Source organism: Mercurialis annua, linkage group LG1-X (assembly GCF_937616625.2).
Source record: "Mercurialis annua linkage group LG1-X, ddMerAnnu1.2, whole genome shotgun sequence".
NCBI lineage: Eukaryota > Viridiplantae > Streptophyta > Magnoliopsida > Malpighiales > Euphorbiaceae > Mercurialis > Mercurialis annua.
In genome coordinates this window covers 21,910,216-21,982,149 of record NC_065570.1, presented here as the reverse complement: position 1 = coordinate 21,982,149, position 71,934 = coordinate 21,910,216, and positions in this window count along the sequence as shown.

Here is a 71,934-nt window from a genome sequence, read left to right as displayed (position 1 = left end):
TTTGTTTTGTAACGTTTTAAACATTTGGCTTAAATTGCTAAAAAGGTGAAACTTTTGGATTTGTTTTGCAACGTTTGTAAACGTTCGGCTTAAATCGCTAAAAAGGTGAAACATTTGGATTTGTTTCGAAATGTTTGTAAACGTTTCGCTTGAATTGCTAAAAACGTGAAATGCTTGGATTATTTTTCTAATGTTTGTAAACGTTTCGCTTAAATTCCTAAAAATGGGAAACGACTGGATTTGTTTAGTAACGTTTTAAACATTTGGCTTAGATTGCTAAAAAGGTGAAACGCTTGGATTTGTTTTCTAACGTTTGTAAACGTTTGGCTTAAATTGCTAAAAAGGGGAAATGCTTGTTTTTGTTTCGTAACGTTTGTAAAGGTTTTGCTTAAATCGCTAAAAATGTGGGACGGTTGGATTTGTTTCGTAACGTTTTAAACATTTGGTTTTGTTTCGTAACGTGTGTTTATAATCGTTTTGCTTAAATCGCTAAAAAGGCGAAATATTTGGATTTGTTTCGTAACGTTTGTAAACGTTTGGCTAAAATCGCTAAAAAGGTGAAACGTTTGGATTTGTTTTGTAACGTTTGTAAACATTTGGCTTAAATTGCTAAAAAAGTGAAATGCTTGGATTTGTTTCATATCGTTTGTAAACGTTTGGCTTAAATTGCTAAAAATATGAAACGCTTGGATATGTTTCGTAACGTTTGTAAATGTTTGGCTTCCATTGTTAAAAAGGTGAAACTTTTGTATTTGTTTCGTAGCATTTGTAAACGTTTGGCTTAAATCGCTAAAAAGGTGTAACGATTGGATTTATTTCGTACCGTTTGAAAAAGTTTGGCTTAAATCGGTATAAAGGTGAAACGCTCGGATATGTTTCGTAACGCTTGTAAACGTTTGGCTTAAATTGCTAAAAAGGTGAAACGCTTGGATTTGTTTCGTAACGTTTGTAAACGTTTGGCTTAAATTTCTAAAAAGGTGAAATTCTTGGATGTGTTTCATAATGTTTGTAAACGCTTGGTGTAAATTGCTAAAAAGGTGAAATGCTTGGTTTTAGTTTCGTAACGTTTGTAAACGTTTGGCATAAATCGCTAAAAAAGGTGAAACGTTTGGATTTGTTTTGTAACGTTTTAAACATTTGGCTTAAATTGCTTAAAAGGTGAAACTCTCGGATTTGTTTCGCAACGTTTGTAAACGTTCTGCTTAAATCGCTAAAAAGGTGAAACATTTGGATTTGTTTCGAAATTTTTGTAAACGTTTCTCTTAAATTACTAAAAACGTGAAATGCTTGGATTATTTTTCTAATGTTTGTAAACGTTTTGCCTAAATTCCGAAAAATGGGAAACGATTGGATTTGTTTTGTAACGTTTTAAACATTTGGCTTAGATTCCTAAAAAGGTGGAACACTTGAATTTGTTTTGTAACGTTTGTAAACGTTTGGCTTAAATTGCTAAAAGGTAAAACGCTTGGTTTTGTTTCGTAATGTTTGTAAAGGTTTGGCTTAAATCGCTAAAAATTTGGGACGGTTGGATTTGTTTCGTAATGTTTTAAACATTTGTTTTTGTTTCGTAACATGTGTTTATAATCGTTTGGCTTAAATCGCTAAAAAGGCAAAATGTTTGGATTTGTTTCGTAACGTTTGTAAACGTTTGGCTAATATCGCTAAAAAGGTGAAACGTTTGGATTTGTTTTGTAACGTTTGTAAACGTTTCGCTTAAATCGCTAAAAAGGTGAAACATTTGGATTAGTTTCGTAACATTTGTAGACGTTTGGCTTAAATCCCTAAAAAGATGAAACGTTTGGAATTATTTCGTAACGTTTGTAAACGTTTGGCCGAAGTCGATAAAAAGGTGAAACATTTGGATTTGTTTCGTAACGTTTGTAAACGTTTGGCATAAATTGCTAAAAAGGGAAACGCTTAGACTTGTTTCGTAATGCTTGTAAACATTTAGCTTAAATTGCTAAAAAGGTGAAAATTTATGGATTTGCTTCATAAAGTTTGTAAACGTTTGGTTAAATCTCTAAAAAGATAAAACATTTGGATTTGTTTCTTACGTTTGTAAACATTTGGTTTAAATAGTTAAAAAGGTGAAATGTGTTTATTTGTTTCGGAACGTGTGTAAACGTTGGGCTTAAATTGCTAAAAAGGTGAAACGCTTGGATTTTTTTCCTAACGGTTATAAACGTTTGGATTATATTGCTAAAAAGGTGAAACTCTTGGATTTGTTTCGTATTGTTTGTAAACGTTTGACTTAAATCGCAAAAAATGTGAAACGCTTGGATTTGTTTCGTAAAGTTTTAAACATTTGGTTTTTTTTTGTACTGTTTTTAAATGTTTTTCTTAAACCGCTAAAAAGGTGAAACGATTGGATTTTAAATTGCTAAAAAGGGAAACACTTGGACTTGTTTCGTAATGTTTGTAAACGTTAGGCTTAAATTGCTAAAAAGGTGAAAATTTTTGGATTTGTTTCGTAACCTTTGTAAATGTTTGGCTTAAATCGCTAAAAAGGTGAAACATTTGGATTTATTTCTTACGTTTGTAAACGTTTGGTTTAAATAGTTAAAAAGGTGAAATGTGTGGATTTGTTTCGTAACGTGTGTAAACATTGGGCTTAAATTGCTAAAAAGGGGAAACGCTTGGATTTTTTTCGTAACATTTATAAACGTTTGGCTTAAATTGCTAAAAAGGTGAAACGCTTGAATTTGTTTCGTAATGTTTGTAAACGTTTGCCTTAAATCGCTAAAAATGTGAAACCCTTGGATTTGTTTCGTAACGTTTTAAACATTTGGTTTTGTTTCATAACGTTTTTAAACGTTTGTCTTAAATCGCAAAAAAGGTGAAACGTTTGGATTTGTTTCGAAACGTTTGTTAACGTTTGGCTTAAATCGCTGAAAAGGCAAAACGTTCAGATTTGTTTCGTCTCGTTTGTAAACATTTGGCTTAAATCGCGAAAAAGGTGAAACTTTCGGATTTGTTTCGTAAACAATTGGCTTAAATTGCTAAAGAGGTGAAACGGTTGGTTTTGTTTCGTAATGTTTGTAAACGTTTGGCTTAAATTGCAAAAAATGGGAAACGTATGGATTTTTTTTGAAACGTTTATAAATGTTACGACTCACTCGATAAAAAGGTGAAACGTTTGAATTTGTTTCATAACATTGATAAACGTTTGGCTTAAATCGCTAAAAAGGTGAAAGGTTTGGATTTGTTGCGTAACGTTTTAAACGTTTGAATTTGTTTCGTAATATTTGTAAACGTTTGGCTAAAATCGCTAAAAAGGTGAAACGTTTGGTTTTGTTTCATAAAGTTTGGCTTAAATTGCTAAAAAGGTGAAACGCTTGGATTTGTTTCGTAACGTTTGTAAACGTTTGGTTTAAATTGCTCAAAAGGTGAAACGCTTGGATTTGTTTCATAAGGTTTGTAAACGTTTGGTATAAATTGCTAAAAAGGTGAAACACTTGGATTTGTTTTATACCCTTTGTAAACGTTTGGCTTAATTTTCTGAAAAGGGGAAACGTTTGGATTTTTTTCGTAGCGTTTCGAAACGTTTGGCTTAAATTGCTAAAAAGGTGAAATGTTTGGATATGTTTTGTAACGTTTGTAAACATTTGGCTTAAATTGCTAAAAAAAGTGAAATGCTTGGATTTGTTTCGTATCGTTTGTAAACGTTTGGCTTAAATTGCTAAATAGATGAAAAACGCTTGGACATGTTTCGTAACGTTTGGCTTACGTTGTTGAAAAGATGAAACTTTTGGATTTTTTTCGTAGCATTTGTAAACGATTGGCTTAAATCGCTAAAAAGGTGTAACGATTGGATTTATTTCGTACCGTTTGTAAAAGTTTTGCTTAAATCGCTATAAAGGTGACTTGGATTTGTTTCGTCACGTTTGTAAACGTTTGGCTTGAATTGCTAAAAAGGTGAAACGCTTGGATTTGTTTCGTAACGTTTGTAAATGTTTGGCTTAAATTGCTAAAAAGGTGAAACTCATGGATTTGTTTCATTACATTTGTAAACGTTTGCCGTAAATTGCTAAAAAGGTGAAATGCTTGGTTTTTGTTTCGTAACGTGTGTAAACGTTGGTCTTAAATTGCTAAAAAGGTGAAACGCTTGGATTTTTTTCCTAACGGTTATAAACGTTTGGATTATATTGCTAAAAAGGTGAAACTCTTGGATTTGTTTCGTATTGTTTGTAAACGTTTGACTTAAATCGCAAAAAATGTGAAACGCTTGGATTTGTTTCGTAAAGTTTTAAACATTTGGTTTTTTTTTGTACCGTTTTTAAATGTTTTTCTTAAACCGCTAAAAAGGTGAAACGATTGGATTTTAAATTGCTAAAAAGGGAAACACTTGGACTTGTTTCGTAATGTTTGTAAACGTTAGGCTTAAATTGCTAAAAAGGTGAAAATTTTTGGATTTGTTTCGTAACCTTTGTAAATGTTTGGCTTAAATAGCTAAAAAGGTGAAACATTTGGATTTATTTCTTACGTTTGTAAACGTTTGGTTTAAATAGTTAAAAAGGTGAAATGTGTGGATTTGTTTCGTAACGTGTGTAAACATTGGGCTTAAATTGCTAAAAAGGGGAAACGCTTGGATTTTTTTCGTAACATTTATAAACGTTTGGCTTAAATTGCTAAAAAGGTGAAACGCTTGAATTTGTTTCGTAATGTTTGTAAACGTTTGCCTTAAATCGCTAAAAATGTGAAACCCTTGGATTTGTTTCGTAACGTTTTAAACATTTGGTTTTGTTTCATAACGTTTTTAAACGTTTGTCTTAAATCGCTAAAAAGGTGAAACGTTTGGATTTGTTTCGAAACGTTTGTTAACGTTTGGCTTAAATCGCTGAAAAGGCGAAACGTTCAGATTTGTTTCGTCTCGTTTGTAAACATTTGGCTTAAATCGCAAAAAAGGTGAAACTTTCAGATTTGTTTCGTAAACAATTGGCTTAAATTGCTAAAGAGGTGAAACGGTTGGTTTTGTTTCGTAATGTTTGTAAACGTTTGGCTTAAATTGCAAAAAATGGGAAACGTATGGATTTTTTTCGAAACGTTTATAAATGTTACGACTCACTCGATAAAAAGGTGAAACGTTTGAATTTGTTTCATAACATTGATAAACGTTTGGCTTAAATCGCTAAAAAGGTGAAAGGTTTGGATTTGTTGCGTAACGTTTTAAACGTTTGAATTTGTTTCGTAATATTTGTAAACGTTTGGCTAAAATCGCTAAAAAGGTGAAACGTTTGGTTTTGTTTCGTAAAGTTTGGCTTAAATTGCTAAAAAGGTGAAACGCTTGGATTTGTTTCGTAACGTTTGTAAACGTTTGGTTTAAATTGCTCAAAAGGTGAAACGCTTGGATTTGTTTCATAAGGTTTGTAAACGTTTGGTATAAATTGCTAAAAAGGTGAAACACTTGGATTTGTTTTATACCCTTTGTAAACGTTTGGCTTAATTTTCTGAAAAGGGGAAACGTTTGGATTTTTTTCGTAGCGTTTCGAAACGTTTGGCTTAAATTGCTAAAAAGGTGAAATGTTTGGATATGTTTTGTAACGTTTGTAAACATTTGGCTTAAATTGCTAAAAAAAGTGAAATGCTTGGATTTGTTTCGTATCGTTTGTAAACGTTTGGCTTAAATTGCTAAATAGATGAAAAACGCTTGGACATGTTTCGTAACGTTTGGCTTACGTTGTTGAAAAGATGAAACTTTTGGATTTTTTTCGTAGCATTTGTAAACGATTGGCTTAAATCGCTAAAAAGGTGTAACGATTGGATTTATTTCGTACCGTTTGTAAAAGTTTTGCTTAAATCGCTATAAAGGTGAAACGCTTGGATTTGTTTCGTCACGTTTGTAAACGTTTGGCTTGAATTGCTAAAAAGGTGAAACGCTTGGATTTGTTTCGTAACGTTTGTAAATGTTTGGCTTAAATTGCTAAAAAGGTGAAACTCATGGATTTGTTTCATTACGTTTGTAAACGTTTGCCGTAAATTGCTAAAAAGGTGAAATGCTTGGTTTTTGTTTCGTAACGTTTGTAAACGTTTGGCTTAAATTGCTAAAAATGTGAAATGTTTGGATATGTTTCGTAACGTTTATAAACGTTTCGCTTCAATCACTGTAAAGGTGAAACGTTTGATTTATTTCATAACGTTTGGAAACGTTTGGCATAAATCGCTAAAAATGTGAAACGTTTGGATTTGTTTCGTAACGTTTTAAACGTTTGGCTTAAATTGCTAAAAAGCTGAAACTCTTGGATTTGTTTCGCAAAGTTTGTAAACGTTCGGCTTAAATCGCTAAAAAGGTGAAACGTTTAAATTTGTTTCGTAACGTTTGTAAACGTTTGGCTTAAATTGCTAAAAAGGTGAAAAACTTGGATTATTTTTGTAACGTTTGTAAACGTTTCGCTTAAATTCCTAAAAATGGAAAACGATTAGATTTGTTTTGTAACGTTTGTAAATGTTTGGCTTAGATTGCTAAAAAGGTGAAACGCTTGGATTTGTTTTGTAACGTTTGTAAATATTTGGCTTAAATTTCCAAAAAGGTCAAACGCTTAGTTTTGCTTCGTAAAGTATGTAAAGGTTTGGCTTAAATCGCTAAAAATGTGAGACGGTTGGGTTTGTTTCGTAACGTTTTAAACGTTTGGTTTTGTTTCGTAACGTGTGTTTGTAAACGTTTGGCTTAAATCGCTAAAAAGGCGAAATGTTTGGATTTGTTTTGTAACGTTTGTAAACGTTTGGCTGAAATCGCAAATAAGGTGAAACTTTTGGATTTATTTTGTAACGTTTGTAAATGTTGGGGTTAAATCGCTAAAAAGGTGAAACGCATGGATTTGTTTTGTAACGTTTGTAAATGTTCGGCTTAAATCACTAAAAAGGTGAAACGTTTGGAGTTGTTTTATAACGTTTGTAAACGTTTGGCTAAAATTGCTAAAAAAAAAGTGAAACGCTTGGATTTGTTTCGTCACGTTTGTAAATGTTTGGCTTAAATTCCTAAAAAGGTGAACCACTTGGATTTGTTTCGGAACGTTTGTAAACGATTGGCTTAAATTGCTAAAAAGGTAAAACGCTTGGATTTGTTTCGTAACGTTTGTAAACATTTGGCTTAAATTGCTAAACAGGTCAAACGCTTCGTTTTGTGTCGTAACATTTGTAAAGGTTTGGCTTAAATCGCTAAAAATGTGAAACGTTCGGATTTGTTTCGTAACGTTTTAAACGTTTGGTTTTGGTTAGTAACGTTTGTAAACGTTTGGTTTAAATCGCCAAAAAGGTGAAATGTTTGTATTTGTTTTGTAACATTTGAAAACGTTCGGCTTAAATTGCTAAAAAGGAGAAACGTTTGGATTTTTTTCGTAACGTTTCTAAACGTTTAGCTTAAATTGCTAAAAACGGGAAACGTTTGGATTTGTTTCGTAACGTTTGTAAACGTTTGACTTAAATCTCTAAAAAGGTTAAACGTTTGTAAACGTTTGGATTAAATTGCTAAAAAGGTGAAACGCTTGGATTTGTTTCGTAATGTTTGCAAACGTTTGGCTTAAATTGCTAAAAAGGTCAAACACTTGGATTTATTTTGTAATGTTTGTAAACGTTTGGCTTAAATTGCTAAAAAGGTGAAACACTTGGATTTGTTTCATAACGTTTGTAAACGTTTGGCTTTAATCGATAAAAATGTGAAACTTTTGAATTTGTTCCGTAACGTTTTAAATGTTTGGTTTTGTTTTGTAACGTTTGTAAACGTTCAGCTTAAATCACTAAAAAGGTGAAACGTTTGCATGTGTTTTGTAACTTTTGTAAACGTTTGGCTTAAATTTCTAAAAAGGCGAAACGTTTTTATTTGTTTCGTAACATTTGTAAATGTTTGGCTTACATTGCTAAAAAGGCAAAACGTTTGGATTTGTTTCGCTATCGTTTATAAACGTTTGACTTAAATTGCTTAAAAGGCGAAACGTTTTGATTTATTTCGTAACGTTTTTGCTAAAAAGGTTCAACGTTTGGTTTGTTTTGTACCGTTTGTCAACGTTTGTCTTAAATCGCTAAAAAGGTGAAACATTTGGATTTGTTTCGTAACGTTTGTAAACGTTTGACTTAAATTGCTAAAAAGGTGAAACGTTTGGATTTGTTTCGTAACCTTTGTAAACGTTTGGCTTTAATTGCTAAAAAAATGGAAACGCTTGGATTTGTTTCGTAGCGTTTGTAAACGTTTAGCTTATATTCTTAAAAAGGTGAAACGCTTGGATTTGTTTCGTAACATTTGTAAACGTTTGGCTTAAATTGCTAAAAAGGTGATACATTTGGATTTGTTTCGTAACCTTTGTAAATGTTTGGCTTAAATTGATAAAAAGGTGAAACGTTTGGAATTGTCTCGTAACGTTGGTAAACATTTGGCTTAAATCGCTAAAAAGGTAAAACGTTTGGATTTGTTTCATAAAGTTTGTAAACGATTGGCTTAAATTGCTAAAAAGGTAAAACGCTTGGATTTGTTTCGTAACGTTTGTAAACATTTGTCTTAAATTGCTAAACAGGTCAAACGCTTCGTTTTGTGTCGTAAAATTTGTAAAGGTTTGGCTTAAATCGCTAAAAATGTGAAACGTTTGGATTTGTTTCGTAACGTTTTAAAGGTTTGGTTTTGGTTAGTAACGTTTGTTAACGTTTGGTTTAAATCGCCAAAAAGGTGAAATGTTTGTGTTTGTTTTGTAACGTTTGAAAACGTTCGGCTTAAATTGCTGAAAAGGAGAAACGTTTGGATTTGTTTCGTAACGTTTCTAAACGTTTGGCTTAAATTGCTAAAAACGGGAAACATTTGAATTTGTTTCGTAACGTTTGTAAACGTTTGACTTAAATCTCTAAAAAGGTTAAACGTTTGTGAACGTTTGGATTAAATTGCTAAAAAGGTGAAACGCTTGGATTTGTTTCGTAATGTTTGTAAACGTTTGGCTTAAATTGCTAAAAAGGTCAAACACTTGGATTTATTTTGTAATGTTTGTAAACGTTTGGCTTAAATTGCTAAAAAGGTGAAACACTTGGATTTGTTTCATAACGTTTGTAAACGTTTGGCTTTAATCGATAAAAATGTGAAACTTTTGAATTTGTTCCGTAACGTTTTAAACGTTTGGTTTTGTTTTGTAACGTTTGTAAACGTTCAACTTAAATCACTAAAAAGGTGAAACGTTTGCATTTGTTTTATAACTTTTGTAAACGTTTGGCATAAATTTCTAAAAAGGCGAAACGTTTTGATTTGTTTCGTAACGTTTGTAAATGTTTGGCTTACATTGCTAAAAAGGCGAAACGTTTGGATTTGTTTCGCTATCGTTTATAAACGTTTGACTTAAATTGCTAAAAAGGCGAAACGTTTTGATTTGTTTCGCAACGTTTTCGCTAAAAAGGTGAAACATTTGGATTTGTTTTGTACCGTTTGTAAACGTTTGTCTCAAATCGCTAAAAAGTTGAAACGTTTGGATTTGTTTCGTAACGTTTGTAAACGTTTGGCTTAAATTGCTAAAAAGGTGAAACGTTTGGATTTGTTTCGTATCCTTTGTAAACATTTGACTTTAATTGCTAAAAAATGGAAACGCTAGGATTTGTTTCGTAGCGTTTGTAAACGTTTAGCTTATATTCTTAAAAAGGTGAAACGCTTGGATTTGTTTCGTAATATTTGTAAACGTTTGGCTTAAATTGCTAAAAAGGTGATACATTTGGATTTGTTTCATAACCTTTGTAAATGTTTGGCTTAAATTGATAAAAAGGTGAAACGTTTGGAATTGTTTCGTAACGTTGGTAAACATTTGGCTTAAATCGCTAAAAAAGTAAAACGTTTGGATTTGTTTCGTAACGTTTGTAAACGTTTGGCTTAAATTTCTAAAAAGGTGAAACGCTTGGATTTGTTTCGTAACTTTTGTAAACGTTTGGCTTAAATTGCTAAAAAGGTGAATCGCTGGAATTTGTTTTGTAATGTTTGTAAACGTTTGGCTTAAATTGCTAAAAAGGTGAAACGCTTTATTTTCTTTCATAACGTTTGTAAACGTTTTGCTTAAATCTCTAAAAAGGTGAAACGTTTGGATTTGTTTCGAAACGTTTGTAAACGTTTGGCTTAAATCGCTAAAAAGGTGAAACTTTTGGGTTTGTTTTGTAATGTTTGTAAACGTTTGGCTTAAATCGCTAAAAAGGTAAAACGTTTGGATTTGTTTCATAACGTTTGTAAACGTTTGGCTTACATCGCTAAAAGGTCAAACGTTTGGAATTATTTAGTAACGTTTGTAAATATTTGGCTTAAAACGCTAAAAGGTGAAACGCTTGGAATTGTTTAGTAACGTTTGTAAACGTTTGGCTTAAATTGCTAAAAAGGTGAAACGCTTGGATTTGTTTCGTAAAAATTGTAATGTTTGGCTTAAATTGCTAAAAAGGTGAAACTCTTGGATTTGTTTCCTTACGTTTGTAAACGTTTGCCGTAAATTGCTAAAAAGGTGAAATGCTTTGTTTTTGTTTCGTAACGTTTGTAAACGTTTGGCTTAAATCGCTAAAAATGTGAAATATTTTGATTTGTTTCGTAACGTTTGTAAACGTTTCGGTTCAATCGATAAAAAGGTGAAACGTTTGGATTTGTTTCTTAACGTTTGTATATGTTTGGCATAAATTGCTAAAAAGGTGAAATGTTTGGATTTGTTTCGTAATGTGTTAAACGTTTGGCTTAAATCTCTAAAATTGGGAAACATTTGGATTTGCTTCGTAGCGTTTGTAAAAGTTTGGCTTAAATTGCTAAAAAGGTGAAACGTTTGGTTTTGTTTTGTAACATTTGTAAACGTTTGGCTTAAATCGTTAAAAAGGTAAAACGTTTGGATTTGTTTCCTAATGTTTGTAAACATTAGGCTTAAATCGCTAAAAAGGCGAAATGTTTGGTTTGTTTCGTAACGTTTGTCTTAAACCGCTAAAAGGTGAAACATTTGGATTTGTTTCGTAACGTTTGTAAAGGTTTGGCTTAAATCGCTAAAAAGGTGAAACGTTTGGATTTGTTTCATATCTATTGTAAGAGTTTGGCTTAAATCGCTAGAAAGGGTAAACGCTTGGATTTGTTTCATAACATTTGTAAACGTTTGGTTTAAATTGCTAAAAAGGTGAAACGCTTGGATTTGTTTCGTATCTTTTGTAAACGTTTGGTTTAAGTTGCTAAAAAAGTGAAATTTTTTGGATATGTTTCGTATCATTTGGCTTAAATTTCTAAAAAGGTGAAATGTTTGGTTTGGTTTTGTTTCGTAACGTATGTCAATGTTTGGCTTAAATCGCTAAAAAGGTGAAATGTTCGGTTTTGTTTCGTAGTGTTTGTAAACGTTTGGCTTAAATCGCTAAAAAGGTGAAACGTTTGGATTTGTTTTGTAACGTTTGTAAACGTTTGGTTTGAATCACTAAAAAGGTGAAACGTTTGGATTTGATTCGTAACGTTGGTAAACGTTTGGCTTGAATTGCTAAAAAATGGAAACGTTTGTAAACGTTTGGCTTGAATCGCTAAAAAGATGAAACGTTTGGATTTGTTTCGTAACGTTTGTGAACGTTTGGCTTGAATCACTAAAAAATGGAAACGTTTGGATTTATTTCGTAACGTTTGTAAACGTTTGGCTTAAAATGCTAAGAAGGTGAAACGCTTGGATTTGTTTCGTAACGTTTGCAAACGTTTGGCTTAAATTGCTAAAAAGGTGAAACGCTTGGATTTGTTTATAAAGTTTGTAAATGTTAGGCTAAAATTGCTAAAAGGGTATAAAATTTGGATTAGTTTTGTAACCTTTGTAAACTTTGGGCTTAAATAGCTAAAAAGGCGAAACATTTGGATTTATTTCATATGTATGTAAACGTTTAGCTTAAATCGCTAAAAAGGTAAAATATTTGGATTTGTTTCGTAACGTTTGTAAACGTTGGGCTTATATTATTAAAAAGGTGAAACGCTTGGATTTGTTTCGTAACGTTTATAAACGTTTGGCTTAAATTGCTAAAAAGGTGAGACGCTTGGATTTGTTTCGTAACGTTTGTAAACGTTTGGCTTAAATTGCTGAAAAGGCGAAACGCTTGGTTTCGTTTCGTAATGTTTGTAAATGTTTGGCTTAAATAGCTAAAAATGTGAAACGTTTGGATTTGTTTTGTAGCGATTTAAACGTTTGGTTTTGTTTCGTAACATTTTTAAATGCTTGGCTTAAATCTCTAAAAAGGTAAAACATTTGGATTTGTTTCGTAACGTTTGTAAACGTTTGGCTTATATTGCTAAAATGGTGAAACATTTGGATTTGCTTCATAACGTTTTAAACGTTTGGTTTTGTTTCGTAACGATTGTAAACGTTGGGCTTATATCGCTAAAATGTGAAACGTTTGGATTTGTTTCGTAACGTTTGTCAACGTTTGGCTTGAATCACTAAAAAGGGGAAACGTTTGGAATCGTTTCGTTTGTAAATGTTTGGCTTAAATTCCTGAAAAGGAGAAACGCTTGAACTTTTTTCGTAACGTTTGTAAACGTTTGGCTTAAATTGATAAAAAGGTGAAATGCTTGGATCTGTTTAGTAATGTGTGTAAGCGTTTGGCTTAAATTTCTAAAAAGGTGAAACGCTTGGATTTGTTTCGTAATGTTTGTATATGTTTGGCTTAAATTGCTAAAAAGTTGAAACATTTGGATTTGTTCCATAACCTTTGTAAACGTTTAGTTTAAATCGCTAAAAAGGTGAAACATTTGGATTTGTTTTGTAACGTTTGGCTTAAATTGCTAAAAATGGGAAACGTTTGGATTTGTTTCGTAACGTTTGTAAACGTTTGGCTTAAATCGCTAAAAAGGGGAAACGTTTGGATTGGTTTCGTCACGTTTGTAAACGTTTGGCTTAAATTGCTAAAAAGGTGAGATTCTTGGATTTGTTTCGTAACGTTTGTAAACGTTTGGCTTAAATTGCTGAAAAGGTGAAACACTTGGTTTTGTTTCGTAATGTTTGTAAATGTTTGGCTTAAATAGCTAAAAATGTGAACCATTTGGATTTGTTTTGTAGCGTTTTAAACGTTTGGTTTTGTTTCGTAACATTTGTAAATGTTTAGCTTAAATCGCTAAAAAGGTGAAACATTTGGATTTGTTTCATAACGTTTGTAAACATTTGCCTTAAATTGCTAAAAAGGTGAAACATTTGGATTTGTTTCATAACGTTTTAAACGTTTGGTTTTGATTCGTTACGATTGTAAACGTTGGGCTTATATCGCTAAAATGTGAAACGTTTGGATTTGTTTCGTAACGTTTGTAAACGTTTGGCTTGATTCACTAAAACGGGGAAACGTTTGGAATCATTTCGTAACGTTTGTAAATGTTTGGCTTAAATTCGTGAAAAGGAGAAACGCTTGGACTTGTTTCGTAACGTTTGTAAATGTTTGGCTTAAATTGCTAAAAAGGTGAAATGCTTGGATCTGTTTAGTAATGTGTGTAAACGTTTGGCTTAAATTACTAAAAAGGTGAAACGCTTGGATTTGTTTCGTAATGTTTGTATACGTTTGGCTTAAATTGCTAAAAAGTTGAAACATTTGGATTTGTTTCATAACCTTTGTAAACGTTTAGTTTAAATCGCTAAAAAGGTGAAACATTTGGATTGGTTTCGTAACGTTTGTTAACGTTTGGCTTAAATTGCTAAAAAGGGGAAACATTTGGATTTGTTTCGTAACGTTTGTAAACGTCTGGCTTAAATCGCTAAAAAGGTGAAATGTTTGGATTGATTTCGTCACGTTTGTAAACGTTTGGCTTACATCGCTAAAAAGGGGAAACATTTGAAATTGCGTAACGTTTGTAAAAGTTTGGCTTAAATTTCAAAAAAGGTGAAACGCTTGGATTTATTTCGTAATGTTTGTAAACGTTGGGCTTAAATTGCTAAAAAGGAGAAACGTTTGGATTTGTTTCATATGTATGTAAACGTTTGGCTTAAATCGATAAAAGGGTGAAATATTTGGATTTGTTTCGTAAAGTTGGTAAACGTTGGGCTTAAATTATTAAAAAGCTGAAACGCTTGGATTTGTTTCGTAACATTTATAAACGTTTGGCTTAAATTGCTAAAAAGGTGAGATTCTTGGATTTGTTTCGTAACGTTTGTAAACGTTTGGCTTAAATTGCTGAAAAGGTGAAACGCCTTGTTTTGTTTCGTAATGTTTGTAAATGTTTGGCTTAAATAACTAAAAATGTGAAACGTTTGGATTTGTTTTGTATCGTTTTAAACGTTTGGTTTTGTTTCGTAACATTTGTTAATGTTTGGCTTAAATATCTGAAATGGTGAAACATTTGGATTTGTTTCGTAACGTTTGTAAACGTTTGGCTTAATTTGCTAAAAAGGTGAAACATTTGGATTTGTTTCATAACGTTTTAAATGTTTGGTTTTGTTTCGTAACGTTTGTAAACGTTTGGCTTAAATTGCTGAAAGGGTGAAACACTTGGTTTTGTTTCGTAATGTTTGTAAATGTTTGGCTTAAATAGCTAAAAAGGGGAAACGTTTGGAATCATTTCGTAACGTTTGTAAACGTTTGGCTTAAATTGCTAAAAAGGTGAAATGCTTGGTTCTGTTTAGTAATGTGTGTAAACGTTTGGCTTAAATTGCTAAAAAGGTGAAACGCTTGGATTTGTTTCGTAATGTGTGTAAACGTTTGGCTTAAATTTCTAAAAAGGTGAAACGCCTGGATTTGTTTCGTAATGTTTGTATACGTTTGGCTTAAATTGCTAAAAAGTTGAAACATTTGGATTTGTTTCATAACCTTTGTAAACGTTTAGTTTAAATCGCTAAAAAGGTGAAACATTTGGATTTGTTTTGTAACGTTTGGCTTAAATTGCTAAAAACGGGAAACGTTTGGATTTGTTTCGTAACATTTTTAAACGTTTGGCTTAAATCGCTAAAAAGGGGAAACGTTTGGATTGGTTTCGTCACGTTTGTAAACGTTTGGCTTAAATTGCTAAAAAGGTGAGATTCTTGGATTTGTTTCGTAACGTTTGTAAACGTTTGGCTTAAATTGCTGAAAAGGTGAAACACTTGGTTTTGTTTCGTAATGTTTGTAAATGTTTGGCTTAAATAGCTAAAAATGTGAACCGTTTGGATTTGTTTTGTAGCGTTTTAAACGTTCGGTTTTGTTTCGTAACATTTGTAAATGTTTTGCTTAAATCGCTAAAAAGGTGAAACATTTGGATCTGTTTCATAACGTTTGTAAACGTTTGGCTTAAATTGCTAAAAAGGTGAAACATTTGGATTTGTTTCATAACGTTTTAAACGTTTGGTTTTGATTCGTAACGATTGTAAACGTTGGGCTTATATCGCTAAAATGTGAAACGTTTGGATTTGTTTCGTAACGTTTGTAAACGTTTGGCTTGAATCACTAAAACGGGGAAACGTTTGGAATCATTTCGTAATGTTTGTAAACGTTTGGCTTAAATTGCTAAAAAGGTGAAATGCTTGGTTCTGTTTAGTAATGTGTGTAAACGTTTGGCTTAAATTGCTAAAAAGGTGAAACGCTTGGATTTGTTTCGTAATGTGTGTAAACGTTTGGCTTAAATTTCTAAAAAGGTGAAACGTTTGGATTTGTTTCGTAATGTTTGTATACGTTTGGCTTAAATTGCTAAAAAGTTGAAACATTTGGATTTGTTTCATAACCTTTGTAAACGTTTAGTTTAAATCGCTAAAAAGGTGAAACATTTGGATTGGTTTCGTAACGTTTGTTAACGTTTGGCTTAAGTTACTAAAAAGGGAAAACGTTTGGATTTGTTTCGTAACGTTTGTAAACGTTTGGCTTAAATCGCTAAAAAGGTGAAACGTTTGGATTGGTTTCGTCACGTTTGTAAACGTTTGGCTTACATCGCTAAAAAGGGGAAACATTTGAAATTGCGTAACGTTTGTAAACGTTTGGCTTAAATTTCAAAAAAGGTGAAACGCTTGGATTTGTTTCATAATGTTTGTAAACGTTGGGCTTAAATTGCTAAAAAGGCGAAACGTTTGGATTTGTTTCATATGTATGTAAACGTTTGGCTTAAATCGCTAAAAGGGTGAAATATTTGGATTTGTTTCGTAACGTTGGTAAACGTTGGGCTTAAATTATTAAAAAGGTGAAACGCTTGGATTTGTTTCATAACATTTATAAACGTTTGGCTAAAATTGCTAAAAAGGTGAGATTCTTGGATTTGTTTCGTAACGTTTATAAACGTTTGGCTTAAATTGCTGAATAGGTGAAACGCTTGGTTTTGTTTCGTAATGTTGTTAAATGTTTGGCTTAAATAGCTAAAAATGTGAAAGGTTTGGATTTGTTTTGTAGCGTTTTAAACGTTTGGTTTTGTTTCGTAACATTTGTAAATGTTTGGCTTAAATCGCTAAAAAGGTGAAACATTTGGATTTGTTTCGTAACGTTTGTAAACGTTTGGCTTAATTTGCTAAAAAGGTGAAACATTTGGATTTGTTTCATAACGTTTTAAACGTTTGGTTTGTTTCGTAACATTTGTAAATGTTTGGCTTAAATTGCTGAAAAGGTGAAACACTTGGTTTTGTTTCGTAATGTTTGTAAATGTTTGGCTTAAATAGCTAAAAAGGGAAAACGTTTGGAATCGTTTCGTAACGTTTGTAAATGTTTGGCTTAAATTCCTGAAAAGGAGAAACGCTTGGACTTGTTTCGTAACGTTTGTAAACGTTTGGCTTAAATTGATAAAAAGGTGAAATGCTTGGATCTGTTTAGTAATGTGTGTAAGCGTTTGGCTTAAATTTCTAAAAAGGTGAAACGCTTGGATTTGTTTCGTAATGTTTGTATATGTTTGGCTTAAATTGCTAAAAAGTTGAAACATTTGGATTTGTTCCATAACCTTTGTAAACGTTTAGTTTAAATCGCTAAAAAGGTGAAACATTTGGATTTGTTTTGTAACGTTTGGCTTAAATTGCTAAAAACGGGAAACGTTTGGATTTGTTTCGTAACGTTTGTAAACGTTTGGCTTAAATCGCTAAAAAGGGGAAACATTTGGATTGGTTTCGGCACGTTTGTAAACGTTTGGCTTAAATTGCTAAAAAGGTGAGATTCTTGGATTTGTTTCATAACGTTTGTAAACGTTTGGCTTAAATTGCTGAAAAGGTGAAACACTTGGTTTTGTTTCGTAATGTTTGTAAATGTTTGGCTTAAATAGCTAAAAATGTGAACCGTTTGGATTTGTTTTGTAGCGTTTTAAACGTTTGGTTTTGTTTCGTAACATTTGTAAATGTTTGGCTTAAATCGCTAAAAAGGTGAAACATTTGGATTTGTTTCATAACGTTTTAAACGTTTGGTTTTGATTCGTAACGATTGTAAACGTTGGGCTTATATCGCTAAAATGTGAAACGTTTGGATTTGTTTCGTAACGTTTGTAAACGTTTGGCTTGAATCACTAAAACGGGGAAACGTTTGGAATCATTTCGTAATGTTTGTAAACGTTTGGCTTAAATTGCTAAAAAGGTGAAATGCTTGGTTCTGTTTAGGAATGTGTGTAAACGTTTGGCTTAAATTGCTAAAAAGGTGAAACGCTTGGATTTGTTTCGTAATGTGTGTAAACGTTTGGCTTAAATTTCTAAAAAGGTGAAACGCTTGGATTTGTTTCGTAATGTTTGTATACGTTTGGCTTAAATTGCTAAAAAGTTGAAACATTTGGATTTGTTTCATAACCTTTGTAAACGTTTAGTTTAAATCGCTAAAAAGGTGAAACATTTGGACTGGTTTCGTAACGTTTGTTAACGTTTGGCTTAAATTGCTAAAAAGGGGAAACGTTTGGATTTGTTTCGTAACGTTTGTAAACGTTTGGCTTAAATCGCTAAAAAGGTGGAACGTTTGGATTGGTTTCATCACGTTTGTAAACGTTTGGCTTACATCGCTAAAAAGGGGAAACGTTTGAAATTGCGTAACGTTTGTAAACGTTTGGCTTAAATTTCAAAAAAGGTGAAACGCTTGGATTTGTTTCGTAATGTTTGTAAACGTTGGGCTTAAATTGCTTAAAAGGCGAAACGTTTGGATTTGTTTCATATGTATGTAAACGTTTGGCTTAAATCGCTAAAAAGGTGAAATATTTGGATTTGTTTCGTAACGTTGGTAAACGTTGGGCTTAAATTATTAAAAAGGTGAAACGCTTGGATTTGTTTCGTAACATTTATAAACGTTTGGCTTAAAATTCTAAAAAGGTGAGATTCTTGGATTTGTTTCGTAACGTTTGTAAACGTTTGGCTTAAATTGCTGAAAAGGAGAAACGCTTGGTTTTGTTTCGTAATATTTGTAAATGTTTGGCTTAAATAGCTAAAAATGTGAAACGTTTGGATTTGTTTTGTTGCGTTTTAAACGTTTGGTTTTGTTTCGTAACATTTGTAAATGTTTGGCTTAAATCGCTAAAAAGGTTAACCATTTGGATTTGTTTCGTAATGTTTGTAAACGTTTGGCTTAATTTGCTAAAAAGGTGAAACATTTGGATTTCTTTCATAACGTTTTAAACGTTTCGTTTTGTTTCGTAACGATTGTAAACGTTGGGCTTATATCGCTAAAATGTGAAACGTTTGGATTTTTTTTTCGTAACGTTTGTAAACGTTTGGCTTGAATCACTAAAAAGAGGAAACGTTTGGAATCATTTCGTAACGTTTGTAAATGTTTGGCTTAAATTGCTGAAAAGGAGAAACGCTTGGACTTGTTTCGTAACGTTTGTAAACGTTTGGCTTAAATTGCTAAAAAGGTGAAATGCTTGGATCTGTTTAGTAATGTGTGTAAACGTTTGGCTTAAATTTCTAAAAAGGTGAAACGCTTGGATTTGTTTCGTAATGTTTGTATACGTTTGGCTTAAATTGCTAAAAAGTTGAAACATTTTGATTTGTTTCATAATCTTTCTAAACGTTTAGTTTAAATCGCTAAAAAGGTGAAACATTTGGATTTGTTTCATAACGTTTGTTAACGTTTGGCTTAAATTGCTAAAAAGGGGAAACGTTTGTATTTGTTTCGTAACGTTTGTAAACGTTTGGCTTAAATCGCTAAAAATTTGAAACGTTTGGATTGGTTTCGTCACGTTTGTAAACGTTTGGCTTACATCGCTAAAAAGGGGAAACGTTTTAAATTGCGTAACGTTTGTAAACGGTTGGCTTAAATTTCAAAAAAGGTGAAACGCTTGGATTTGTTTCGTAATGTTTGTAAACGTTTGGCTTAAATTGCTAAAAAGTTTAAACATTTGGATTTGTTTCATAACCTTTGCAAACGTTTGGTTTAAATCGCTAAAAAGGTGAAACATTTGGATTTGTTTCGCAACGTTTGTTAATGTTTGGCTTAAATTGCTAAAAAGGTGAAACGTTTGGATTTTTTTCGTAACGTTTGCAAACGTATGGCTTAGATCGCTAAAAAGGTGAAAAGTTTGGATTTTGTTTCGTAACGTTTGTAAACGTTTGGCTTGAATCGCTAAAAAGGTGAAACGTTTGGATTTGTTTCGTAACGTTTGTAAATGTTTGGCTTGAATCACTAAAAAATGGAAACGTTTGGATTTGTTTCGTAAAATTTGTAAACGTTTGGCTTAAATTGCTAAAAAGGTGAAACGCTTGTATTTTTTTCGTAACGTTTGCAAACGTTTGGCTTAAATTGCCTAATAAGGTGAAACACTTGGATTTGTTTGTAACGTTTGTAAATGTTTGGCTTAAATTGCTAAAAACGTAAAAAAAAATTGGATTTGTTTTGTAACCTTTGTAAACGTTGGGCTTAAATTGCTAAAAAGGTGAAACGTTTGGATTTGTTTCATATGTTTGTAAATGTTTGTCTTAAATCGCTAAAAAGGTGAAATATTTGGATTTGACTCGTAATGTTTGTAAATGTTGGTCTTAAATTATTTAAAAGGTGAAACGCTTGGATTTGTTTCGTAACGTTTATAAACGTTTGGCTTAAATTGATAAAAAGTTGAGACGCTTGGATTTGATTCGTAACGTTTGTAAACGTTTGGCTTATATTGCTGAAAAAGTGAAATGCTTGGTTTTGTTTCGTAATGTTTGTAAATGTTTGGCTTATATTGCTTAAAAGGTGAAACGTTTGTTTTTGTTTTGTAACGTTTTAAACGTTTGGATTTGTTTCATAATGTTTTAAATGTTTGGTTTTGTTTGGTAACGTTTGTAAATGTTGGGCTAAAATGGCTAAAATGTGAAACGTTTGGATTTTTTTTGTAGCGTATGTAAACGTTTGCCTTGAATCACTAAAAAGGTGAAACGTTTCGAATTGTTTCGTAACGTTTGCAAATGTTTGGATTAAATTGCTAAAAAAGAGAAACGCTTGGATTTGTTTCGTAACGTTTGTAAACGTTCGGCTTAAATTGCTAAAGAGGTGAAATACTTGGATTTGTTTAGTAATGTTTGTAAACATATGGCTTAAATTTCTAAAAAGGTGAAACGCTTGGATTTGTTTTGTAATGTTTGTAAACGTTTGGCTTAAATTGCTAAAAAGTTGAAACATTTGGATTTGTTTCATGACATTTGTAAACGTTTGATTCAAATAGCTAAAAAGATGAAACATATGGATTTGTTTCGTAACGTTTGTTAATGTTTGGCTTAAATTGCTAAAAAGGGGAAACGTTTGGATTTTGTTTCGTAACGTTTGTAAACGTTTGGCTTCAATCGCTAAACAAATGAAACGTTTGGATTTGTTTCGTAAAGTTTGTAAACGTTTGGCATAAATCGCTAAAAAGGTGAAACGTTTGGATTTGTTTCGTAACGTTTTAAACATTTAGCTTAAATCTCTAAAATGGAAAAATGTTTGGATTTGTTTAGTAACGTTTGTAAACGTTTGGCTTAAATTGCTAAAAAATTGAAATGTTTCGATTTGTTTCGTAACGTTTTAAACGTTTGGCTTAAAACGCTAAAATGGGGAAGCGTTTGGATTTGTTTCTAAAAGTTTGTAAACGTTTGGCTTAAAAATCCAAAAAAGATGAAATGTTTGGTTTTGTTTCGTAACGTTTGTAAACGTTTGGCTTAAATTGCTAAAAAGGTAAAATGCTTGGATTTGTTTCGCAACGTTTGGCTTGAATTGCTAAAAACGTGAAACGCTTGAATTTGTTTCGGAAAGTTTGTAAACGTTTGACTTAAATTGCTAAAAAGGTGAAACGCTTAAATTTGTTTCGAAACGTTTGTAAACGTTTGGCTTCAATCGCTAAAATGGTGAACCATTTGGATTTGTTTTGTAACGTTTAAAAATGTTTGGCTTAAATCGCAAAAAAGGTGAAACGTTTTTATTTGTTTCGGAACGTATTAAATGTTTGGCCTAAATCGCTAAAATGGGGAAACGTTTTAATTTGTTTCATACCGTTTGTAAATGTTTGGCTTAAATTGCTTAAAAGGTGAAACGCTTGGATTTGTTTCGTGACGTTTGTAAACGTTTGACTTAAATCAATAAAACGGTGAAACGTTTGGATTTGTTTCGTAACGTTTGTAAAAGTTTTGCTTAAATTACTAAAAAGGTGACACGTTTGGATTTTTTTCGGAACCTTTATAAACGGTTGGCTTAAATCGCTAAAAAGGTGAAACTTTTGGTTTTGTTTCATACCCTTTGTAAAATGTTTGGCTTAAATCGCTAAAAAGGGTAAACGTTTGGATTTGTTTCGTAACGTTTGTAAACGTTTGGCTTAAATTGCTAAAAATGCGAAACGTTTGGATTTGTTTCGTAACATTTTATAAATGTTTGGCTTAAATCGCAAAAGAGGTGAAACGTTTGGATTTGTTTTGTAACGTTTGTAAACGTTTGGATTGGTTTCGTCACGTTTGTAAACGTTTGGCTTAAATTGCAAAAAAGGTGAAACATTTGGATTTGTTTCGTAACGTTTGTAAATGTTTGTCTTAAATCGCTAAAAAGGTGAAATGTTTGGATTGGTTTCGTCAAGTTTGTAAACGTTTGGCTTACATCGCTAAAAAGGGGAAACTTTTGAAATTGCATAACATTTGTAAACGTTTGGCTTAAATTTCAAAAAAGGTGAAACGCTTGGATTTGTTTCGTAATGTTTGTAAATGTTTGGCTTAAATTGCTAAAAAGTTGAAACATTTGGATTTGTTTCATAACCTTTGCAAACGTTTGGTTTAAATCGCTAAAAAGGTGAAACATTTGGATTTGTTTCGTAACGTTTGTTAATGTTAGGCTTAAATTGCTAAAAAGGTGAAACGTTTGGATTTTTTCGTAACGTTTGTAAACGTTTGGCTTAAATAGCTAAAAAGGTGAAAAGTCTGGATTAGTTTCGTAACGTTTGTAAACATTTGGCTCGAATCGCTAAAAAGGTGAAACGTTTGGATTTCTTTTGTAACGTTTGTAAACGTTTGGCTTGAATCACTAAAAAATGGAAACGTTTGGATTTGTTTCGTAAAATTTGTAAACATTTGGATTAAATTGCTAAAAAGGTGAAACGCTTGGATTTGTTTCGTAACGTTTGCAAACGTTTGGCTAAAATTGCTTTATAAGGTGAAACGCTTGGATTTGTTTGTATCGTTTGTAAATGTTTGGTTTAAATTGCTAAAAAGGTAAAAAAAAACTGGATTTGTTTCGTAACCTTTGTAAACGTTGGGCTTAAATTTCTAAAAAGGTGAAACGTTTGGATTTGTTTCATACGTTTGTAAATGTTTGGCTTAAATCGCTAGAAAGGTGAAATATTTGGATTTGACTCGTAATGTTTGTAAACGTTGGTCTTAAATTATTTAAAAGGTGAAACGCTTGGATTTGTTTCGTAACGTTTATAAACGTTTGGCTTAAATTTCTAAAAGGTCGAGACGCTTGGATTTGTTTCGTAACGTTTGTAAACGTTTGGCTTATATTGCTGAAAAAGTGAAACGCTTGGTTTTGTTTCGTAATGTTTGTAAATGTTTGGCTTAAATAGCGAAAAATGTGACACGTTTGGTTTTGTTTCGTAATGTTTGTAAACGTTTGGCTTGAATTGCTAAAAAGGTGAAACATTTGGATTTGTTTCGTAACATTTGGCTTAAATTGCTAAAAAGGTGAAACATTTGGATTTGTTTCATAACTTTATAAATGTTTGGTTTTGTTTTGTAACGTTTGTAAACGTTGGGCAAAAATGGCTAAAATGTGAAACATTTGGATTTTGTTTCGTAACGTTTGTAAACGTTTGGCTTGAATCACTAAAAAGGTGAAACGTTTTGAATTGTTTCGTAACGTTTGTAAATGTTTGGCTTAAATTGCTAAAAAAGAGAAACGCTTGGATTTGTTTCGTAACGTTTGTAAACGTTTGGCTTAAATTCCTAAAAACGTGAAATACTTGGATTTGTTTAGTAATGTTTGTAAACGTTTGGCTTAAATTTCTAAAAATGTGAAACGCTTGAATTTGTTTCATAATGTTTGTAAACGTTTGGCTTAAATTGCTAAAAAGTTGAAACATTTGGATTTGTTTCATGACATTTGTAAACGTTTGATTTAAATCGGTAAAAAGGTGAAACATATGGATTTGTTTCGTAATGTTTGTTAACATTTGGCTTAAATTGCTAAAATGGGGAAACGTTTGGATTTGTTTCATAACGTTTGTAAACATTTGGCTTCAATCGCTAAAAAATGAAACGTTTGGATTTGTTTCGTAAAGTTTGTAAACGTTTGGCATAAATCGCAAAAAAGGTGAAACGTTTGGATTTGTTTCGTAACGTTTTAAATGTTTAGCTTAAATCTCTAAAATGGCGAAATGTTTGGATTTGTTTAGTAACGTTTGTAAACGTTTGGCTTAAATTGCTAAAAAATTGAAATGTTTGGATTTGTTTCGTAACGTTTTAAACGTTTAGCTTAAAACACTAAAATGGGGAAGAGTTTGGATTTGTTTCTAAAAGTTTGTAAATGTTTGGATTAAATCGCTAAAAAGGTGAAATGTTTGGTTTTGTTTTGTAACATTTGTAAACATTCGGCTTAAATCGCTAAAAAGGTAAAACATTTAGATTTGTTTCGTAACGTTTGTAAATGTTTAGCTTAAATTGCTAAAAAGGTGAAACGCTTGGATTTGTTTAGGAACGTTTGTAAACGTTTGGCTTAAATTGCTAAAAATGTGAAACGCTTGAATTTGTTTCGGAACGTTTGTAAACGTTTGGCTTAAATTGCTAAAAACGTGAAACGCTTGAATTTGTTTCGGAGCGTTTGTAAACGTCTGACTTAAATTGCTAAAAAGGTGAAACGCTTAAATTTGTTTCGAAACGTTTGTAAACGTTTGGCTTCAATCGCTAAAATGGTGAAGCGTTTGGATTTGTTTCGTAACGTTTAAAAACGTTTGGCTTAAATTGCAAAAAAGGTGAAATTTTTTTATTTGTTTCGTAACGTATTAAACGTTTGGCCTAAATCGCTAAAATGGGGAAACCTTTGGATTTGTTTCGTAACGTTTGTAAAAGTTTGACGTTAGTAAACGTTTGACTTAAATCGCTAAAACAGTGAAACCTTTGGATTTGTTTCGTAACGTATGTAAAAGTTTGGCTTAAATTACTAAAAAGGTGACACATTTGGATTTGTTTCGTAACCTTTATAAACGGTTGGCTTAAATCGCTAAAAAGGTGAAACATATGGATTTGTTTCGTAATGTTTGTTAACATTTGGCTTAAATTGCTAAAATGGGGAAACGTTTGGATTTGTTTCATAACGTTTGTAAACATTTGGCTTCAATCGCTAAAAAATGAAACGTTTGGATTTGTTTCGTAAAGTTTGTAAACGTTTGGCATAAATCGCAAAAAAGGTGAAACGTTTGGATTTGTTTCGTAACGTTTTAAATGTTTAGCTTAAATCTCTAAAATGGCGAAATGTTTGGATTTGTTTAGTAACGTTTGTAAGCGTTTGGCTTAAATTGCTAAAAAATTGAAATGTTTGGATTTGTTTCGTAACGTTTTAAACGTTTAGCTTAAAACACTAAAATGGGGAAGAGTTTGGATTTGTTTCTAAAAGTTTGTAAATGTTTGGCTTAAATCGCTAAAAAGGTGAAATGTTTGGTTTTGTTGTGTAACATTTGTAAACATTCGGCTTAAATCGCTAAAAAGGTAAAACATTTAGATTTGTTTCGTAACGTTTGTAAACGTTTAGCTTAAATTGCTAAAAAGGTGAAATGCTTGGATTTGTTTAGGAACGTTTGTAAACGTTTGGCTTAAATTGCTAAAAATGTGAAACGCTTGAATTTGTTTCGGAACGTTTGTAAACGTTTGGCTTAAATTGCTAAAAACGTGAAACGCTTGAATTTGTTTCGGAGCGTTTGTAAACGTCTGACTTAAATTGCTAAAAAGGTGAAACTCTTAAATTTGTTTCGAAACGTTTGTAAACGTTTGGCTTCAATCGCTAAAATGGTGAAGCGTTTGGATTTGTTTCGTAACGTTTAAAAACGTTTGGCTTAAATCGCAAAAAAGGTGAAATGTTTTTATTTGTTTCGTAACGTATTAAATGTTTGGCCTAAATCGCTAAAATGGGGAAACCTTTGGATTTGTTTCGTAACGTTTGTAAACGTTTGACTTAAATCGCTAAAACGGTGAAACCTTTGGATTTGTTTCGTAACGTTTGTAAAAGTTTGGCTTAAATTACTAAAAAGGTGACACGTTTGGATTTGTTTCGTAACTTTTATAAACGGTTGGCTTAAATCGCTAAAAAGGTGAAACTTTTGGTTTTGTTTCATACCCTTTGTAAACGTTTGGCTTAAATCGCTAAAAAGGGGAAACATTTGGATTTGTTTCGTAACGTTTGTAAACGTTTGGCTTAAATTGCTAAAAATGCGAAACGTTTGGATTTGTTTCGTAACATTTTGTAAACGTTTGGCTTAAATAGCAAAAGAGGTGAAACGTTTGGATTTGTTTTGTAACGTTTGTAAACGTTTGGATTGGTTTCGTCACGTTTGTAAATGTTTGGCTTAAATTGCTAAAAAGGTGAAACATTTGGATTTGTTTCGTAACGTTTGTAAATGTTTGACTTGAATCGCTAAAAAGGTGAAATGTTTGGATTGGTTTAGTCACGTTTGTAAACGTTTGGCTTACATCGCTAAAAAGGGGAAACGTTTAAAATTGCGTAACGTTTGTAAACGTTTGGCTTAAATTTCAAACAAGGTGAAACGCTTGGATTTGTTTCGTAATGTTTGTAAACGTTTGGCTTAAATTGTTAAAAAGTTGAAACATTTGGATTTGTTTCATAACCTTTGCAAACATTTGGTTTAAATCACTAAAAAGGTGAAACATTTGGATTTTTTTTGTAATGTTTGTTAATGTTTGGCTTAAATTGCTAAAAAGGTGAAACGTTTGGATTTTTTTGTAACGTTTGTAAACGTTTGGCTTAAATCGCTAAAAAGGTGAAAAGTTTGGATTTGTTTCGTAACGTTTGTAAACATTTGGCTTGAATCGCTAAAAAGGTGAAACGTTTGGATTTGTTTCGTAACGTTTTGCTTGAATCCCTAAAAAATGGAAACGTTTGGATTTGTTTCGTAAAATTTGTAAACGTTTGGCTTAAATTGCTAATAAGGTGAAACGCTTGGATTTGTTTGTAACGTTTGTAAATGTTTGGCTTAAATTGCTAAAAAGGTAAAAAAAATTGGATTTGTTTCGTAACCTTTGTAAACTTTGGGTTTAAATTGCTAAAAAGGGGAAACGTTTGGATTTGTTTCATAATGTTTGTAAACATTCGTCTTAAAGCATTTAAAAGGTGAAACGCTTGGATTTGTTTCGTAACGTTTATAAACGTTTGGCTTAAATTGCTAAAAAGCTGAGACGCTTGGATTTATTTCGTAACGTTTGTAAACGTTTGGCTTATATTGCTGAAAAGGTGAAACGCTTGGTTTTGTTTCGTAATGTTTGTAAATGTTTGGCTTAAATAGCGAAAAATGTGACACATTTGGTTTTGTTTCGTAATGTTTGTAAACGTTTGGCTTAAATTGCTAAAAAGGTGAAACATTTGGATTTGTTTCGTAACATTTGGCTTAAATTGCTAAAAAGGTGAAACATTTGGATTTGTTTCATAACATTTGGCTTAAATTGCTAAAAAGGTGAAACATTTGGATTTGTTTCATAACTTTTTAAATGTTTGGTTTTGTTTCGTAACGTTTGTAAACGTAAGGCTAAAATGGCTAAAATGTGAAACATTTGGATTTTGTTTCGTAACGTTTGTAAACGTTTGGCTTGAATCACTAAAAATGTTTACAAACGTTTGGTTTGGTTTGGCTTAAGTTGCTAAAAAGTTATGACACAAACGTTTGGCTTGAATCACCAATTTAAGCCAAACATTTACATACGTTACGAAACATATCCAAACATTTCACCTTTTCGTAGCGTTTCGAAACGTTTGGCTTAAATTGCTAAAAAGGTGAAATGTTTGGATATGTTTCGTAACGTTTGGCTTAAATTTCTAAAAAGGTGAAACATTTGGATTTGTTTCGTATCCTTTGTAAACGTTTGGCTTAAATAGCTGAAAAGGGGAAACGTTTGGATTTCTTTCGTAGCGTTTCGAAACGTTTGGCTTAAATTGCTAAAAAGGTGAAATGTTTGGATATGTTTCGTAACGTTGGTAAACATTTGGCTTAAATTGGTAAAAAAGTGAAATTCTTGGATTTGTTTCTTATCGTTTGTAAACGTTTGGCTTAAATTGCTAAAAAGATGAAACGCTTGGATATGTTTCGTAACGTTTGTAAATGTTTGGCTCACATTGTTAAAATGGTGAAACTTTTGGATTTGTTTCATAGCATTTGTAAACGTTTGGCTTAATGCTAAAAAGGTGTAAACGTTTGGCATAAATTGCTAAAAAGATGAAACGCTTGGACTTGTTTCGTAATGTTCGTAAACGTTAGGCTTAAATTGCTAAAAAGGTGAAATTTTTTGGATTTGTTTCGTAACCTTTGTAAACGTTTTGATTAAATCGCTAAAAAGATGAAACGTTTGGATTTATTTCTTACGTTTGTAAACTTTTGGTTTAAATAGTTAAAAAGGTGAAATGTGTGGATTCGTTTCGTAACGTGTGTAAACGTTGGGCTTAAATTGCTAAAAAGGTGAAACGCTTGGATTTTTTTCGTAACGTTTATAAACGTTTGGCTTAAATTGCTAAAAAGGTGTAATGCTTGAATTTGTTTCGTAATGTTTGTAAACGTTTGCCTTAAATCGCTAAAAATGTGAAACCCTTGGATTTGTTTCTTAACGTTTTAAACATTTGGTTTTGTTTCGTAACGTTTTTAAACGTTTGTCTTAAATCGCTAAAAAGGTGAAACGTTTGGATTTGTTTCGTAATATTTGTAAACGTTTGGCTTAAATCGCTGAAAAGGTGAAACGTTCAGATTTGTTTCGTCTCGTTTGTAAACATTTGGCTTAAATCGCTAAAAAGGTGAAACTTTCGGATTTGTTGCGTGAACATTTGGCTTAAATTGCTAAAGAGGTGAAACGGTTGGTTTTCTTTCGTAATGTTTGTAAACGTTTGGCTTAAATTGCTCAAAAGGTGTAACGCTTGGATTTGTTTCATAAGGTTTGTAAACGTTTGGTTTAAATTGCTAAAAATGTCAAACGCTTGGATTTGTTTCTAAACCTTTGTAAACGTTTCGCTTTAAATTGCCCAAAAGGTGAAACGCTTGGATTTGTTTCATAAGGTTTGTAAACGTTTGGTTTAAATTCATAAAAAGGTGAAACTTTTGGATTTGTTTCGTAGCATTTGTAAACGTTTGGCTTAAATCGCTAAAAAGGTGTAATGATTGGATTTGTTTCGTGACGTTTGTAAACGTTTCGCTTAGATTGCTAAAAAGGTGAAACGCTTGGATTTGTTTTGTAACGTTTGTAAACGTTTCGCTTAAATTGCTAAAAAGCTGAAACGCTTGGTTTTGCTTCTTAAAGTTTTTAAAGTTTTGGCTTATATCGCTGAAAATGTGAGACGGTTGGATTTGTTTCGTACCGTATTAAACATTTGGTTTAGTTTCTCAACATATGTTTATAAACGTTTGGCTTAAATCGCTAAAAAGGTAAAATGTTTGGATTTGTTTCGTAACGTTTGTAAACGTTTGGCTTAAATCGATAAAAAGGTGAAACGTTAGGATTTGTTTTGTAACGTTTGTAAACGTTTGGCTTAAATCGCTAAAAAGGTGAAACTTTTTTGTTTGTTTCGTAACTATTGTAGATGTTTGGCTTAAATCGCTAAAAAAGGCGAAACGTTTGGAATTGTTTCGTAACGTTTGGCTTAAATTGCTAAAAAGGTGAAACGCTTGGATTTGTTTCGTAACATTTGTAAACGTTTGGCTTAAATTGCCAAAAAGGTGAAACGCTTGGAGTTGTTTCGTAACGTTTGTAAACTTTGGGGTTAAATTGCTAAAAAGGTGAAATGCTTGGATTTGTTTTGAATCCTTTTTAAAGGTTTGGCTTAAATTGCTAAAAATGTGAACCGTTTGGAATTTTTTCGTGCAAGTTATAAACATTTGGCTTAAATCGCTAAAAAGGAGAAACATTTGGATTTGTATAATAACGTTTGTAAACGTTTCGCTTCAATCGCTAAAAAGGTGAAACGTTTGGATTTGTTTCGTAACGTTTGTAAATGTTTGGCATAAATTGCTAATAAGTTGAAATGTTTGGATTTGTTTCGTAAAGTTTTAAACGTTTGGCTTAAATCTCTTAAATTGGAAAACATTTCGATTTGTTTCGTAACGTTTGTAAACGTTTGGCTTAAATTGCTAAAAAAGGTGAAATATTTCGTTTTGTTTCGTAACGTTTGTAAACGTTCGGCTTAAATCATTAAAAAGGTGAAACGTTTGGATTTTTTTTATAACGTTTGTAAACGTTTGGCTTAAATTGCTAAAAAGGTGAAACGCTTGTATTTGTTTCGGAAGTTTTTGTAAACGTTTGGCTTGAATCACCAATTTAAGCCAAACATTTTCCTAACGTTTGGAAACGTTTGGATATGTTTCGTAACGTTTGGAAACGTTTCGCTTAGATTGCTAAAAAGGTGAAACGCTTGGATTTGTTTTGTAACGTTTTTAAACGTTTCGCTTAAATTGCTAAAAAGGTGAAACGCTAGGTTTTGTTTCGTAACGTTTTTAAAGTTTTGGCTTATATCGCTAAAAATGTGAGACGGTTGGATTTGTTTCGTAACGTTTTAAACATTTGGTTTAGTTTATCAACGTGTGTTTATAAACGTTTGGCTTAAATCGCTAAAAAGGTGAAATATTTGGATTTGTTTCGTATCCTTTGTAAACGTTTGGCTTAAATAGCTGAAAAGGGGAAACGTTTCGAATTTTTTCGTAGCGTTTCGAAACGTTTGGCTTAAATTGCTAAAAAGATGAAATGTTTGGATATGTTTCGTAACGTTTGGCTTAAATTTCTAAAAAGGTGAAACATTTGGATTTGTTTCGTATCCTTTGTAAACGTTTGGCTGAAATAGCTAAAATGGGGAAACGTTTGGATTTTTTTCGTAGCGTTTCGAAACGTTTGGCTTAAATTGCTAAAAAGGTGAAATGTTTGGATATGTTTCGTAACGTTTGTAAACATTTGGCTTAAATTGGTAAAAAAAGTGAAATGCTTGGATTTGTTTCTTATCGTTTGTAAACGTTTGGCTTAAATTGCTAAAAGGATGAAACGCTTGGATATGTTTCGTAACGTTTGTAAACGTTTGGCTCACATTGTTAAAATGGTGAAACTTTTGGATTTGTTTCATAGCATTTGTAAACGTTTGGCTTAATGCTAAAAAGGTGTAAATGTTTGGCTTAAATTGCTAAAAAGATGAAACGCTTGGATATGTTTCGTATCGTTTGTAAACGTTTGGCTCACATTGTTAAAATGGTGAAACTTTTGGATTTGTTTCATAGCATTTGTAAACGTTTGGCTTAATGCTAAAAAGGTGTAACGTTTGGATTTATTTCGTACCGTTTGTAATAGTTTGGCTTAAATCGCTATAAAGTGAAATACTTGGGTTTGTTTCGTAACCTTTGTAAACTTTTCGCTTTAATTGCTAAAAAATTGAAACGCTTGGATTTTTTTCGTAGCGTTTGTAAACGTTTGGCATAAATTGCTAAAAAGGTGATACCCTTGGTTTTATTTCGTAACGTTTATAAACGATTGGCTTAAATTGCTAAAAATGTAAAATGTTTGGATTTGTTTCTTTACGCTTGTAAATGTTTGGCTTCAATCTCTATATAGGTGAAACGTTTCGATTTGTTTCGTAACGTTTGGAAATGTTTGGCATAAATCGCTAAAAAGGTGAAACGTTTGGATTTGTTCCGCAATGTTTTAAACGTTTGGGTTAAATTGCTAAAAAGGTGAAACTCTTGGATTTGTTTCGCAACGTTTGTAAACGTTCAGCTTAAATCGCTAAAAAGGTGAAACGTTTGGATTTGTTTCGTAACGTTTGTAAGCGTTTGGCTTAAATTGCTAAAAAGGTGAAATGCTTGGATTATTTTTGTAATGTTTGTAAACGTTTCGCTTAAATTCCTAAAAATGAGAAACGATTGGATTTATTTCGTAACGTTTGTAAACGTTTCGCTTAGATTGATAAAAAGGGGAAACACTTGGATTTGTTTTGTAACGTTTGTAAACGTTTCGCTTAAATTGCTAAAAAGGTGAAACGCTTGGTTTTGTTTCATAACTTTTTTAAAGTTTTGGCTTATATAGCTAAAAATGTGAGACGGTTGGATTTGTTTCGTAACGTTTTAAACATTTGGTTTAGTTTCTCAACATGTGTTTATAAATGTTTGGCATAAATCGCTAAAAAGGTGAAATGCTTGGATTTGTTTCGCAACGTTTGTAAAGGTTCGGCTTAAATCGCTAAAAAGGTGAAACGTTTGGATTTGTTTCGTAACGTTTGTAAGCGTTTGGCTTAAATTGCTAAAAAGGTGAAATGCTTGGATTATTTTTGTAATGTTTGTAAACGTTTCGCTTAAATTCCTAAAAATGGGAAACAATTGGATTTATTTCGTAACGTTTGTAAACGTTTCGCTTAGATTGATAAAAAGGGGAAATATTTGGATTTATTTTGTAACGTTTGTAAATGTTTGGCTTAAATCTCTAAAAAGGTGAAACTTTTTTATTTGTTTCGTAACTATTGTAGATGTGTGGCTTAAATCGCTAAAAAAGGTGAAACATTTGGAATTGTTTCGTAACGTTTGTAAATGTTTGGCTTAAATTGCTAAAAAGGTGAAACGCTTGGATTTGTTTCGTAACGTTTGTAAATGTTTGGCTTAAATTGCCAAAAAGGTGAAACGCTTGGAGTTGTTTCGTAACGTTTGTAAACTGTTGGCTTAAATTGCTAAAAAGGTGAAATGCTTGGATTTGTTTTGAAACCTTTTTAAAGGTTTGGCTTAAATCGCTAAAAACGTGAAACGTTTGGATTTTTTTCGTAAAAGTTGTAAACGTTTGGCTTAAATCGCTAAAAAGTTGAAATATTATGATTTGTTTAATAACGTTTGTAAACATTTCGCTTTAATCGCTAAAAAGGTGAAACATTTCGATTTGTCTCGTAACGTTTGTAAATGTTTGGCATAAATTGCTAAAAAGTTAAAATGTTTGGATTTGTTTCGTAAAGTTTTAAACGTTTGGCTTAAATCTCTTAAATTAGAAAACATTTCGATTTGTTTCGTAACGTTTGTAAACGTTTGACTTAAATTGTGAAAAAGGTGAAATATTTGGTTTTGTTTTGTAACGTTTGTAAACGTTCGGCATAAATCACTAAAAAGGTGAAACATTTGGATTTGTTTTATAACGTTTGTAAACGTTTGGCTTAAATTGCTAAAAAGGTGAAACGCTTGGATTTGTTTCGGAACTTTTGTAAACGTTTGGCTTAAATCGCTAAAAATGAGAAATGTTTGGATATGTTTCGTAACATTTTAAACGTTTCGTTTTGTTTCGTAATATTTGTAAACGTTTGGCTTAATTCGCTAAAAATGGGAAACGTTTGGATTTGTTTCGTAATGTTTGTAAACGTTTGGCTTAAATCGCTAAAAAAGGCGAAACGTTTGGCTAAAATCGCTAAAAAGGTGAAACGTTTGGATTATTTTCGTAATGTTTGTAAACGTTTCGCATTAATCGCTAAAAAGGTGAGGAGTTTGGATTTGTTTCGTAACGTTTGTAAATGTTTGGGTTAGTCGATAAAAAGGTGAAACGTTTGAATTTGTTTTGTAACGTTTGTAAATGTTTGGGATAAATTGCTAAAAAGGGAAACCCTTGGACTTGTTTCGTAATGTTTGTAAACGTTTGGCTTAAATTTCTAAAAAGGTGAAAATTTTTGGATTTGTTTTATAACCTTTAAAAACATTTGGTCTAAATCGCTAAAAAGATGAAACGTTTGGTTTTATTTCTTACATTTGAAAATTTTGGTTTAAATCACTAAAAAGATGAAATGTGTGGATTTGTTTCGTAGCGTGTGTAAACGTTGGTCTTAAATTGCTAAAAAGGTGAAATGCTTGGATATTTTTTTTAACATTTATAAACGTTTGGCTTAAATTGCTAAAAAGGTAAAACGCTTGGATTTGTTTCGTAATGTCTGTAAATGTTTGACTTAAATCGCTAAAAATGTGAAACGCTTGGATTTGTTTCGTAATGTTTTAAACATTTGGTTTTGTTTCATAACGTTATTAAACGTTTGTCTTAAATCGCTAAAAAGGTGAAACGTTTGGATTTCTTTCGTAACGATTGTAAACGTTTGGCTAAAATCGCTGAAAAGGTGAAACTTTTGTATCATTTGTAAACATTTGGCTTAAATCGCTAAAAAGGTGAAATTTTCGGATTTGTTTCGTAACCTTTGTATACGTTTGGCTTAAATTGCTAAAAAAGGTGAACACTTTGATTTGTTTCGTAACGTTTGTACAGGTTTGGCTTAAATTGCTAAAAAGGAGAAAGTCTTGGATTTGTTTCATTACGTTTATAAATGTTTGGCTTAAATTGCTAAAAAGGTGAAACGCTTGGATTTCTTTCGTAACGTTTGTAAAACGTTTGGCATAAATTTCTAAAAAGGTGAAAGTCTTGGATTTGATTCATTACGTTTGTAAACGTTTGGTGTAAATTGCTAAAAAGGTGAAATGCTTGGTTATAGTTTCGCAACGTTTGTAAACGTTTGGCTTAAATTGCTAAAAATGTGAAATGTTTGGATTTGTTTCTTAACGTTTGTAAACATTTGGCTTCAATCGCTATAAAGGTGAAACGTTTCGATTTGGTTCGTAAAGTTTGGAAACGTTTGGCATATATCGCTAAAAAAAGGTGAAACGTTTGGATTTGTTTTGTAACGTTTTAAACATTTGGCTTAAATTGCTAAAAAGGTGAAACTCTTGGATTTGTTTCGCAAAGTTTGTAAACGTTCGGCTTAAATCGCTAAAAAGGTGAAACATTTGGATTTGTTTCGAAATGTTTGTAAACGTTTCGCTTGAATTGCTAAAAACGTGAAATGCTTGGATTATTTTTCTAATGTTTGTAAACGTTTCGCTTAAATTCCTAAAAATGGGAAACGATTGGATTTGTTTAGTAACGTTTTAAACATTTGGCTTAGATTGCTAAAAAGGTGAAACGCTTGGATTTGTTTTGTAACGTTTGTAAACGTTTGGCTTAAATTGCTAAAAAGGGGAAATTCTTGTTTTTGTTTAATAAGGTTTGTAAAGGTTTTGCTTAAATCGCTAAAAATGTGGGACGGTTGGATTTGTTTCGTAACGTTTTAAACATTTGGTTTTGTTTCGTAACGTGTGTTTATAATCGTTTGGCTTAAATCGCTAAAAAGGCAAAATGTTTGGATTTGTTTCGTAACGTTTGTAAACGTTTGGCTAAAATCGCTAAAAAGGTGAAACGTTTGGATTTGTTTTGTAACGTTTGTAAACATTTGGCTTAAATTGCTAAAAAGATGAAATGCTTGGATTTGTTTCGTATTATTTGTAAACGTTTGGCTTAAATTGCTAAAAACATGAAACGCTTGGATATGTTTCGTAACGTTTGTAAATGTTTGGCTTCCATTGTTAAAAAGGTGAAACTTTTGTATTTGTTTCGTAGCATTTGTAAACGGTTGGCTTAAATCGCTAAAAAGGTGTAACGATTGGATTTATTTCGTACCGTTTGAAAAAGTTTGGCTTAAATCGGTATAAAGGTGAAACGCTCGGATATGTTTCGTAACGCTTGTAAACGTTTGGCTTAAATTGCTAAAAAGGTGAAACGCTTGGATTTGTTTCGTAACGTTTGTAAACGTTTGGCTTAAATTTCTAAAAAGGTGAAATTCTTGGATTTGTTTCATAATGTTTGTAAACGCTTGGTGTAAATTGCTAAAAAGGTGAAAAGCTTGGTTTTAGTTTCGTAACGTTTGTAAACGTTTGGCATAAATCGCTAAAAAAGGTGAAACGTTTGGATTTGTTTTGTAACGTTTTAAACATTTGGCTTAAATTGCTAAAAAGGTGAAACTCTCGGATTTGTTTCACAACGTTTGTAAACGTTCGGCTTAAATCGCTAAAAAGGTGAAACATTTGGATTTGTTTCGAAATTTTTGTAAACGTTTCTCTTAAATTACTAAAAACGTGAAATGCTTGGATTATTTTTCTAATGTTTGTAAACGTTTCGCCTAAATTCGTAAAAATGGGAAACGATTGGATTTGTTTTGTAACGTTTTAAACATTTGGCTTAGATTCCTAAAAAGGTGGAACGCTTGAATTTGTTTTGTAACGTTTGTAAACGTTTGGCTTAAATTGCTAAAAGGTAAAACACTTGGTTTTGTTTCGTAATGTTTGTAAAGGTTTGGCTTAAATCGCTAAAAATTTGGGACGGTTGGATTTGTTTCGTAATGTTTTAAACATTTGTTTTTGTTTCGTAACATGTGTTTATAATCGTTTGGCTTAAATCGCTAAAAAGGCGAAATGTTTGGATTTGTTTCGTAACGTTTGTAAACGTTTGGCTAATATCGCTAAAAAGGTGAAACGTTTGGATTTGTTTTGTAACGTTTGTAAACGTTTCGCTTAAATCGCTAAAAAGGTGAAACATTTGGATTAGTTTCGTAACATTTGTAGACGTTTGTCTTAAATCCCTAAAAAGATGAAACGTTTGGAATTATTTCATAACGTTTGTAAACGTTTGGCTGAAGTCGATAAAAAGGTGAAACATTTGGATTTGTTTCGTAACGTTTGTAAACGTTTGGCATAAATTGCTAAAAAGGGAAACGCTTAGACTTGTTTCGTAATGTTTGTAAACATTTGGCTTAAATTGCTAAAAAGGTGAAAATTTATGGATTTGCTTCATAACGTTTGTAAACGTTTGCTTAAATCTCTAAAAAGATGAAACATTTGGATTTGTTTCTTACGTTTGTAAACGTTTGGTTTAAATAGTTAAAAAGGTGAAATGTGTTTATTTGTTTCGGAACGTGTGTAAACGTTGGGCTTAAATTGCTAAAAAGGTGAAACGCTTGGATTTTTTTCCTAACGGTTATAAACGTTTGGATTATATTGCTAAAAAGGTGAAACTCTTGGATTTGTTTCGTATTGTTTGTAAACGTTTGACTTAAATCGCTAAAAATGTGAAACGCTTGGATTTGTTTCGTAAAGTTTTAAACATTTGGTTTTTTTCGTACCGTTTTTAAATGTTTTTCTTAAATTGCTAAAAAGGTGGAACGATTGGATTTTAAATTGCTAAAAAGGGAAACACTTGGACTTGTTTCGTAATGTTTGTAAACGTTAGGCTTAAATTGCTAAAAAGGTGAAATTTTTTGGATTTGTTTCGCAACCTTTGTAAACGTTTGGCTTAAATCGCTAAAAAGGTGAAACATTTGGATTTATTTCTTACGTTTGTAAACGTTTGGTTTAAATAGTTAAAAAGGTGAAATGTGTGGATTTGTTTCGTAACGTGTGTAAACGTTGGTCTTAAATTGCTAAAAAGGGGAAATGCTTGGATTTTTTTCGTAACGTTTATAAACGTTTGGCTTAAATTGCTAAAAAGGTGAAACGCTTGAATTTGTTTCGTAATGTTTGTAAAGGTTTGCCTTAAATCGCTAAAAATGTGAAACCCTTGGATTTGTTTCGTAACGTTTTAAACATTTGGTTTTATTTCATAACGTTTTTAAACGTTTGTCTTAAATCGCTAAAAAGGTGAAACGTTTGGATTTGTTTCGAAACGTTTGTTAACGTTTTGCTTAAATCGTTGAAAAGGCGAAACGTTCAGATTTGTTTCGTCTCGTTTGTAAACATTTGGCTTAAATCGCTAAAAAGGTGAAACTTTCGGATTTGTTTCGTAAACAATTGGCTTAAATTGCTAAAGAGGTGAAACGGTTGGTTTTGTTTCGTAATGTTTGTAAACGTTTGGCTTAAATTGCAAAAAATGGGAAACGTATGGATTTTTTTCGTAACGTTTATAAATGTTACGACTCACTCGATAAAAAGGTGAAACGTTTGGATTTGTTTCATAACATTGATAAACGTTTGGCTTAAATCGCTAAAAAGGTGAAAGGTTTGGATTTGTTGCGTAACGTTTTAAACGTTTGAATTTGTTTCGTAATATTTGTAAACGTTTGGCTAAAATCGCTAAAAAGATGAAACGTTTGGTTTTGTTTCGTAAAGTTTGGCTTAAATTGCTAAAAAGGTGAAACGCTTGGATTTGTTTCGTAACGTTTGTAAACGTTTGGTTTAAATTGCTCAAAAGGTGAAACACTTGGATTTGTTTCATACGGTTTGTAAACGTTTGGTTTAAATTGCTAAAAAGGTGAAACACTTGGATTTGTTTCGTAACCTTTGTAAACGTTCGGCTTATATTTCTAAAAAGGTGAAACATTTGGATTTGTTTCATACCCTTTGTAAACGTTTGGCTTAATTTTCTGAAAAGGGGAAACGTTTGGATTTTTTTCGTAGCGTTTCGAAACGTTTGGCTTAAATTGCTAAAAAGGTGAAATGTTTGGATATGTTTCGTAACGTTTGTAAACATTTGGCTTAAATTGCTAAAAAAAGTGAAATGCTTGGATTTGTTTCGTATCGTTTGTAAACGTTTGGCTTAAATTGCTAAAAAGATGAAAAACGCTTGGACATGTTTCGTAACGTTTGGCTTATGTTGTTGAAAAGATGAAACTTTTGGATTTTTTTCGTAGCATTTGTAAACGATCGGCTTAAATCGCTAAAAAGGTGTAACGATTGGATTTATTTCGTACCGTTTGTAAAAGTTTTGCTTAAATTGCTATAAAGGTGAAACGCTTGGATTTGTTTCGTCACGTTTGTAAACGTTTGGCTTGAATTGCTAAAAAGGTGAAATGCTTGGATTTGTTTCGTTACGTTTGTAAATGTTTGGCTTAAATTTCTAAAAAGGCGAAACTCATGGATTTGTTTCATTACGTTTGCAAACGTTTGCCGTAAATTGCTAAAAAGGTGAAATGCTTTGTTTTTGTTTCGTAACGTTTGTAAACGTTTGGCTTAAATTGCTAAAAATGTGAAATGTTTGGATATGTTTCGTAACGTTTATAAATGTTTCGCTTCAATCACTGTAAAGGTGAAACGTTTGATTTATTTCATAACGTTTGGAAACGTTTGGCATAAATCGCTAAAAATGTGAAACGTTTGGATTTGTTTCGTAATGTTTTAAACGTTTGGCTTAAATTGCTAAAAAGGTGAAACTCTTGGATTTGTTTCGCAAAGTTTGTAAACGTTCGGCTTAAATCGCTAAAAAGGTGAAACGTTTAAATTTGTTTCGTAACGTTTGTAAACGTTTGGCTTAAATTGCTAAAAAGGTGAAAAACTTGGATTATTTTTGTAACGTTTGTAAACGTTTCGCTTAAATTCCTAAAAATGGAAAACGATTAGATTTGTTTTGTAACGTTTGTAAATTTTTGGCTTAGATTGCTAAAAAGGTGAAACACTTGGATTTGTTTTGTAACGTTTGTAAACATTTGGCTTAAATTTCCAAAAAGGTCAAAAGCTTGGTTTTGCTTCGTAAAGTATGTAAAGGTTTGGCTTAAATCGCTAAAAATGTGAGACGGTTGGGTTTGTTTCGTAACGTTTTAAACGTTTGGCTGAAATCGCTAATAAGGTGAAACTTTTGGATTTATTTTGTAACGTTTGTAAATGTTGGGGTTAAATCGCTAAAAAGGTGAAACGCATGGATTTGTTTCGTAACGTTTGTAAATGTTCGGCTTAAATCACTAAAAAGGTGAAACGTTTGGAGTTGTTTTATAACGTTTGTAAACGTTTGGCTAAAATTGCTAAAAAAAAGTGAAACGCTTGGATTTGTTTCGTCACGTTTGTAAATGTTTGGCTTAAATTCCTAAAAAGGTGAACCACTTGGATTTGTTTCGGAACGTTTGTAAACGATTGGCTTAAATTGCTAAAAAGGTAAAACGCTTGGATTTGTTTCGTAACGTTTGTAAACATTTGGCTTAAATTGCTAAACAGGTCAAACGCTTCGTTTTGTGTCGTAACATTTGTAAAGGTTTGGCTTAAATCGCTAAAAATGTGAAACGTTTGGATTTGTTTCGTAACGTTTTAAACGTTTGGTTTTGGTTAGTAACGTTTGTAAACGTTTGGTTTAAATCGCCAAAAAGGTGAAATGTTTGTATTTGTTTTGTAACATTTGAAAACGTTCGGCTTAAATTGCTAAAAAGGAGAAACGTTTGGATTTTTTTCGTAACGTTTCTAAACGTTTGGCTTAATTTGCTAAAAACGGGAAACGTTTGGATTTGTTTCGTAACAATTGTAAACGTTTGACTTAGATCTCTAAAAAGGTTAAACGTTTGTAAACGTTTGGATTAAATTGCAAAAAAGGTGAAACTCTTGGATTTGTTTCGTAATGTTTGTAAACGTTTGGCTTAAATTGCTAAAAAGGTCAAACACTTGGATTTATTTTGTAATGTTTGTAAACGTTTGGCTTAAATTGCTAAAAAGGTGAAACACTTGGATTTGTTTCATAACGTTTGTAAACGTTAGGCTTTAATCGATAAAAATGTGAAACTTTTGAATTTGTTCCGTAACGTTTTAAATGTTTGGTTTTGTTTTGTAACGTTTGTAAACGTTCAGCTTAAATCACTAAAAAGGTGAAACGTTTGCATTTGTTTTGTAACTTTTGTAAACGTTTGGCTTAAATTTCTAAAAAGGCGAAACGTTTTGATTTGTTTCGTAACGTTTGTAAATGTTTGGCTTACATTGCTAAAAAGGCAAAACGTTTGGATTTGTTTCGCTATCGTTTATAAACGTTTGACTTAAATTGCTAAAAAGGCGAAACGTTTTGATTTATTTCGTAACGTTTTTGCTAAAAAGGTTCAACGTTTGGATTTGTTTTGGTACCGTTTGTAAACGTTTGTCTTAAATCGCTAAAAAGGTGAAACGTTTGGATTTGTTTCGTAACGTTTGTAAACGTTTGGCTTAAATTGCTAAAAAGGTGAAACGTTTGGATTTGTTTCGTAACCTTTGTAAACGTTTGGCTTTAATTGCTAAAAAATGGAAACGCTTGGATTTGTTTCGTAGCGTTTGTAAACGTTTAGCTTATATTCTTAAAAAGGTGAAACGCTTGGATTTGTTTCGTAACATTTGTAAACGTTTGGCTTAAATTGCTAAAAAGGTGATACATTTGGATTTGTTTCGTAACCTTTGTAAATGTTTGGCTTAAATTGATAAAAAGGTGAAATGTTTGGAATTGTTTCGTAACGTTGGTAAACATTTGGCTTAAATCGCTAAAAAGGTAAAACGTTTGGATTTGTTTCGTAAAGTTTGTAATCGATTGGCTTAAATTGCTAAAAAGGTAAAACGCTTGGATTTGTTTCGTAACGTTTGTAAACATTTGTCTTAAATTGCTAAACAGGTCAAACGCTTCGTTTTGTGTCGTAACATTTGTAAAGGTTTGGCTTAAATCGCTAAAAATGTGAAACGTTTGGATTTGTTTCGTAACGTTTTAAACGTTTTGTTTTGGTTAGTAACGTTTGTAAACGTTTGGTTTAAATTGCCAAAAAGGTGAAATGTTTGTATTTGTTTTGTAACGTTTGAAAACGTTCGGCTTAAATTGCTGAAAAGGAGAAACGTTTGGATTTGTTTCGTAACGTTTCTAAACGTTTGGCTTAAATTGCTAAAAACGGGAAACATTTGAATTTGTTTCGTAACGTTTGTAAACGTTTGACTTAAATCTCTAAAAAGGTTAAACGTTTGTGAACGTTTGGATTAAATTGCTAAAAAGGTGAAACGCTTGGATTTGTTTCGTAATGTTTGTAAACGTTTGGCTTAAATTGCTAAAAAGGTCAAACACTTGGATTTATTTTGTAATGTTTGTAAACGTTTGGCTTAAATTGCTAAAAAGGTGAAACACTTGGATTTGTTTCATAACGTTTGTAAACGTTTGGCTTTAATCGATAAAAATGTGAAACTTTTGAATTTGTTCCGTAACGTTTTAAACGTTTGGTTTTGTTTTGTAACGTTTGTAAATGTTCAGCTTAAATCACTAAAAAGGTGAAACGTTTGCATTTGTTTTATAACTTTTGTAAACGTTTGGCTTAAATTTCTAAAAAGGCGAAACGTTTTGATTTGTTACGTAACGTTTGTAAATGTTTGGCTTACATTGCTAAAAAGGCGAAACGTTTGGATTTGTTTCGCTATCGTTTATAAACGTTTGACTTAAATTGCTAAAAAGGCGAAACGTTTTGATTTGTTTCGTAACGTTTTCGCTAAAAAGGTGAAACGTTTGGATTTGTTTTGTACCGTTTGTAAACGTTTGTCTTAAATCTCTAAAAAGGTGAAACGTTTGGATTTGTTTCGTAACGTTTGTAAACGTTTGGCTTAAATTGCTAAAAAGGTGAAACGTTTGGATTTGTTTCGTAAACTTTGTAAACATTTGACTTTAATTGCTAAAAAATGGAAACGCTTGGATTTGTTTCGTAGCGTTTGTAAACGTTTAGCTTATATTCTTAAAAAGGTGAAACGCTTGGATTTGTTTCGTAATATTTGTAAAGGTTTGGCTTAAATTGCTAAAAAGGTGATACATTTGGATTTGTTTCGTAACCTTTGTAAATGTTTGGCTTAAATTGATAAAAAGGTGGAACGTTTGGAATTGTTTCGTAACGTTGGTAAACATTTGGCTTAAATCGCTAAAAAAGTAAAACGTTTGGATTTGTTTCGTAACGTTTGTAAACGTTTGGCTTAAATTGCTAAAAAGGTGAAACGCTTGGATTTGTTTCGTAACTTTTGTAAACGTTTGGCTTAAATTGCTAAAAAGGTGAATCGCTGGAATTTGTTTTGTAATGTTTGTAAACGTTTGGCTTAAATTGCTAAAAAGGTGAAACGCTTTATTTTCTTTCATAACGTTTGTAAACGTTTTGCTTAAATCTCTAAAAAGGTGAAACGTTTGGATTTGTTTCGAAACGTTTGTAAACGTTTGGCTTAAATCGCTAAAAAGGTGAAACTTTTGGGTTTGTTTTGTAATGTTTGTAAACGTTTGGCTTAAATCGCTAAAAAGGTGAAACGTTTGGATTTGTTTCATAACGTTTGTAAACGTTTGGCTTAAATCGCTAAAAGGTCAAACGTTTGGAATTGTTTAGTAACGTTTGTAAACATTTGGCTTAAAATGCTAAAAGGTGAAACGCTTGAAATTGTTTAGTAACGTTTGTTTCTTAACTATTGTAAGAGTTTGGCTTAAATCGCTAGAAAGGGTAAACGCTTGGATTTGTTTCATAACATTTGTAAACGTTTGGTTTAAATTGCTAAAAAGGTGAAACGCTTGGATTTGTTTCGTATCTTTTGTAAACGTTCGGCTTAAGTTGCTAAAAAGGTGACACGCTTGGATTTGTTTCGTAATGTTTGTGAACGTTTGGCTTAAATTGCGAAAAAGGTGAAACATTTGGATTTTTTTCATAACCTTTGTAAACGTTTTGCTTCAATCGCTAAATAAGTGAACCGTTTGGATTTGTTTCGTAACGTTTTTAAATATTTGGTTTAAATCACTAAAAGATGAAACTTCGGGATGTGTTTCGTAACGTTTCTAAACGTTTGGCTTCAATCGCTAAAAAGGTGAAACATTTGGATTTGTTTCGTAACATTTGTAAACGTTTGGCATAAATCGCTAAAAAGGTGAAATGTTTAGATTTGTTTCGTAACGTTTTAAACTTTTGGCTTAAATCGCTAAAATGGGGAAAAGTTTGGATTTGTTTCGTAACGTTTGTAAACGTTTGGCTTAAATTGCTAAAAATGTTAAACGCTTGGTTTTGTTTCGTAACGTTCGTAAAGGTTTGGCTTAAACCGCTAAAAATATTAAACGTTTGGATTAGTTTCGTAACGTTTTAAACGTTTGGTTTTGTTTCGTAACATTTGTAAACGTTTGTCTTAAATTACTTAAAAGGGGAAACGTTTGGATTTGTTTCGTAACGTTTGTAAATGTTTGGCTGAAATTGCTAAAAAGGAGAAACTGTTGGATTTGTTTCGAAACGTTTGGCTTAAAAAGGGGAAACGTTTGGATTTGTATCGTAACGTTTGTAAACGCTTGGATTAAATCTCTAAAAAGATGAAACATTTGGATTTGTTTTGATAACGTTTGGTTTAAATTCCTAAAAAGGGGAAACGCTTGGATTTGTTTCGTAACGTTTGTAAATGTTTGCCTTAAATTGCTCAAAAGGTGAAACGTTTGGATTTGTTTCGTACGGTTTGTAAACGTTTGGTTTAAATTGCTAAAAAGGTGAAACGCTTGGATTTGTTTCATAACCTTTGTAAGTGTTTGACTTAAATTTCTAAAAAGGTGAACCATTTGGATTCGTTTCATATCCTTTGTAAACGTATGGCTTAATTCGCTGAAAAGGGGAAAAGTTTGGATTTTTTTTTGCAGCGTTTCAAAACGTTTGGCTTAAATTGCTAAAAAGGTAAAATGTTCGGATATGTTTCGTATCGTTAATAAACGTTTGGCTTAAATCGCTAAAAAGGTGAAACGCTCAGATATGTTTCGTAACGTTTGTAAACGTTTGGCTTAAATTGCTAAAAAGGTGAAACGCTTGGATTTGTTTCATAGCGTTTGTAAACGTTTGGCTTGAATTTCTATAAAGGTGAAATTATTGGATTTGTTTCATTACGTTTGTAAACATTTGGTGTAAATTGCTAAAAAGGTGAAATGCTTTGTTTTAGTTTCGTAACGTTTGTAAACGTTTGGCTTAAATTGCTAAAAATGTGAAATGTTCGGATTTGTTTCTTAACGTTTGTGAACATTTGGCTTCAATCGCTATAAAGGTGAAACGTTTCGATTTGTTTCGTAAAGTTTGGAAACGTTTGGCATAAATCGCTAAAAAAAGGTGAAACGTTTGGATTTGTTTTGTAACGTTTTAAACATTTGGCTTAAATTGCTAAAAAGGTGAAACTCTTGGATTTGTTTCGCAACGTTTGTAAACGTTCGGCTTAAATCGCTAAAAAGGTGAAACATTTGGATTTGTTTCGCAACGTTTGTAAACGTTTGGCTTAAATTGCTAAAAACGTGAAATGCTTGGATTATTTTTCTAATGTTTGTAAACGTTTCGCTTAAATTCCTAAAAATGGTAAACGATTGGATTTGTTTTGTAATGTTTTAAACATTTGGCTTTGATTGCTAAAAAGGTGAAAATCTTGGATTTGTTTTGTAACGTTTGTAAACGTTTTGTTTAAATTGCTAAAAAGGGGAAACGGTTGGTTTTGTTTCGTAACGTTTGTAAAGATTTGGCTTAAATCGCTAAAAATGTGGGAAGGTTGGACTTGTTTCGTAACGTTTTAAACATTTTGTTTTGTTTCGTAACGTGTGTTTATAATCGTTTGGCTTAAATCGCTAAAAAGGCGAAATGTTTGGATTTGTTTTGTAACGTTTGTAAACGTTTGGCTGAAATCGCTAAAAAGGTGAAACGCTTGGATTTGTTTTGAAACGTTTATAAACGTTTCGCTTATATCGCTAAAAAGGTGAAACATTTGGATTAGTTTCGTAACATTTGTAGACGTTTGGCTGAAGTCGATAAAAAGGTGAAATGTTTGGATTTGTTTCGTAACGTTTTTAAACGTTTGGCATAAATTGCTAAACAGGGAAACGCTTGGACTTGTTTCGTAATATTTGTAAACGTTTGGCTTAAATTGCTAAAAAGGTGAAAATTTATGGATTAGTTTCTTACGTTTGTAAACGTTTGCTTAAATCTTTAAAAAGATGAAACATTTGGATTTGTTTCTTACGTTTGTAAACGTTTGGTTTAAATAGTTAAAAAGGTGAAATGTGTGGATTTGTTTCGTAACGTGTGTAAACGTTGGGCTTAAATTGTTAAAAAGGTGAAACGCTTGCATTTTTTTCCTAACGGTTATAAACGTTTGGCTTATATTGCTAAAAAGGTGAAACGTTTGGATTTGTTTTGTAACGTTTGTAAACGTTTGACTTAAATTGCTAAAAAGGTGAAACATTAGGATTAGTTTCGTAACGTTTGTGGACGTTTGGCTTAAATCACTAAAATGGTGAAACGTTTGGAATTGTTTTGTAACGTTGGTAAACGTTTGGCTGAAGTCGATAAAAAGGGGAAACGTTTGGATTTGTTTCGTAACGTTTGTAAACGTTTGGCATAAATTGCTAAAAAGGGAAACGCTTGGACCTGTTCCGTAATGTTTGTAAACGTCTGGCTTAATTTGCTAAAAAAGGTGAAACGCTTGGATTTGTTTCGTAACGTTTGTAAACGTTTGGCTTAAATTTGTAAAAAGGTGAAATTCTTGGATTTGTTTCATTACGTTTGTAAACGTTTGGTGTAAATTGCTAAAAAGGGAAACGCTCGGATATGTTTCGTAACGTTTGTAAACGTTTGGCTTAAATTGCTAAAAAGGTGAAACGCATGGATTTGTTTCGTAACGTTTGTGAACGTTTGGCTTAAATTTATAAATAGGTGAAATTCTTGGATTTGTTTCATTACGTTTGTAAACGTTTGGTGTAAATTGCTAAAAAGGTGAAATGCTTGGTTTTAGTTTCGTAACGTTTGTAAACGTTTGGCTTGAATTTCTAAAAATGTGAAATGTTTGGATTTGTTTTTTAACGTTTGTAAACATTTGGCTTCAATCGCTATAAAGGAGAAACGTTTCGATTTGTTTCGTAAAATTTGGAAACGTTTGGCATAAATCGCTAAAAAAAGGTGAAACGTTTGGATTTGTTTTGTAACGTTTTAAGCATTTGGCTTAAATTGCTAAAAAGGTGTAACTCTTGGATTTGTTTCGCAACATTTGTAAATGTTCGGCTTAAATCGCTAAAAAGGTGAAACATTTTAATTTGTTTCGTAACGTTTGTAAACGTTTGGCTTAAATTCCTAAAAACGTGAAATGCTTGGATTATTTTTCTAATGTTTGTAAACGTTTCGCTTAAATTCATAAAAATGGGAAACGATTGGATTTGTTTTGTAACGTTTTAAACATTTATCTTAGATTTCTAAAAAGGTGAAACGCTTGGATTTGTGTTGTAAGTTTTGTAAACGTTTAGCTTAAATTGCTAAAAAGGTGAAACGCTTGGTTTTGCTTCGTAACGTTTGTAAAGGTTTGGCTTAAATTGCTAAAATAGGGGACGGTTGGATTTGTTTCGTAACGTTTTACACATTTGGTTTTGTTTCGTAACGTGTGTTTATAATCGTTTTGCTTAAATCGCTAAAAAGGCAAAATGTTTGGATTTGTTTCGTAACGTTTGGTGTAAATTGCTAAAAAGGTGAAATGCTTGGTTTTAGTTTTGTAACGTTTGTAAACGTTTGGTGTAAATTGCTAAAAAGGTGAAATGCTTGGTTTTAGTTTCGTAACGTTTGTAAACGTTTGGCTTAAATTGCTAAAAATGTGAAATGTTTGGATTTGTTTCTTAACGTTTGTAAACATTTGGCTTCAATCGCTATAAAGGGGAAACGTTTCGATTTGTTTCGTAAAATTTGGAAACGTTTGGCATAAATCGCTAAAAAAAGGTAAAACGTTTGGATTTGTTTTGTAACGTTTTAAGCATTTGGCTTAAATTGCTAAAAAGGTGAAACTCTTGGATTTGTTTCGCAACGTTTGTAAACGTTCGGCTTAAATCGCTAAAATGGTGAAACATTGGAATTTGTTTCGTAACGTTTGTAAACGTTTGGCTTAAATTGCTAAAAACGTGAAATGCTTGGATTATTTTTCTAATGTTTGTAAACGTTTCGCTTAAATTCCTAAAAATGGGAAACAATTGGATTTGTTTTGTAACGTTTTAAACATTTGCCTTTGATTGCTAAAAAAGTGAAACGCCTGGATTTGTTTTGTAACGTTTGGCTTAAATTGCTAAAAAGGTGAAACACTTGGTTTTGTTTCGTAACGTTTGTAAAGGTTTGGCTTAAATCGCTAAAATAGGGGACGGTTGGATTTGTTTTGTAACGGTTTACACATTTGGTTTTGTTTCGTAACGTGGGTTTATAATCGTTTGGCTTAAATCGCTAAAAAGGCGAAATGTTTGGATTTGTTTCGTAACGTTTGTAAACGTTTGGCTAAAATCGCTAAAAAGGTGAAACGTTTGGATTTGTTTTGTAACGTTTGTAAACGTTTGGCTTCTATCGCTAAAAAGGTGAAACATTTGGATTAGTTTCGTAACATTTGTAGACGTTTGGTTTAAATCGCTAAAAAGATGAAATGTTTGGAATTTTTTCGTAATGTTTGTAAACGTTTGGCTGAAGTCGTTAAAAAGGGGAAACGTTTGGATTTGTTTCGTAACGTTTGTAAACATTTGGCTTAAATTGCTAAAAAAAGTGAAATGCTTGGATTTGTTTCGTATCGTTTGTATACGTTTGGCTTAAATTGCTAAAAACATGAAACACTTGAATATGTTTCGTAACGTTTGTAAATGTTTGGCTTACATTGTTAAAAAGGTGAAACTTTTGGATTTGTTTCGTAGCATTTGTAATCGTTTGGCTTAAATCGCTAAAAAGGTGTAACGATTGGATTTATTTCGTACCGTTTGTAAAAGTTTGGCTTAAATCGCTATAAAGGTGCAACGCTCGGATATATTTCATAACGTTTGTAAACGTTTGGCTTGAATTGCTAAAAAGGTGAAACGCTTGGATTTTTTTCGTAACGTTTGTAAACATTTGGCTTAAATTTCTAAAAAGGTGAAATTCTTGGATTTGTTTTATTACGTTTGTAAACGTTTGGTGTAAATTGCTAAAAAGGTGAAATGCTTGGTTTTAGTTTCGTAACGTTTGTAAACGTTTGGCTTAAATTGCTAAAAATGTGAAATGTTTGGATTTGTTTCTTAACGTTTGTAAAAATTGTCTTCAATCGCTATAAAGGGGAAACGTTTCGATTTTTTTCTTAAAGTTTGGAAATGTTTGGCATAAATCGCTAAAAAAAGGTGAAACGTTTGGACTTGTTTTGTAACGTTTTAAACATTTGGCTTAAATCGCTAAAAAGGTGAAATGCTTGGATTTGTTTCGCAACGTTTGTAAACGTTCGGCTTAAATCGCTAAAAAGGTGAAACGTTTGGATTTGTTTCGTAACGTTTGTAAGCGTTTGGCTTAAATTGCTAAAAAGGTGAAATGCTTGGATTATTTTTGTAATGTTTGTAAACGTTTCGCTTAAATTCCTAAAAATGGGAAACAATTGGATTTATTTCGTAACGTTTGTAAACGTTTCGCTTAGATTGATAAAAAGGGGAAATGTTTGGATTTATTTTGTAACGTTTGTAAATGTTTGGCTTAAATCTCTAAAAAGGTGAAACTTTTTTATTTGTTTCGTAACTATTGTAGATGTGTGGCTTAAATCGCTAAAAAAGGTGAAACATTTGGAATTGTTTCGTAACGTTTGTAAACGTTTGGCTTAAATTGCTAAAAAGGTGAAACGCTTGGATTTGTTTCGTAACGTTTGTAAATGTTTGGCTTAAATTGCCAAAAAGGTGAAACGCTTGGAGTTGTTTCGTAACGTTTGTAAACTGTTGGCTTAAATTGCTAAAAAGGTGAAATGCTTGGATTTGTTTTGAAACCTTTTTAAAGGTTTGGCTTAAATCGCTAAAAACGTGAAACGTTTGGATTTTTTTAGTAAAAGTTGTAAACGTTTGGCTTAAATCGCTAAAAAGTTGAAATATTTGGATTTGTTTAATAACGTTTGTAAACATTTCGCTTTAATCGCTAAAAAGGTGAAACATTTCGATTTGTCTCGTAACGTTTGTAAATGTTTGGCATAAATTGCTAAAAAGTTAAAATGTTTGGATTTGTTTCGTAAAGTTTTAAACGTTTGGCTTAAATCTCTTAAATTAGAAAACATTTCGATTTGTTTCGTAACGTTTGTAAACGTTTGACTTAAATTGTGAAAAAGGTGAAATATTTGGTTTTGTTTTGTAATGTTTGTAAACGTTCGGCATAAATCACTAAAAAGGTGAAACATTTGGATTTGTTTTATAACGTTTGTAAACGTTTGGCTTAAATTACTAAAAAGGTGAAACGCTTGGATTTGTTTCGGAACTTTTGTAAACGTTTGGCTTAAATCGCTAAAAATGAGAAATGTTTGGATATGTTTCGTAACATTTTAAACGTTTCGTTTTGTTTCGTAATATTTGTAAACGTTTGGTTTAATTCGCTAAAAATGGGAAACGTTTGGATTTGTTTCATAATGTTTGTAAACGTTTGGCTTAAATCGCTAAAAAAGGCGAAACGTTTGGCTAAAATCGCTAAAAAGGTAAAACGTTTGGATTTTTTTCGTAATGTTTGTAAACGTTTCGCTTTAATCGCTAAAAAGGTGAGGAGTTTGGATTTGTTTCGTAACGTTTGTAAATGTTTGGGTTAGTCGATAAAAAGGTGAAACGTTTGAATTTGTTTTGTAACGTTTGTAAATGTTTGGGATAAATTGCTAAAAAGGGAAACCCTTGGACTTGTTTCGTAATGTTTGTAAACGTTTGGCTTAAATTTCTAAAAAGGTGAAATTTTTTGGATTTGTTTTATAACCTTTAAAAACATTTGGTCTAAATCGCTAAAAAGATGAAACGTTTGGTTTTATTTCTTACATTTGAAAATTTTGGTTTAAATCACTAAAAAGATGAAATGTGTGGATTTGTTTCGTAGCGTGTGTAAACGTTGGTCTTAAATTGCTAAAAAGGTGAAATGCTTGGATATTTTTTTTAACATTTATAAACGTTTGGCTTAAATTGCTAAAAAGGTAAAACGCTTGGATTTGTTTCTGTAATATCCCGTAAAATTTTGAATTTATTTTGTTATTTTCCGACGTGGTTCCGGATGTGTTTTGAAGAGTATTTGAAGTTTCGTAAATTATTGGTGGTTCGATTCATCTTTGGTTCGATTTTGAGTTTGGTTCTCGGTTCCCTTGGGTCTTGGTTCAACCAAATGGTTGAACCAAGGAATAAACCAGGTCTCGTAAGAGACCTGATGATTTCCCGTACAGTCTCGTACGGGACTGTGCCTGTCCCGTACGGGACTGTGCAAATTTTGCACTGGTCTCGTACGAGACCAGGCTGTCCCGAACGAGAACTCAGCATTTTTGCTGAGTCTCGTTCGAGACTTGTAACGGCAGTTTGGGGAGGATTGAATTCTGCCTTTACTACTCGGATTCTTTCCTTTTCCAGCCGATCTGATTCCACTCTTTCCTTCTCTACATATTCAGCTAGCCCTAGCCACCATCCTTCTCTTTTCCCTTCATGATTTTCACCTCCAAATTCTGCTCCAAACTCAGCCCCGTGGTAAGTGTTCTTGACCATTTTCATTTCAGTTTTCTTGTTTTAGCACCTTTCGGTTTTCTGATCCGTGTGTGTTCGTTTCTAGATCGAAACGGAAACCGTTTGATCTCAGGCGTTCTAGACTCGTATACCTTCGATTCAATTCGTTCGCTTCGCTTAACGGTACGCCGTTGATCTCGTTATCTTGCCGTTCGGTTTACCGCTTTTGTTTGTGTATTTTCTGTTTCATTTTTGATGCTTACTGCCGATGGGTTTCCTTCTTGTTGCCATGATTTTGATTGTTTGGACTTTTGATCTCTTGGGTAATTGTTAGTTTATGATTTCATGGAGTTATCATTTTGTTCTCCATGTTCGTGTTAAAGGTTGGGTTCGGCAGTAACGTTTGGTGTTTGATTCTCCTTCTTAATTGATTATGGGTGTGTAGCAATGGTGTTGTGTTGTTTTGGTTTGATTTATGGCTATTAGGTTGCTTTGGTTTGATGAGAATTGATAAAGGGACTTAGTTTCAGAAACTTAAGAATGGTGATTTGCAAATTCAGGGGTGGCGGGATTGTTTGATATTTGATTTGGAGGAGATGACTAATGTACCACTTTAGTCACCATCTTTTTAGGCTTAAAATGATTAGGTTCTTAAGTTACTTTGATTCCATAATAACTTGTATTTGATTATAATTTACAATCGACATTTTGTAACGGGATTTTTATAATCTAAGTTAAACATAATTACTCGGGTAATTTTATTATATTCGTATGTCAATTTAACACGAAAATGGTTAAATTACAATTTAGTCCCTAAACGAGTTTTATAACTTATTTAAATAGGTTTTTGGTTAATAACTTTATATTTTGTTTTATTTATAAAACAAGAGCTATCAAATTGTATTTGGATGTCAAATTAACTAAATTACAATTTAGTCCCTAAATGGCAAAAGTACAGTTTAGTCCCTAATTGGCTAAAGTGCAATTTAGTCCCTAAACTTTTATTTGACATATTTCAATTAAGTTTTTGGGGTTGTAACTTGGGTTACTTGAAATTGAAGTTATTGAGTTCCGCTTTTAAAATGGATTATTATTTTGTTAATTTATTTTATAAATATAAACTTGGGTTTATATTGATAATTGTTTTGAATCGGGTTAGACTTGGGTCACCCGACCAGTGAGGTTAGCTTGGAAATTATTGGTAACTCGGCTAACCCACTATTTGGAAATTATTTATTATTTAAAGTTATTAAATAATATCTATGAATTGGATTTTAAGCGGGAACTCAATAGACTTATATTAATTGGGCTTTATTACCTTTTGGATATATTTGTGTTATTTTGGATTGTTTATTTACTACGTGTTAATTGTGCTAGTCTTATGTGGTGTCTAGTACTCTCTAGAGTTAGGGTCTGATTTTAATAATTATTTTATTTATCTAGACTCGTCTACTGTTCGTGCTTCAGAGGCGAACCAGAGCTAGTTGCTTGCCGGTATTTCACGCGGATTAGCAAGCAGTGAGTTTATATTTACTATTTACCGCTTTATCAAGTAAATTGTTATTTTAATATTAAATATATATACTGTACGTATATTTCGAACTGTTTTATATTATGGCTCTTAGTTGGAACATGCTACCTAATGGGCGTCATTAGGACTGCGTGCGCACCGGTATTGATCTGGGTAAGGTATATATGGAAATGTGGTAACTCGGTGTGAGCATAGCTCTCGGGACCAGGTAGAGTAACTCGGTGTAGCTCAGCTCTCGGGACTCTGGTATAAGTGTGGTCAGTGGTAACTCGGTGTAGCTCAGCTCTCGGGACCAGACCTATTGGATTATGATTATTATTTAGATTTGTGGATTAGGGTTCCAACTATTATCTGTAATATCGTTATTAAATGTTTTAAACGTTTTAAAGGTTTTCCATTTAATAAATGTAAATAGTGGTATGAACTCATCTCAGTATATCTGACCCCGTTGTTTTTCCCAATTTTCCCCAGGGTTATGATCTGAGAGAGTCTGGTGATCTCCGCATTTACTTTTCTTCGGAGGTTCCCTTTTATTTTAGTAAAACTGTAAAACTGTTTTATTCTTAGACCGCAGTAGTAACTAGATGTCTTTGTTATTATTATTTATTTAGTCGGATTGGTTCGACTTGTCATATTGCTTTGGCATGTTATATTATTTATATTGGTTTATGATAAATCTATTTTAGAATCAGAATTGAATAAGCATGTTATATTAACTGTTGATTATTATATCTGCTAGATTAGGTTGAAGTCTCGGTTGCCCCCGAGCATTGGTTTTCTGCAGGTTTATGTGTTTATGAATTATATGGAAGGCTAGCTACGGGTTTCGGTACTACATTACCCATACCCTAGCGCCGGTCGCGATTCATGAAAATGGGTCGTGACAAACTTGGTATCAGAACTTTGGTTTCAAACCAAGGCCAATTGCTTGCTATGTGTTTACTCTGTTAAGTATGGTTGTGTCTTAGGAACTACTGCGGATATAGGATTCTGTCATGTCTTTAAAAACGTCATCTTTTGATTTTAAAACTTTCTGCCTACACCAATAGGATTGCGTCGAGTCAGTCATTGTATGTTGTTTTGATGTTGTTAAATGTTAATTTTATTTCACTTGGGTGAACATTTTATTGCTGTCGATTTCTTGGGAAATCCTATATGTTGCTTGTTTTGTTCATACTTGGGTATGAAATATCTGTTATTTAAATTGTTGTTGTTCAATCTTAGGATATGAACAACGTTATTCGTACTCGTGCTCGTGCTGCGGCAGAGCAAGAAGCTGTGGCTGATGATGCGATTTCCATGGAAGTCGATCAGAACGTACCACCAGTTCAGGCTAATGCTGGACGTGGTCGAGGTGGAGGTGCTGGCAGAGGTAGAGGTGCTGGTAGAGGCAGAGGAGCCGGTGCTGGTAGAGGTGGAGCTAGAGGACGCGGTGCAGCAGGTGTTCAGGCACCGAATGTGCAGCAGGCACCAGAGGTGCAACAAGCACCAAATATGCAAGCGTTCGACTTCACTACTTTCTTGGCTGGCGTTGTCGAGATGCAGAACAATCAGGCTCTACTGCAGAATCAGTGTAATATACTGGGTCAGTTAGCGCAGCAACAGCAACCTCAGGTTGGTGCTGTAGCTGGTATTGGTGGACTTGCTGGTGCCGGTCATATTCCAACAGACAGAGAGTTGGTGATGACCTACTTGAAGTTGAATCCGACTTCTTTTGATAGTACTGGGGATGCTCTTGACTTTTTGGAGGAATTCGAGTACAACAGTCAGAGGATTCAAGCTTCTGATCGTCAATCAGTGATGCTTGTGGAGATGTCGCTGAAGGGTCCAGCTAAGGACTGGTATCGTGATAACATCAGGCCAGTTATGGATACTTTGTCTTGGGCTGATTTTGTGATCAGGTTCAGAGGTTACTATCTACCCTTCTCTGTTACTGAGAGTTTCAGAGAAAAGCTGCTAAATTTGAAGAAGGGGGATAGATCAGTGACAGACTACACTACTGAGTTTGTACGTTTGGGGCGGTTTGCTACAGATCTTCAGGGTGATCAAGAGCGAGTGAACGACCGTTATGTTAGGGGTTTAGGCTCGGAGTTTCTTCCTTTGCTGATAGGAACAAACATGGAGTTTGCTCGGTTAGTGGATAGTGCGCGGCGGATGGAGAATTCGATGGTTCAGTTTGGGACGATCTCTGACCCTTTCCAGAATCAGAAGGGAAAGAGTGACGTTCCTAGTGGGGGGCAGCAGGCCCCAGTGCAGCATGGTAGTGGAAACTACTACAGTGGCTCTTCTCAGGCCAACAGGGGGAGTCGACGGACTCACAACAAAGGGAGGCATAGTGCCTGGAGTGCTCCGTACAGTTCCAGTAGCAGTGGGAGCAACCGTGGTTCAGGACGCGGGTACAGTGGTGGATCGAACATTCCGTTCTGCCAGAATTGCAGACGTAGGCATTATGGTCAGTGCCAGTTAGCTCCTGGAGGTTGTTTCACTTGTGGCCAGCCGGGTCATTTTTCTAGGGAGTGTCCGACATCTGGGCAGCAGATGTCTAACTCCAGTGTGGCGCAGTCATCTTATCAGCAGCAGAGACCTGCGTTTACACAGTCTGTAGGGTACGCTCAACCTGCAGCATCTTTTGGTGGCCAGCTGGGCCGTGGTTCTGGTGGCAGAGGTTTTGGTGGCCGTGGTAACGGCGATAGAGGTTCCAACGGTTATGGTACTGGACAGAGTTCGCAGCAGCAACCGCAGGGTCAGGCCAGAGTGTTCGCACTTACTCCTCAGGATGCGCGTGCATCAAACGCTGTGGTGCAAGGTACCATCCCGATTTCTTTTACTGATGCTTTGGTATTATTTGATGCGGGTGCGACCCATTCGTTTGTTTCTACTTGTTTTGCTGGGAAATTGGGTAGAGCACCATCTGTCTTGAGTGAACCTCTAGCTGTGTCTACACCTATGTCTGAAGGTGTAGTAGTGGACGTCGTCTATCCTTCTTGTCCTGTGGTTATTCAGGGTAGAGAATTGTGTGCTGATTTGATTGTACTTGACGTTCTTTCTTTTGATGTTATCTTGGGGATGGACTGGTTGTCACGCCATTATGCTTCTATTGACTGTCGAGGGAAGTCAGTTGAGTTCAGGATTCCAGGTGGTCTACCTTTTTCCTTTCAGGGAGAAAAGGCAGAGACACCTAAAAATCTGATTTCCGCCATCAAGGCGAAGCGGATGTTAGGCAAGGGTTGCCAGGGTTTTCTTGCTATGGTTCGTGATTTGGAGGCTGGTGGTAGTGATATGCATAGTGTGCCGATAGTGAATGAGTTCACTGATGTGTTTCCAGAGGAATTGCCTGGATTACCACCTGATCGTGATATTGAGTTTTGCATTGATGTGGTTTCTGGTACAGCTCCGATTTCGATACCGCCGTATCGGATGGCTCCTGCAGAGCTGAAGGAGTTGAAGGACCAGTTACAAGAGTTGTTGGATAGCGGGTTCATCAGACCGAGTACTTCTCCGTGGGGTGCTCCAGTTCTGTTTGTAAAGAAGAAAGACGGTTCCTTTCGGCTCTGTATCGACTACAGACAGTTGAATAAGGCTACTGTCAAGAACATATATCCTCTTCCTCCCATCGATGATCTGTTTGACCAGTTGCAGGGTGCGAAGTGTTTTTCCAAGATTGATTTGAGGTCTGGGTATCATCAGCTACGGATCCGTGATGCAGATGTGCCTAAGACTGCTTTTCGGACTCGTTACGGACATTTTGAGTTTCTGGTTATGTCCTTTGGTCTGACGAACGCACCAGCAGCGTTTATGGATATGATGAACAGAGTGTTCAAGCCGTTTTTGGATCAATTTGTTATCGTCTTCATTGATGACATATTGATCTATTCTCGGAGTGAGGAGGAGCATGCTTACCATTTGAGGACTATACTACAGACGTTGCGTGAGCATCAGTTGTACGCTAAGTTCTCAAAATGTGAGTTCTGGTTGGATCAGGTTACCTTTCTAGGACACGTGGTGTCGAAAGATGGGATCAAGGTTGATCCGAAGAAGATTGAGGCGGTCATGGATTGGCAAAGGCCAAGGTCAGTTACCGAGATCAGAAGTTTTCTGGGTTTAGCTGGTTACTATCGTCGGTTCGTGCAAGATTTCTCCAGAATATCTGCACCTTTGACTAAACTGACACAGAAGGGTGTCAAGTTTGAGTGGACTGACAAGTGCGAGGCGAGCTTTGAGAAGCTCAAGGAGATTTTGACTACAGCTCCGGTTTTGGCATTGCCTTCTGGCATTGATGGGTTCACAGTGTATTGTGATGCGTCTCGGATTGGTTTGGGTTGCGTTCTAATGCAACATGGACAGGTGATTGCCTATGCTTCCAGACAGTTGAAGAAGCATGAGGTGAATTACCCTACTCATGATTTAGAGTTGGCAGCTGTGGTTTTTGCACTGAAAATCTGGAGGCATTATTTGTATGGTGCTACTTGTGAGATTTTCACTGATCATAAGAGTCTGAAGTATATCTTTGATCAGAGAGAATTGAACTTGAGACAGAGGAGATGGTTAGAGTTGCTGAAAGACTACGACTGTACTATTCAGTACCATCCTGGTAAGGCTAATGTGGTAGCCGATGCGTTGAGTCGCAAGTCTTCGGGCAGCTTGGCTCATATTTCTGAGATTGGGCGTAGACCCATGGTTAGAGAGTGGCACAGTTTGATAGTTTCAGGCTATGGATTTCAGATTTCTCAGACTGGTTGTTTGTTAGCACAGTTGCAAGTGCAACCCGTTTTGATTGATCGGATCAAAGCTTTACAAGCTGAGGATCCACAGTTGAAACGGATTATTGAGGAGATTCAGCAGGACAGTAATTCTGAGTTTACTTTCGTGGATGGTGTTCTGAGACATGGTTCGAGATTGTGTGTTCCGGATTCAGATGGTTTGAGGGACCAGATTCTGGAAGAAGCGCACAAGTCTGCTTACAGTGTTCATCCGGGTTCTACTAAGATGTACCATGATCTTAAGGGTACCTACTGGTGGAGCGGGATGAAGAAGGATGTCGCTGAGTATGTTTCTAAGTGTCTGACTTGCCAACAGGTGAAGCTGGAACATCAGAGACCTTTTGGCTATCTGCAACCACTACCTATTCCAGAGTGGAAGTGGGAGCGGATTGCTATGGATTTTGTGGTTGGTTTACCACGTACTCGACAGGGATACGATTCCATCTGGGTGATAGTTGACCGTATGACCAAGTCAGCTCATTTCCTTCCGATAAAGGTTTCGTATACTGCTTCGAGGTTGGCTCAGTTGTACATCGACAGGATTGTCAGTTTGCATGGTGTACCGGTTTCTATTGTTTCAGACAGAGGTTCTGTGTTTACTTCGAGGTTTTGGAAAGCGTTACAGGAATCCTTGGGTTCTCGGTTGGATTTCAGTACAGCTTTTCATCCTCAGACTGACGGTCAGTCCGAGAGGACTATTCAGACGTTGGAGGATATGCTCAGGATGTGTGTTCTCAATTTTCAGGGTAGCTGAGATACTCATTTGCCGTTGATTGAATTTTCCTATAACAACAGTTACCACGCGAGTATCGAGATGGCGCCGTATGAGGCTTTGTACGGGCGCAAGTGTAGATCTCCTATCTGTTGGGAGGAGGTCGGAGAGCGTAAACTCTCGGGAGCGGAGATCATTCAGATTACCTCAGAGAAGGTACCGTTGATTAAGCGGAGGTTAGAAACTGCTTTTAGTCGGCATAAGAGTTATGCTGATCCGAAGAGGAAAGACATTGAGTTCCAGGTTGGTGATTTCGTATTTCTTTGGGTTTCGCCCATGAAAGGCGTGGTTCGTTTTGGTGTCAAGGGAAAGTTGGCACCGAGGTATATTGGTCCTTATGAGATTTCGGAGAGGATTGGAGCTGTGGCTTATCGTCTGGTTCTACCGCCGGACATGTCGTTAGTACATCCGGTGTTTCACGTTTCTATGTTGAGAAAGTGCATTTCTGATCCTTCGCACGTGATTGTGCCTCAGAGTGTTGAGATTGACCAGGAGCTGTCCTATGAGGAACAGCCAGTTGAGATTGTTGATACGCAAGTGCGTAAACTGCGGAACAAGGAGATTCCGATGGTTAAAGTTCTCTGGCGCAATCATTATGTAGAGGAGTGTACTTGGGAGACCGAGTTGGATATGCGGAATCGCTATCCTTTTCTATTTCCGTGAGGTGCAATATCTTGATTTCTGTGACTTTTATGAGTTATACTTGTGTTACGTGTTGTTCTGATAGTAATTGCTTATCGTGTTAAATTCGAGGACGAATTTTTAATTAGTTGGGGAGAATGTAATATCCCGTAAGATTTTGAATTTATTTTGTTATTTTCCGACGTGGTTCCGGATGTGTTTTGAAGAGTATTTGAAGTTTCGTAAATTATTGGTGGTTCGATTCATCTTTGGTTCGATTTTGAGTTTGGTTCTCGGTTCCCTTGGGTCTTGGTTCAACCAAATGGTTGAACCAAGGAATAAACCAGGTCTCGTAAGAGACCTGATGATTTCCCGTACAGTCTTGTACGGGACTGTGCCTGTCCCGTACGGGACTGTGCAAATTTTGCACTGGTCTCGTACGAGACCAGGCTGTCCCGAACGAGAACTCAGCATTTTTGCTGAGTCTCGTTCGAGACTTGTAACGGCAGTTTGGGGAGGATTGAATTCTGCCTTTACTACTCGGATTCTTTCCTTTTCCAGCCGATCTGATTCCACTCTTTCCTTCTCTACATATTCAGCTAGCCCTAGCCACCATCCTTCTCTTTTCCCTTCATGATTTTCACCTCCAAATTCTGCTCCAAACTCAGCCCCGTGGTAAGTGTTCTTGACCATTTTCATTTCAGTTTTCTTGTTTTAGCACCTTTCGGTTTTCTGATCCGTGTGTGTTCGTTTCTAGATCGAAACTGAAACCGTTTGATCTCAAGCGTTCTAGACTCGTACACCTTCGATTCAATTCGTTCGCTTCGCTTAACGGTACGCCGTTGATCTCGTTATCTTGCCGTTCGGTTTACCGCTTTTGTTTGTGTATTTTCTGTTTCATTTTTGATGCTTACTGCCGATGGGTTTCCTTCTTGTTGCCATGATTTTGATTGTTTGGACTTTTGATCTCTTGGGTAATTGTTAGTTTATGATTTCATGGAGTTATCATTTTGTTCTCCATGTTCGTGTTAAAGGTTGGGTTCGGCAGTAACGTTTGGTGTTTGATTCTCCTTGTTAATTGATTATGGGTGTGTAGCAATGGTGTTGTGTTGTTTTGGTTTGATTTATGGCTATTAAGTTGCTTTGGTTTGATGAGAATTGATAAAGGGACTTAGTTTCAGAAACTTAAGAATGGTGATTTGCAAATTCAGGGGTGGCGGGATTGTTTGATATTTGATTTGGAGGAGATGACTAATGTACCACTTTAGTCACCATCTTTTTAGGCTTAAAATGATTAGGTTCTTAAGTTACTTTGATTCCATAATAACTTGTATTTGATTATAATTTACAATCGACATTTTGTAACGGGATTTTTATAATCTAAGTTAAACATAATTACTCGGGTAATTTTATTATATTCGTATGTCAATTTAACACGAAAATGGTTAAATTACAATTTAGTCCCTAAACGAGTTTTATAACTTATTTAAATAGGTTTTTGGTTAATAACTTTATATTTTGTTTTATTTATAAAACAAGAGCTATCAAATTGTATTTGGATGTCAAATTAACTAAATTACAATTTAGTCCCTAAATGGCAAAAGTACAGTTTAGTCCCTAATTGGCTAAAGTGCAATTTAGTCCCTAAACTTTTATTTGACATATTTCAATTAAGTTTTTGGGGTTGTAACTTGGGTTACTTGAAATTGAAGTTATTGAGTTCCGCTTTTAAAATGGATTATTATTTTGTTAATTTATTTTATAAATATAAACTTGGGTTTATATTGATAATTGTTTTGAATCGGGTTAGACTTGGGTCACCCGACCAGTGAGGTTAGCTTGGAAATTATTGGTAACTCGGCTAACCCACTATTTGGAAATTATTTATTATTTAAAGTTATTAAATAATATCTATGAATTGGATTTTAAGCGGGAACTCAATAGACTTAATTAATTGGGCTTTATTACCTTTTGGATATATTTGTGTTATTTTGGATTGTTTATTTACTACGTGTTAATTGTGCTAGTCTTATGTGGTGTCTAGTACTCTCTAGAGTTAGGGTCTGATTTTAATAATTATTTTATTTATCTAGACTCGTCTACTGTTCGTGCTTCAGAGGCGAACCAGAGCTAGTTGCTTGCCGGTATTTCACGCGGATTAGCAAGCAGTGAGTTTATATTTACTATTTACCGCTTTATTAAGTAAATTGTTATTTTAATATTAAATATATATACTGTACGTATATTTCGAACTGTTTTATATTATGGCTCGTAGTTGGAACATGCTACCTAATCGGCGTCATTAGGACTGCGTGCGCACCGGTATTGATCTGGGTAAGGTATATATGGAAATGTGGTAACTCGGTGTGAGCATAGCTCTCGGGACCAGGTAGAGTAACTCGGTGTAGCTCAGCTCTCGGGACTCTGGTATAAGTGTGGTAAGTGGTAACTCGGTGTAGCTCAGCTCTCGGGACCAGACCTATTGGATTATGATTATTATTTAGAACTGTGGATTAGGGTTCCAACTATTATCTGTAATATCGTTATTAAATGTTTTAAACGTTTTAAAGGTTTTCCACTTAATAAATGTAAATAGTGGTATGAACTCATCTCAGTATATCTGACCCCGTTGTTTTTCCCAATTTTCCCCAGGGTTATGATCTGAGAGAGTCTGGTGATCTCCGCATTTACTTTTCTTCGGAGGTTCCCTTTTATTTTAGTAAAACTGTAAAACTGTTTTATTCTTAGACCGCAGTAGTAACTAGACGTCTTTGTTATTATTATTTATTTAGTCGGATTGGTTCGACTGGTCATATTGCTTTGGCATGTTATATTATTTATATTGGTTTATGATAAATCTATTTTAGAATCAGAATTGAATAAGCATGTTATATTAACTGTTGATTATTATATCTGCTAGATTAGGTTGAAGTCTCGGTTGCCCCCGAGCATTGGTTTTCTGCAGGTTTATGTGTTTATGAATTATATGGAAGGCTAGCTACGGGTTTCGGTACTACATTACCCATACCCTAGCGCCGGTCGCGATTCATGAAAATGGGTCGTGACAGTTTCGTAATGTCTGTAAACGTTTGACTTAAGTCGCTAAAAATGTGAAACGCTTGGATTTGTTTCGTAATGTTTTAAACATTTGGTTTTGTTTCGTAACGTTATTAAACGTTTGTCTTAAATCGCTAAAAAGGTGAAACGTTTGGATTTCTTTCGTAACGATTGTAAACGTTTGGCTAAAATCGCTGAAAAGGTGAAACTTTTGTATCATTTGTAAACATTTGGCTTAAATCGCTAAAAAGGTGAAATTTTCGGATTTGTTTCGTAACCTTTGTATACGTTTGGCTTAAATTGCTAAAAAAGGTGAACACTTTGATTTGTTTCGTAACGTTTGTACAGGTTTGGCTTAAATTGCTAAAAAGGAGAAAGTCTTGGATTTGTTTCATTACGTTTATAAATGTTTGGCTTAAATTGGTAAAAAGGTGAAACGCTTGGATTTCTTTCGTAACGTTTGTAAAACGTTTGGCTTAAATTTCTAAAAAGGTGAAAGTCTTGGATTTGATTCATTACGTTTGTAAACGTTTGGTGTAAATTGCTAAAAAGGTGAAACGCTTGGTTATAGTTTCGTAACGTTTGTAAACGTTTGGCTTAAATTGTTAAAAATGTGAAATGTTTGGATTTGTTTCTTAACGTTTGTAAACATTTGGCTTCAATCGCTATAAAGGTGAAACGTTTCGATTTGGTTCGTAAAGTTTGGAAACGTTTGGCATATATCGCTAAAAAAAGGTGAAACGTTTGGATTTGTTTTGTAACGTTTTAAACATTTGGCTTAAATTGCTAAAAAGGTGAAACTCTTGGATTTGTTTCGCAAAGTTTGTAAACGTTCGGCTTAAATCGCTAAAAAGGTGAAACATTTGGATTTGTTTCGAAATGTTTGTAAACGTTTCGCTTGAATTGCTAAAAACGTGAAATGCTTGGATTATTTTTCTAATGTTTGTAAACGTTTCGCTTAAATTCCTAAAAATGGGAAACGATTGGATTTGTTTAGTAACGTTTTAAACATTTGGCTTAGATTGCTAAAAAGGTGAATCGCTTGGATTTGTTTTGTAACGTTTGTAAACGTTTGACTTAAATTGCTAAAAAGGGGAAATTCTTGTTTTTGTTTAATAAGGTTTGTAAAGGTTTTGCTTAAATCGCTAAAAATGTGGGACGGTTGGATTTGTTTCGTAACGTTTTAAACATTTGGTTTTGTTTCGTAACGTGTGTTTATAATCGTTTGGCTTAAATCGCTAAAAAGGCAAAATGTTTGGATTTGTTTCGTAACGTTTGTAAACGTTTGGCTAAAATCGCTAAAAAGGTGAAACGTTTGGATTTGTTTTGTAACGTTTGTAAACATTTGGCTTAAATTGCTAAAAAAGTGAAATGCTTGGATTTGTTTCGTATTGTTTGTAAACGTTTGGCTTAAATTGCTAAAAACATGAAACGCTTGGATATGTTTCGTAACGTTTGTAAATGTTTGGCTTCCATTGTTAAAAAGGTGAAACTTTTGTATTTGTTTCGTAGCATTTGTAAACGGTTGGCTTAAATCGCTAAAAAGGTGTAACGATTGGATTTATTTCGTACCGTTTGAAAAAGTTTGGCTTAAATCGGTATAAAGGTGAAACGCTCGGATATGTTTCGTAACGCTTGTAAACGTTTGGCTTAAATTGCTAAAAAGGTGAAACGCTTGGATTTGTTTCGTAACGTTTGTAAACGTTTGGCTTAAATTTCTAAAAAGGTGAAATTCTTGGATTTGTTTCATAATGTTTGTAAACGCTTGGTGTAAATTGCTAAAAAGGTGAAAAGCTTGGTTTTAGTTTCGTAACGTTTGTAAACGTTTGGCATAAATCGCTAAAAAAGGTGAAACGTTTGGATTTGTTTTGTAACGTTTTAAACATTTGGCTTAAATTGCTAAAAAGGTGAAACTCTCGGATTTGTTTCGCAAGGTTTGTAAACGTTCGGCTTAAATCGCTAAAAAGGTGAAACATTTGGATTTGTTTCGAAATTTTTGTAAACGTTTCCCTTAAATTACTAAAAACGTGAAATGCTTGGATTATTTTTCTAATGTTTGTAAACGTTTCGCCTAAATTCCTAAAAATGGGAAACGATTGGATTTGTTTTGTAACGTTTTATACATTTGGCTTAGATTCCTAAAAAGGTGGAACGCTTGAATTTGTTTTGTAACGTTTGTAAACGTTTGGCTTAAATTGCTAAAAGGTAAAACGCTTGGTTTTGTTTCGTAATGTTTGTAAAGGTTTGGCTTAAATCGCTAAAAATTTGGGACGGTTGGATTTGTTTCGTAATGTTTTAAACATTTGTTTTTGTTTCGTAACATGTGTTTATAATCGTTTGGCTTAAATCGCTAAAAAGGCGAAATGTTTGGATTTGTTTCGTAACGTTTGTAAACGTTTGGCTAATATCGCTAAAAAGGTGAAACGTTTGGATTTGTTTTGTAACGTTTGTAAACGTTTCGCTTAAATTGCTAAAAAGGTGAAACATTTGGATTAGTTTCGTAACATTTGTAGACGTTTGGCTTAAATCCCTAAAAAGATGAAACGTTTGGAATTATTTCATAACGTTTGTAAACGTTTGGCTGAAGTCGATAAAAAGGTGAAACATTTGGATTTGTTTCGTAACGTTTGTAAACGTTTGGCATAAATTGCTAAAAAGGGAAACGCTTAGACTTGTTTCGTAATGTTTGTAAACATTTGGCTTAAATTGCTAAAAAGGTGAAAATTTATGGATTTGCTTCATAACGTTTGTAAACGTTTGCTTAAATCTCTAAAAAGATGAAACATTTGGATTTGTTTTTTACGTTTGTAAACGTTTGGTTTAAATAGTTAAAAAGGTGAAATGTGTTTATTTGTTTCGGAACGTGTGTAAACGTTGGGCTTAAATTGCTAAAAAGGTGAAACGCTTGGATTTTTTTCCTAACGGTTATAAACGTTTGGATTATATTGCTAAAAAGGTGAAACTCTTGGATTTGTTTCGTATTGTTTGTAAATGTTTGACTTAAATCGCTAAAAATGTGAAACGCTTGGATTTGTTTCGTAAAGTTTTAAACATTTGGTTTTTTTCGTACCGTTTTTAAATGTTTTTCTTAAATCTCTAAAAAGGTGGAACGATTGGATTTTAAATTGCTAAAAAGGGAAACACTTGGACTTGTTTCGTAATGTTTGTAAACGTTAGGCTTAAATTGCTAAAAAGGTGAATTTTTTTGGATTTGTTTCGTAACCTTTGTAAACGTTTGGCTTAAATCGCTAAAAAGGTGAAACATTTGGATTTATTTCTTACGTTTGTAAACGTTTGGTTTAAATAGTTAAAAAGGTGAAATGTGTGGATTTGTTTCGTAACGTGTGTAAACCTTGGTCTTAAATTGCTAAAAAGGGGAAATGCTTGGATTTTTTTCGTAACGTTTATAAACGTTTGGCTTAAATTGCTAAAAAGGTGAAACGCTTGAATTTGTTTCGTAATGTTTGTAAACGTTTGCCTTAAATCGCTAAAAATGTGAAACCCTTGGATTTGTTTCGTAACGTTTTAAACATTTGGTTTTGTTTCATAACGTTTTTAAACGTTTGTCTTAAATCGCTAAAAAGGTGAAACGTTTGGATTTGTTTCGAAACGTTTGTTAACGTTTTGCTTAAATCGCTGAAAAGGCGAAACATTCAGATTTGTTTCGTCTCGTTTGTAAACATTTGGCTTAAATCGCTAAAAAGGTGAAACTTTCGGATTTGTTTCGTAAACAATTGGCTTAAATTGCTAAAGAGGTGAAACGGTTGGTTTTGTTTCGTAATGTTTGTAAACGTTTGGCTTAAATTGCAAAAAATGGGAAACGTATGGATTTTTTCGTAACGTTTATAAATGTTACGACTCACTCGATAAAAAGGTGAAACGTTTGGATTTGTTTCATAACATTGATAAACGTTTGGCTTAAATCGCTAAAAAGGTGAAAGGTTTGGATTTGTTGCGTAACGTTTTAAACGTTTGAATTTGTTTCGTAATATTTGTAAACGTTTGGCTAAAATCGCTAAAAAGGTGAAACGTTTGGTTTTGTTTCGTAAAGTTTGGCTTAAATTGCTAAAAAGGTGAAACGCTTGGATTTGTTTCGTAACGTTTGTAAACGTTTGGTTTAAATTGCTCAAAAGGTGAAACGCTTGGATTTGTTTCATACGGTTTGTAAACGTTTGGTTTAAATTGCTAAAAAGGTGAAACACTTTGATTTGTTTCGTAACCTTTGTAAACGTTCGGCTTATATTTCTAAAAAGGTGAAACATTTGGATTTGTTTCATACCCTTTGTAAACGTTTGGCTTAATTTTCTGAAAAGGGGAAACGTTTGGATTTTTTTCGTAGCGTTTCGAAACGTTTGGCTTAAATTGCTAAAAAGGTGAAATGTTTGGATATGTTTCGTAACGTTTGTAAACATTTGGCTTAAATTGCTAAAAAAAGTGAAATGATTGGATTTGTTTCGTATCGTTTGTAAACGTTTGGCTTAAATTGCTAAAAAGATGAAAAATGCTTGGACATGTTTCGTAACGTTTGGCTTACGTTGTTGAAAAGATGAAACTTTTGGATTTTTTTCGTAGCATTTGTAAACGATCGGCTTAAATCGCTAAAAAGGTGTAACGATTGGATTTATTTCGTACCGTTTGTAAAAGTTTTGCTTAAATCGCTATAAAGGTGAAACGCTTGAATTTGTTTCGTCACGTTTGTAAACGTTTGGCTTGAATTGCTAAAAAGGTGAAACGCTTGGATTTGTTTCGTTACGTTTGTAAATGTTTGGCTTAAATTTCTTAAAAGGCAAAACTCATGGATTTGTTTCATTACGTTTGTAAACGTTTGCCGTAAATTGCTAAAAAGGTGAAATGCTTGGTTTTTGTTTCGTAACGTTTGTAAACGTTTGGCTTAAATGGCTAAAAATGTGAAATGTTTGGATATGTTTCGTAACGTTTATAAATGTTTCGCTTCAATCACTGTAAAGGTGAAACGTTTGATTTATTTCATAACGTTTGGAAACGTTTGGCATAAATCGCTAAAAATGTGAAACGTTTGGATTTGTTTCGTAATGTTTTAAACGTTTGGCTTAAATTGCTAAAAAGCTGAAACTCTTGGATTTGTTTGGCAAAGTTTGTAAACGTTCGGCTTAAATCGGTAAAAAGGTGAAACGTTTAAATTTGTTTCGTAACGTTTGTAAACGTTTGGCTTAAATTGCTAAAAAGGTGAAAAACTTGGATTATTTTTGTAACGTTTGTAAACGTTTCGCTTAAATTCCTAAAAATGGAAAACGATTAGATTTGTTTTGTAACGTTTGTAAATTTTTGGCTTAGATTGCTAAAAAGGTGAAACACTTGGATTTGTTTTGTAACGTTTGTAAACATTTGGCTTAAATTTCCAAAAAGGTCAAACGCTTGGTTTTGCTTCGTAAAGTATGTAAAGGTTTGGCTTAAATCGCTAAAAATGTGAGACGGTTGGGTTTGTTTCGTAACGTTTTAAATGTTTGGTTTTGTTTCGTAACGTGTGTTTGTAAACGTTTGGCTTAAATCGCTAAAAAGGCAAAATGTTTGGATTTGTTTTGTAACGTTTGTAAACGTTTGGCTGAAATCGCTAATAAGGTGAAAATTTTGGATTTATTTTGTAACGTTTGTAAATGTTGGGGTTAAATCGCTAAAAAGGTGAAACGCATGGATTTGTTTCGTAACGTTTGTAAATGTTCGGCTTAAATCACTAAAAAGGTGAAACGTTTGGAGTTGTTTTATAACGTTTGTAAACGTTTGGCTAAAATTGCTAAAAAAAAGTGAAACGCTTGGATTTGTTTCGTCACGTTTGTAAATGTTTGGCTTAAATTCCTAAAAAGGTGAACCACTTGGATTTGTTTCGGAACGTTTGTAAACGATTGGCTTAAATTGCTAAAAAGGTAAAACGCTTGGATTTGTTTCGTAACGTTTGTAAACATTTGGCTTAAATTGCTAAACAGGTCAAACGCTTCGTTTTGTGTCGTAACATTTGTAAAGGTTTGGCTTAAATCGCTAAAAATGTGAAACGTTTGGATTTGTTTCGTAACGTTTTAAACATTTGGTTTTGGTTAGTAACGTTTGTAAACGTTTGGTTTAAATCGCCAAAAAGGTGAAATGTTTGTATTTGTTTTGTAATATTTGAAAACGTTCGGCTTAAATTGCTAAAAAGGAGAAACGTTTGGATTTTTTTCGTAACGTTTCTAAACGTTTGGCTTAATTTGCTAAAAACGGGAAACGTTTGGATTTGTTTCGTAACAATTGTAAACGTTTGACTTAAATCTCTAAAAAGGTTAAACGTTTGTAAACGTTTGGATTAAATTGCAAAAAAGGTGAAACTCTTGGATTTGTTTCGTAATGTTTGTAAACGTTTGGCTTAAATTGCTAAAAAGGTCAAACACTTGGATTTATTTTGTAATGTTTGTAAACGTTTGGCTTAAATTGCTAAAAAGGTGAAACACTTGGATTTGTTTCATAACGTTTGTAAACGTTAGGCTTTAATCGATAAAAATGTGAAACTTTTGAATTTGTTCCGTAACGTTTTAAATGTTTGGTTTTGTTTTGTAACGTTTGTAAACGTTAAGCTTAAATCACTAAAAAGGTGAAACGTTTGCATTTGTTTTGTAACTTTTGTAAACGTTTGGCTTAAATTTCTAAAAAGGCGAAACGTTTTGATTTGTTTCGTAACGTTTGTAAATGTTTGGCTTACATTGCTAAAAAGGCAAAACGTTTGGATTTGTTTCGCTATCGTTTATAAACGTTTGACTTAAATTGCTAAAAAGGCGAAACGTTTTGATTTATTTCGTAATGTTTTGCTAAAAAGGTTCAACGTTTGGATTTGTTTTGGTACCGTTTGTAAACGTTTGTCTTAAATCGCTAAAAAGGTGAAACGTTTGGATTTGTTTCGTAACGTTTGTAAACGTTTGGCTTAAATTGCTAAAAAGGTGAAACGTTTGGATTTGTTTCGTAACCTTTGCAAACGTTTGGCTTTAATTGCTAAAAAATGGAAACGCTTGGATTTGTTTCGTAGCGTTTGTAAACGTTTAGCTTATATTCTTAAAAAGGTGAAACGCTTGGATTTGTTTCGTAACATTTGTAAACGTTTGGCTTAAATTGCTAAAAAGGTGATACATTTGGATTTGTTTCGTAACCTTTGTAAATGTTTGGCTTAAATTGATAAAAAGGTGAAACGCTTGGATTTGTTTCGTCACGTTTGTAAATGTTTGGCTTAAATTCCTAAAAAGGTGAACCACTTGGATTTGTTTCGGAACGTTTGTAAACGATTGGCTTAAATTGCTAAAAAGGTAAAACGCTTGGATTTGTTTCGTAACGTTTGTAAACATTTGGCTTAAATTGCTAAACAGGTCAAACGCTTCGTTTTGTGTCGTAACATTTGTAAAGGTTTGGCTTAAATCGCTAAAAATGTGAAACGTTTGGATTTGTTTCGTAACGTTTTAAACGTTTGGTTTTGGTTAGTAACGTTTGTAAACGTTTGGTTTAAATCGCCAAAAAGGTGAAATGTTTGTATTTGTTTTGTAACATTTGAAAACGTTCAGCTTAAATTGCTAAAAAGGAGAAACGTATGGATTTTTTTTGTAACGTTTCTAAACGTTTGGCTTAATTTGCTAAAAACGGGAAACGTTTGGATTTGTTTCGTAACAATTGTAAACGTTTGACTTAAATCTCTAAAAAGGTTAAACGTTTGTAAACGTTTGGATTAAATTGCAAAAAAGGTGAAACTCTTGGATTTGTTTCGTAATGTTTGTAAACGTTTGGCTTAAATTGCTAAAAAGGTCAAACACTTGGATTTATTTTGTAATGTTTGTAAACGTTTGGCTTAAATTGCTAAAAAGGTGAAACACTTGGATTTGTTTCATAACGTTTGTAAACGTTAGGCTTTAATCGATAAAAATGTGAAACTTTTGAATTTGTTCCGTAACGTGTTAAACGTTTGGTTTTGTTTTGTAACGTTTGTAAATGTTCAGCTTAAATCACTAAAAAGGTGAAACGTTTGCATTTGTTTTATAACTTTTGTAAAAGTTTGGCTTAAATTTCTAAAAAGGCGAAACGTTTTGATTTGTTACGTAACGTTTGTAAATGTTTGGCTTACATTGCTAAAAAGGCGAAACGTTTGGATTTGTTTCGCTATCGTTTATAAACGTTTGACTTAAATTGCTAAAAAGGCGAAACGTTTTGATTTGTTTCGTAACGTTTTCGCTAAAAAGGTGAAACGTTTGGATTTGTTTTGTACCGTTTGTAAACGTTTGTCTTAAATCTCTAAAAAGGTGAAACGTTTGGATTTGTTTCGTAACGTTTGTAAACGTTTGGCTTAAATTGCTAAAAAGGTGAAACGTTTGGATTTGTTTCGTAAACTTTGTAAACATTTGACTTTAATTGCTAAAAAATGGAAACGCTTGGATTTGTTTCGTAGCGTTTGTAAACGTTTAGCTTATATTCTTAAAAAGGTGAAACGCTTGGATTTGTTTCGTAATATTTGTAAACGTTTGGCTTAAATTGCTAGAAAGGTGATACATTTGGATTTGTTTCGTAACCTTTTATAAATGTTTGGCTTAAATTGATAAAAAGGTGAAACGTTTGGAATTGTTTCGTAACGTTGGTAAACATTTGGCTTAAATCGCTAAAAAAGTAAAACGTTTGGATTTGTTTCGTAACGTTTGTAAACGTTTGGCTTAAATTGCTAAAAAGGTGAAACGCTTGGATTTGTTTCGTAAATTTTGTAAACGTTTGGCTTAAATTGCTAAAAAGGTGAATCGCTGGAATTTGTTTTGTAATGTTTGTAAACGTTTGGCTTAAATTGCTAAAAAGGTGGAACGCTTTATTTTCTTTCATAACGTTTGTAAACGTTTTGCTTAAATCTCTAAAAAGGTGAAACGTTTGGATTTGTTTCGAAACGTTTGTAAACGTTTGGCTTAAATCGCTAAAAAGGTGAAACTTTTGGGTTTGTTTTGTAATGTTTGTAAACGTTTGGCTTAAATCGCTAAAAAGGTGAAACGTTTGGATTTGTTTCATAACGTTTGTAAACGTTTGGCTTAAATCGCTAAAAGGTCAAACGTTTGGAATTGTTTAGTAACGTTTGTAAACATTTGGCTTAAAACGCTAAAAGGTGAAACGCTTGAAATTGTTTAGTAACGTTTGTTTCTTAACTATTGTAAGAGTTTGGCTTAAATCGCTAGAAAGGGTAAACGCTTGGATTTGTTTCATAACATTTGTAAATGTTTGGTTTAAATTGCTAAAAAGGTGAAACGCTTGGATTTGTTTCGTATCTTTTGTAAACGTTTGGCTTAAGTTGCTAAAAAGGTGACACGCTTGGATTTGTTTCGTAATGTTTGTGAACGTTTGGCTTAAATTGCGAAAAAGGTGAAACATTTGGATTTTTTTCATAACCTTTGTAAACGTTTTGCTTCAATCGCTAAAAAAGTGAACCGTTTGGATTTGTTTCGTAACGTTTTTAAATATTTGGCTTAAATCACTAATAGATGAAACTTCGGGATGTGTTTCGTAACGTTTCTAAACGTTTGGCTTCAATCGCTAAAAAGGTGAAACATTTGGATTTGTTTCGTAACATTTGTAAACGTTTGGCATAAATCGCAAAAAAGGTGAAATGTTTAGATTTGTTTCGTAACGTTTTAAACTTTTGGCTTAAATCGCTAAAATGGGGAAAAGTTTGGATTTGTTTCGTAACGTTTGTAAACGTTTGGCTTAAATTGCTAAAAATGTTAAACGCTTGGTTTTGTTTCGTAACGTTCGTAAAGGTTTGGCTTAAGCCGCTAAAAATATTAAACGTTTGGATTAGTTTCGTAACGTTTTAAACGTTTGGTTTTGTTTCGTAACATTTGTAAACGTTTGTCTTAAATCGCTTAAAAGGGGAAACGTTTGGATTTGTTTCGTAACGTTTGTAAATGTTTGGCTTAAATTGCTAAAAAGGAGAAACTGTTGGATTTGTTTCGAAACGTTTGGCTTAAAAAGGGGAAACGTTTGGATTTGTATCGTAACGTTTGTAAACGCTTGGATTAAATCTCTAAAAAGATGAAACATTTGGATTTGTTTTGATAACGTTTGGTTTAAATTCCTAAAAAGGGGAAACGCTTGGATTTGTTTCGTAACGTTTGTAAATGTTTGCCTTAAATTGCTCAAAAGGTGAAACGTTTGGATTTGTTTCGTACGGTTTGTAAACGTTTGGTTTAAATTGCTAAAAAGGTGAAACGCTTGGATTTGTTTCATAACCTTTGTAAGTGTTTGACTTAAATTTCTAAAAAGGTGAACCATTTGGATTCGTTTCATATCCTTTGTAAACGTATGGCTTAATTCGCTGAAAAGGGGAAAAGTTTGGATTTTTTTTTGCAGCGTTTCGAAACGTTTGGCTTAAATTGCTAAAAAGGTAAAATGTTCGGATATGTTTCGTATCGTTAATAAACGTTTGGCTTAAATCGCTAAAAAGGTGAAACGCTCAGATATGTTTCGTAACGTTTGTAAACGTTTGGCTTAAATTGCTAAAAAGGTGAAACGCTTGGATTTGTTTCATAGCGTTTGTAAACGTTTGGCTTGAATTTCTATAAAGGTGAAATTATTGGATTTGTTTCATTACGTTTGTAAACATTTGGTGTAAATTGCTAAAAAGGTGAAATGCTTTGTTTTAGTTTCGTAACGTTTGTAAACGTTTGGCTTAAATTGCTAAAAATGTGAAATGTTCGGATTTGTTTCTTAACGTTTGTGAACATTTGGCTTCAATCGCTA